This window comes from Liolophura sinensis, chromosome 11, assembly GCF_032854445.1.
Source record: "Liolophura sinensis isolate JHLJ2023 chromosome 11, CUHK_Ljap_v2, whole genome shotgun sequence".
Lineage (NCBI taxonomy): Eukaryota > Metazoa > Mollusca > Polyplacophora > Chitonida > Chitonidae > Liolophura > Liolophura sinensis.
The window spans coordinates 161,169-222,116 of NC_088305.1; the positions used below are offsets into that span (position 1 = coordinate 161,169).

A 60,948-nucleotide genomic window follows, 5' to 3' on the forward strand; every position below is an offset into this window, starting at 1 on the left:
TTAACTGCGACAGTCCCTTGGCTTCCTCCAACTACTATTCCGTGATTGCTGACAGAACAATCGATGCCAAAATATGATATGAGTTTAAATTGATCTGGGTTAAGCGGTGTTTTGACCACAGTGGCTTGAAGCCTTTTGACGGCCCGCCTTAAAACATAGTCCTCAACCAAACCATCACAGTACAAAAAAGACTGCAAGACAGACATATGGAAACTCGTTTACATGTTGACTGTCTTGTTTGAGAGTTGATGATAACGAACATCGTTACCATGATTTCCGAAGCAACATATATTTTGACTGCTTATAGTAATGACGACTGTCTGTAACAGTCATGACTGCCTGTGACAATCATGACCGCCTGTAGCAATCATGACTGCCTAACCCAATCCTGACTGATTAACGCAATCCTGACTGCCATAACAACCCTGACTGCCTATAACAATCACTACGGTTTACAGTAATTACGAGTGCCCATAACAATTCTGGATGCTCATAACCATTCTGACCGCCTATAACAATCCCGACTGCCTAACGCAATCATGACTGCCCAAAGCAATTCTGAAAGACTATTACCACCCTGACGTCCCATAACACTCATGACGGACTATTACAACCCTGACAGTCCATAACAACCCTGAATGCCCATAACAGTCCTGATAGTCCATAACAATGCTGACGGATTATTGCAAACCTGAAAGCCCATAACAACGCGGACGGCCCATAGCAATTCTGATAGACTATTACAAACCTGACAACCCATAAAAATTCTTACTGCCAAACGCAATCCTGACTGTCCATAGCGACACCGACAGCCCATAACAACCCTAGCAGCTCGTAGCAATTTTTGCTGCCAATAGCAATCCTGACAGATTATTACAGTCCTGACAATCCTGGATGCCCATAACAATCCTGACTACCTAACGCACTCATGACTGCCCAAAGCAATTCTGAAATACTATTACAACCCTGACAGTCCATAACAACCTCAACCTCAACAGGCCATAACAATCCTGACGAACTATTACAATCCTGACAGCCCATAACAATCCTGATAGCCCATAGGAATCCTGACGAACTATTACAATCCTGACAACCCATACCAACTTTGATAGCCCATAACAATCCTGACAGCCCATAACAATCCTGATAGCCCATAACAATCCTGACGGAATATTACAATCCTGACAGCCCATAACAATCCTTACGGACTACTCCAGCTTTGACAGCACATAACAATCCTGACGCACTATTACAAGCCCATAACAATTCTGACGAACTATTACAATCCTGACAGCACATAGCAATCCTCATAGCCCATAACAATCCTGACGCACTATTACAATCCTGACAGCCTATAATAATCCTGACGCACTATTACAATCATGAGGCACTATTACAATCCTGACAGCCCATGACAATCCTGAAGGCCTATTGCACCCTTGACAGACCATAACAATCCTGATGGCGCTTAACATTCCTGACGGACTATTACAATCCTGACAGCCCATAACCATCATGACGGACTATTGCACCCCTGACAGCCCATAACAATCTTGACATCCCATAACAATGCTGACGAACTATTACAATCCTGACAGCCCATAACAATCCTGAGGGACTATTGTATCCCTGACAGCCCTTATCAATCTTGACAGCCCATAACAATCTTGACGCACTATTTCAATCCTGACAGCCCATAACAAACCTGGCGGAATATTCCAATCCTGGCAGCTCATAACAATCCAGGTGGACTATTACAATCCTGTCGGAAAATTACAATCCTGGCTGTCCATAATAATCCGGAGGGACTATTACAATCCTGACATCCCATGACAATCCTGACGGACTATTACAATCCTGGCAGCCAATAACAACCCTGGCGGACTATTACAATTCTGGCAGCCCATAACAATCCTGACGGACTATTACAACACTGACAGCCCATGACAATTCTTACGGACTATTACAATCCTGGCAGCCCACAACAATCCTGGCGGACTTTTACAACACTGACAGCCCATAACAATCCTGGCGGACTATTACAATCCTGACACCCCATAACAATCCTGACGGACTATTACAATCCTGGCAGCCAATAACAATCCTGACGGACTATTACAATCCTTGCAGACCATAACAATCCTGACAGGTTATTGCAACCCTGGCAGCCCATAACAATCCTGGCGGACTATTACAATCCTGGCAGCCCATAACAATCCTGGCGAATTATTACAACACTGACAGCCCATAACAATCCTGGTGGACTATTACAATCCTGGCAGCCCGTGACAATCTTGGCGAACTATTACAACACTGAAAGCCCATAGCAATCCTGACGGACTATTACAATCCTGGCAGCCAATAATAATCCTGGCGGACTATTACCACACTGACAGCCCATAACAATCCTGGCAGCCCGTGACAATTCTGGCGAACTATTACAACACTGACAGCCCATAACAATCCTGACGGACTATTACAATCCTGGCAGCCAATAACAACCCTGGCGGACTATTACAATCCTGGCAGCCCATAACAGTCCTGGCGGACTATTACAACACTGACAGCCCATAATAATCCTGACAGGCTATTGCAACCCTGCTAGCCAATCCTTAGTTCTTACTTAAGGCCGTGGGCTAGTCAGTGGAAGCTGGATTAGAGCCTGCTACCTCAGAGTTTATATTGTTGGGGGCGCGTGCTTTAATCACATGACACGTAAGAACTTTGCTCTGTTGTGCGTCTATCAATGCAAAAATCAATGTAGTTAGAGGTTAACTGTAGTTAGAGGTAAACCTAGTTTCAACAGTAAGAACTCATTGCATCGGGTGGCGAAAGAATTATTCACGAACATGTCACATGCTAAACCGTGTGCGTGGAGAGTAATTTGTGCTACAATAGCTGCACCAACATGCTTCATGTAGTAACACAGCCTACACTACTGTCTCAGCGAACAGGCTACATTGTTTTTTCATAACCGAATTCCCTGAGATTCAAACCATACAGCCATGATATCATATACTACAAGAGATAAAATATAATTCGTTTATGAAAAATTGCAAATAATATCAAATATGCCAGTGCCAGACACAAAGCTTAGACTAATTGGACTAATTTGATTATAATAGACATTATATTATTATACTATATATATCATTTCATCACAGGCAGCTATGTATGGAACATTCCTGTTTGACACACCTGTCTGTCCGAGTCATCTGAAGCTGGTAAACCGTACGATCTCATTGGATTACAGTTTCCATGGGATACGAGAAGCACGAGAATCGTCATGACAACAAGACTGGCGGCCATCACTTTCATGGCGTTATCTGTGGATAAAATGAACTGCATATTACCGGTCGCTTCAAGCATCGAATAAAATTAATGCAAGAACAGGTTAAATGCAATAAAAATTGTAATTCTAACGGAATACGTTTGCTGAAGAGAAAGAAAACAAGAGTTGAAGGAATTGTCATTTACATAATGGATATCCCCGTGAAGTTTTCTGGTTTAAAGTTTAACCATACACGTAAAAAAGTGAGTACAGGCTTCGAGCAAAAACAAAATATCCTGCTGAATACAAACACATGGCTGCAATAAACTGAGTGAAGAAAAACTAAAACAAGTAATAAATATAGCCGCTAAAATACAGAGATGCCGGAGTTCAAGCCCGTGTTTCGACCTATTTGCTGTCGCTTCGGGTTACTGGAATGGAATCATTGGTGCAATGATATATAGCTAACGTAATCAGAAAGCGTACATTCTTCGTAGCCATCTGTGTTATTGATGTAGACTATATGGAATGTATATGCAGCTGTGCCAAATGAAGTAAATCGAACTTTGGAGAGTATTTGAAGGCGTGCACGTACTCTGTTTTCTTAACACAACTCAACGATTTTCAGCATACGTACAGCACACATAGAGCCATTTTAACACACCTTCAGGGCTGAAAAATATGGCGGAAGTTGGACGTTGGACGATGGACGTCTTTTTTCGCAATTTGCTTCGCAAGATAAATATAAGACCGGATTCGTAATCAGGGCGTCAAACTACGTCGGTTAGCATACTTACAATGTCCGTATATTCATCCTAGACATAAATGGATTGAAAATGCATTGTATAACACATGGGTCTAGAAGTTGCCATATTAAGTAAATCGACCTTGAATAGCTTTTTAAGCATTGCAAGTCCTGCATTTATTAAAACACCTCAACGATTTTCGCCACACATACAGTACATATATAACCCTCAGCTTTACAGCTGTAACGGTTTTCTGATACGTGACCTGCAAATATGGGGAAAATTGCACTTTTTCGGACTTTTATTGTAATTTGCGACTAAGCTATGAAGCATAGAAAAGAAAAAAGACCAGATTTGTGATGAGAACATCAAAGCACATCATGTAGAATATTGAAAATACTTAAATTCGAATAACATTGATCACGTGACAAATTCAATAATCAGTGCATCTTCACAGTTTTCGAGATAAATTACTGATGGTTTCACCCTTCATCTTCCCCAACGTGGTCTGTCTGCATTCTAAATGTCATCTCAATCGCATAAAACCTTCTTAAGAAAATGACACGTAAACGCTTTGTGTCAAGCGCAGTATGGCGGCAAAATAGGTTAACTGAATGGTGTCTATACATTGATATATAACCAACTTAATTAGAAAGCGCACATACTTCGTAGCCGACAAATGCAGTGTATGTAAACTACATAATATGTACATATACAAGTGTCGAATGTAGTCAGTCGAACTATGGACAATATTTGAAGGCGTGCATGTCGATGATTTTCCCACATCTCAGCGATTTTCATTACACATATAGTATATACATATGCCTTATTTCTCAGCGATTTTCATCTTTGCAACTCTACCACTTTCTTTCACGTGACTGGCAAATATGGGAAATAGCGTTTTTTCGCAGTTTGATCTCAATTTACGACAAAAGTATACTCCTCAGGAAAAATTAGTCCGGATTCGTGATCAGGACGTCAACCTACCTCAAGTGGCATACTTAATGTATATGCATTATATAATATGTACTTGTAAATGTGCCAAAAAAAATTGTAAATTGGCCTTTTGTCAATTCTGAAGCCCTGTATATCCTGTAAGACAGCTCGAAGATTTTCACCATATATATAGTACATATTCATGACCTGCACTCAGCAATTTTGAACTCCACAGCTGTATCAGTTTTTTTTATATGACTTACAAATATGGGGAAAACTGCAAACTTTCAATCTTGATCGCAATTTGCGACATATTTACATCTAACAGGAAAATAAAAAGATCAGATTCGTGGTCAGGACGTTAAACTACGCATATTCAGATACTGAAATTCGAAAAAAAGAATCAGGTGTTATGACCTTCCACTGTAGCAGCTAAAACCTAGTTTGCATAAACATTGCATTCTTTCTCCCTCCATGTGCTAAATTTCAAGTCGATCGGACATGGGGTTCTGGAGAAAATGACTATTTTTGATGATATATTTTTGGAGAAAATATTTTTTAGGAATGTATCACTTATCGTTTTCTCACAAAGTTTGTCCCAAAATTGGTGAGAATAATAACTATAATAATCCGATCAGACAGATAAGGATTCAAGCATAAACGGCTTCAACATCTGTAACCGAATAAAGGTATATCCGATATGATATGTGTTATAATTATATAGATATACAGACAGAATAAGGATTCAAGCATAAACGCTTCAACACCTGTAACCGAATAAAGGTATATCCGATATGATATGTGTTATAATTATATAGATATACAGACAGAATAAGGATTCAAGCATAAAACGCTTCAACACCTGTAACCGAATAAAGGTATATCAGATATGATATGTGTTATAATTATATAGATATACAGACAGAATAAGGATTCAAGCATAAACGGCTTCAACACCTGTAACCGAATAAAGGTATATCCGATATGATATGTGTTATAATTATATAGATATACAGACAGAATAAGGATTCAAGCATAAACGGCTTCAACACCTGTAACCGAATAAAGGTATATCCGATATGATATGTGTTATATATAGATATACAGACAGAATAAGGATTCAAGCATAAACGGCTTCAACACCTGTAACCGAATAAAGGTATATCAGATATGATATGTGTTATAATTATATAGATATACAGACAGAATAAGGATTCAAGCATAAACGGCTTCAACACCTGTAACCGAATAAAGGTATATCAGATATGGTGTTATATATAGATATAGACCTCCCAGTTGATGCTTACGTAATTTTTGTTTCGTTTCACTTGATTTTTATAGTTAATTACAGATATTAAACTTAAATATGCACCGCACTGTGGATTACAATTAATTGTGGACTGTGAATTAATTTAGCTGTGTACTGGACTGTGGACTGTGAATTAATGCAACTGTGGACTGGACTGTGAGCTGTGTATTAATGTAACTGTGGATTGGACTGTGAATTAATGTAACTGAGTACTGGACTGTGGACTGTGAAATAATGTAACTGTGGACTGGACCGTAAATGAATATATCTGTGTACTGGACTGTAAATTGATGCAACTGTGCCCTGGATTGTGGACTGTGGATTAATGTAACTATGTACTGGACTGTGGACTGTGAATTAATGCAGCTGTGGATTGGATTGTGAGCTGTGTATTAATGTAACCGTGGACTGGACTGTGAATTAATGTAACTGAGTACTGGACTGTAGACTGTGAATTAATGCAACTGTGGATTAAACTGTGAGCTGTGTAATAATGTAACTGTGGACTGGACTGTAATTTAATGCAACTGTGGACTAGACTGTGGACTGTGAATTATTGTAATTGTGGAATAAACTGTGAGCTGTGTGTTACTGCAACTGTGGATTGGGCTGTGAATTAATGTAACTGTGTACTGGACTATGGACTGTGAAATAGTGTAACAGTGAAGTGGTCTGTGAACTGTAAATTAATGTAACTGTGGAGTGGACTGTATACTGTGAATTAATGTAACTGTGTACTAGACTGTAAATTAATGTAACTGTTCACTGGACTGTGAAGTAATGTAACTGTGTACTGGATTGTGGACTGTGAATTCATGTAACTGTGGACTGAACTGTGGGCTGTGAATTAATGTAACTGTGGACTAGACCGTAAATAAATATATCTGTGTACTGGACTGTAAATTAATATAACTGTGTGCCGGATTGTGGACTGTGAAGTAATGTAACTATGTACTGGACTGTGGACTGTGAATTAATGTAACTGTGGAGTGGACTGTGAGCTGTGTAATAATGTATCCGTGGACTGGACTGTAAATTAATGCAACTGTGGACTGGACAGTAGACTGTGAATTAATGCAACTGTGGATTAAACTGTGAGCTGTGTAGTAATGCAACTGTGGATTGGGCTGTAAATTAATGTAACTGTGTACTGGGCTGTGGACTGTAAATTAATGAAACTGTGAAATGGACTGTGGACTGTAAATTAATGTAACTGTGGAGTGGGCTGTGGACTGTAAATTAATGTGACTGTGGACTGGACTGTGAGCTGTATAAGAATGTATCCGTGGACTGGACTGTAAATTAATGTAACTGTGTACTGGATTGTGGGTTGTGAATTAATGTAATTGTCGACTGGAATGTGAATTAATGTAGCTGTGGACCGGACTGTGGTCTGTGAATAAACGCAGCTATGGACTGTGACTGTGAGGTGTGTGTTAATGTAACCGTGGACTGGACTGTAATTTGATGCAAATGTGGACTGGACAGTGGACTGTGAATTAATACAACTGTGGATTAAACTGTGGGCTGTGTAGTAATGCAACTGTGGATTGGACTGTAAATTAATGCAACTGTGTACTGGGCTGTGGACTGTAAATTAATGAAACTGTGAACTGAACTGTGGACTCTGAACTAATGTAACTGTGGAGTGGAATGTGGACTGTAAATTAATGAAACTGGGTACTGAATTGTGGACTGTGAATTAATGTAACTGTGTAGTGGACTGTAAATTAATGTAACTGTGTGCTGGATTGTGGACTGTGAATTAATGTAACTGTGGAGTGAAATGTGGGCTGTGAATTAATGCAACTGTGTACAGTTAAAAGTTTACAATAACGTTTTGACTAACTTTGTATTATAGTCTATTGCTTTTAGAGTCGCCTATATTCAGCTATCTGTAAAATCAGTCATACTCGTTTCCAAAATTGCCTATAGTCAGTGTCACGTAACAACCCAAGCTCTCCACACATTGATACGTGGGACGTCCGTATATAGCAAAGAGATTGCAGTTAGAAACACTTTTTCTAATTCATAAAGTTAAAGTCCATATGTTCTGTTTTACTTTATATCTCCGAGTTTATGATTTCACCGCTGTATGATTTTAGAGATGGATTTTACAAAACTAATCATTTGCTGAGACAATGTTGTAGGCTTTGTTACTCCAAGGAGTTTGTTTTAACCGCTTGTTGGTGCAGCCATTGTAAAGCAAATCACTCTTCACGCCCATTGTCTAGCGTGCAACTTGCTTATGCATAATTATGACGTCACCCGAGGCAGTGAGTTCTTGGTGTTGAAACCAAGCTTATGGAGTATAACATTATGAATTAGAAAAATATTCTAACTGCAATTCTTCGTAATAATATGGATGTCCAACGTATCACGTGTAAAGCTTGGTTTGTGACACTAAATAAAGGCAATTTTGGCAGCGAGTGTGACAGATTTTACACACAGCTGAATATAGGCGACTCTCTAAAAGCAATAGACTATAGTTGGACTCATTCATTATATACAGTACTGCGTAAAACGGCATGACTGTCATATTTTAAACAGAACTCTGATGGATTAGATTTATTTATTTATTTATTTGAATGGTGTTTTATGCCGTACTCAGGAATATTTCACTTATACGACGGCGACCAGCATTATGTTGGGAGGGAACCGGGCTGACGGACGAGAAGATAAAACTATTATATCTTTAGCTCTGATGCCCCAGAAGTTATAACTATTATATCTATAACTCTGATGGACGAGAAGATATAACTATTATATCTATAACTCAGATGCCCCAGAAGTTATAACTATTATATCTATAGCCCTGATGCCCCAGAAGTTATAACTATTATATCTGTAGCTCTGATGCCCCAGAAGTTATAACTATTATACCTATAACTCTGATGGACGAGAAGATATAACTATTATATCTATAGCCCTGATGCCCCAGAAGTTATAACTATTATATCTATAGCCCTGATGCCCAAGAAGTTATAACTATTATATATATAGCTCTGACGCCAGAGAAGTTATAACTATTATAGCTATGGATCTGATGGACGAGAAGATAGAACTATTATATCTATAGCTCTGATGCCCCAGAAGTTATAACTATTATATCTATAGATCTGATGGACGAGAAGATATAACTATTATATCTATAAATCTGACGCCCCAGAAGTTATAACTATTATATCTATAAATCTGATGCCCCAGAAGTTATAACTATTATATCTATAACTCAGATGCCCCAGAAGATACAGCTATTATATCTATAACTATCATGGACGAGAAGTTATAACTATTATATCTATCACTCAGATGCCCCAGAAGATATAACTATTATATCTATAACTCTGACGCCCCAGAAGTGATAACTATTATATCTATAACTCTAACGCCCCAGAAGTGATAACTATTATATATATAGCTCTGACGCCCCAGAAGTGATAACTATTATATCTATAACTCTGATGGACGAGAAGATATAACTATTATATCTATAGCCCTGATGCCCCAGAAGTTATAACTATTATATCTATAGCTCTGACGCCCCAGAAGTGATAACTATTATATCTATAATTCTGATGGACCAGAAGTTATAACTATTATATCTATAACTCAGATGCCCCAGAAGATATAACTATTATATCTATAGCCCTGACGCCCCAGAAGTGATAACTATTATATCTATAACTCTAACGCCCCAGAAGATATAACTATTATATCTGTAGCTCTGATGGACCAGAAGATATAACTTTTATATCTATAACTCTGATGCCGCAGAACACATAACCCACATGACGTCGATTGGATGACGATCTATTCGGTTATATGTCGAATAGAGAAACACCTATGAAACTGCCAGTTTTGAAGCCAAGTCGTTATGGAAACCAGCAGAGGCTTTCGCTACCTCGTTACCTTACCCTGTATTGCACTGGTAATACCCAGAAGCCTCTCACCAATGTGGTCGCTGTGAGTTCAAAACCAGCTGATGCTGCTTCCGAAGGTTGCTGGCAGACCTTCTCACGTACGGCCATGGGTTTTCCACGGGCTGTGCCCGGTTTCCTCCCACCATAATTCTGGCCGCCGTCGTATAAGGGAAATATTCCTGAGTACGGCGTAAAACACAAATCCAAAAAAAAAATAAATAAATAAAATAATAACTGTTTTGTACTGTTCGAGGTAGAGAAAGGTCCTGACTAGTGTCTTTAGAAAATATCATGTCTGGTGTTCGGTAGTGAGTTAGCACTGGAGATGCAAAGTATATGTCGGCATTTGGACCGACCAGCTGCCGGTGTGTGGCAACGGTGTTTAAATCCCCAACAACGAACAAAGAAACGTTATGGGTATTTCTAATATCCGCATTTTCTATCAGTAACCCTCAAATAAACTGAGGACTGCCTAGATAACGCTTATCTATATTTCTTACTGATAGTGAATAAAAACAACACACTGAAACATCTAGATTCCTTGTCCTTAATGTTACGACTTCTTCAGTGCCCACATAAGTGTGAAAACAAATAAAAGAATTACTAAAACAAAGTCATGGAAAATTTAGAATCGTTGTCCGCTAAAGACAAAAGAACTGGCAAAATGAATTCTTGTTTTGGCATACATGCACACAAAAAATAAAACAATTCAAGAAGAAAAAGCAGAAAAATTATGTTTGCACAAGTAGTTAGTAAAACAACTAAAAACTCACCTTCACGGACAACTGTCGGGGTGGTCGAGGCTGCTTCGTGCTAGCGACAAAAGCCTCCGGGAGCGACGAACAATGGAAGAAAAAGTCTTTTATACAACGTGAATCCTAACAACTCACTTGCTTTCCTCCCCCAGTAAAAAATTACACCTATTTTCCCTGACACAATTCCGTGTTTGTCTTCCTAGCCGTATAAGATCTCACCAAGTGAGGCAAGAAGCCAGCAAACCGTTATAGTCCATTTAAATGTTCCCCTGGGTCAATTATGGCCGAGTCCCTACTATGCCGAGCTCAATGCGAAGGCAATTAAGCGTCATATGGGAAAACGTCAGAATCAGAGAACGTAACAAGCTCGCGGAGTATAATGACTTAGAAACGGGACTGATGGTGCCAAGGAAACGGGGGCTTGTTCCTTGAGAATTGCTTTCGCATCTGCGCGCAGCGCTTTGTATTGGCAACTTTGCGATTTGAACGAATCCCTTCTCTACGCAAGTCTGTAGCCGATTTAATCCGAAAAGTATTACAGTCGATTACGCAAAGGAAATAACTCTATATTCAATGCGACATAAAGTTAAATGTCTTTTGCCCTGTTTTTATTCGAGAGCTTTTATAGAAATCATATGATTGTAAACAGTGTGAAATTCAAATGGAAAGTTAACTGGTGTGCTTTGAAACGATATCGAGGCCGCTACGATAGTCATTTGCCAAGCAATAGCAATAAATTCCGAATACTTCTCAACACCTGTATATTAGCCTATCTGTCGTTAACACAGTTTTTCACAAAATTTAACATACATATATTTGTGGGAGAAAGAAAGAACAAACAGAAAATACAAGTGATGCAGCTTTCCAAACATAAGACTAGTTATGTCATCATATCATCAAAGGCTATATCGACACACGGATATTCTTGAGCTCGGCGTAAAACACCAATCAAATGAATACATAAATATACATACGTCTTGAACGTTCTTGGAAATAAAACCAAAAATGGAATAGTGTGTCCGAAATGAACTTTTTGGAAGTGTATCAGTTAATTAGGTGTAACAATGAAAAATAATTATTCTAATTTCAAAAAATGTATTGCCTGGGTTTATTCTATTGTTCACAGTGGATATCTCGCATCATGCCTCAGTTACTTTAGTTTATATTCACAAATATGTTCAAATACTTAGTGACAATAATAAGCTCATGCTACTGTTTTGGCAGTCTAACGTTCGCTGAACACCATGTTTGGGAGGTCTAACGTTCGCTGAACACCATGTTTGAGAGGTCTAACGTTCGCTGAACACCATGTTTGGGAGGTCTAACGTTCGCCAAAGATCATATTTGGGCAGTCTAACGTTTCCTGAAGACCATGTTTGGGAGGTCTAACGTTCGCCAAGATCATGTTTGGGCAGTCTAACGCTTCCTGAAGACCATGTTTGGGCAGTCTAACGTTCGCTAAACTCTCATGTTTGGACAGCCTAACTTTCGTTGAGGACCATGTTTGGGCAGCCTAACGTTCGTTGAAGACTATAATTGGACAGTCTATCGTTCATCGAAGATCATGTTTGGACAGTCAAACGTTCACTGAATACCATGTTAGAACAGTCTAGTGTTCGCTGAAGACCATGACCTAAACAGTCTAACGTTTCCTGAAAACCATGACTGGACAGTCTAACGTTCACTGAAGGCCATGTTTGGACAGTCTAAGGTTCACTGAAGACCTGAACTGGACAGTCAAACGTTCACTGAAGACCATGATTTAAAAGTCAAACGTTCGCTGAAGACCATGTTTGGACAGTCTAACGTTCACTGAAGACCATGTTTGGACAGTCTAACGTTCGCTGAACTCCATGTTTGGATAGCCTAACTTTTGTTAACGACCATGTTTGGGCAGTGTAAACGTTCACTGAAGACCATGTTTGCACATTCCTAACGTTCGCTGAATTCCATGTTTGGACAGTCTAACACTCGTTGACGAGCATGACTATACAGTCTAACTTTCGCCGAAGACCATGATTTGACAGTCAAACCTTCGCTGAAGACCATGTTTGGACAGTCTAACGTTCACTGGAGACCATGACTAGACATTCTAACGTTCCCTGAAAACCATGACTGGACAGTCTAACGTTCACTGAAGGCCATGTTTGGACAGTCTAACGTTCACTGAAGACCATGACTGGATAGTCTAACGTTTCCTGAAAACAGTTTGGACAGTCTAACCTTCGCTGACATTCGCTGTCTAACAGTCTATGGTTCTCCATCAGGATTCTGTACACGTAGATGAATTGATCGCTTTCATCGTTGACGTCACAACTACAGGTTACTTAACCTCGGGACATACCACTGGGGCTTGAGAAAGCTGTAAAGCCACCTTTACGCGCATTAGACACTGACTGACAGACAGACTGACTAACAGACAAACTGATACACTCGCTCATTGAGTTGCTGGCAAACGGAGAGACGGAGGGATGGAGGAACCTAGAAGAACCTGGAAGAACCTGAAGGAACCGATGACCCATCATATCAGACAATATTTATTTTTAAATGAGTCAGAACGATTTGTACCTCGAATAAGTCAGTGAAAAATAAACCGAACTGGTTTGTTTATATAGGAGTCATTGCGATTTCTTTGTGTGAAAAGTAAATTACGCGGTGCACTCTCATCGGTGAGGTCAGTAATAGCACCTCGCGTAGAAGACATCAGGTTTAAGTTTTGGGCAGTTCCGTCCATTCAGACTATTCTTCAAAATGGTTCGAACTCTGAATTAAAATTTGGTGCATGGCTTTACCGAGAGAAATTATACTCAAATGATGTAGTTTTGAAGTTTTGAGCCGTTTTTCTCATTTTCGACAAAATTATACTCGTTTTTTCTGTTGTGGACATCAGTACAGCAATAGCTAGTGGCTATAGGTTAATGCCAACACGTACGTAAACATCGCCTTACAGGCCACGGACAGCTGTGTTGTGTACAAATATCTTTATTTGTTGTTTAAAGGAAATTACCACAAGACAATAATAATGAATAATAAAAATAATGAATAGTCTGATATTCAAAGATTAAATTGTAAGGCGGGTACTGTGGACGGTACACTATTTGAATACTGATTTCACTCATCATTGAAAACTGTTGAATTTGTATGATTCCGTCCTTTTTTCATACTTTATATACTTTCTTAGATAATTTTGTTAAACATCGTTTTGGGAATTCACCTTGCGATTACTGACAAGGAAAGAAAAGGACAAGGTTGACGGCTGTATACGAATGTCTGTTTCCACGCATAGATTGAAAACAACGTGACTCTGAAATACATATTTTGGTTACTGACAACTTATGAATCAGCTTGGTGATGTGCAATCCCATTTCATTCATTCGTAAACTGTTGACTATTTCTCACATGAATGTCTCATATTTCCAACTTATAGTCCTTTACTTTTCTACTTTTTGGTGGTTTGTGTTGAAAGTTGGATAGGAAATTGGTCTTCCGAGTACTGACCAGGAACTTTAACTTGGTTTGACGGCTGATGTGTGATTTGGTTTGACGGCTGATGTATGATTTGGTTTGACGGCTGATGTGTGATTTGGTTTGACGGCTAATGTATGATTTGGGTTGATAGCTGATGTATGATTTGGGTTGATAGCTGATGTATGATTTGGGTTGACGGCTGATGTATAATTTGGGTTGACGGCTGATGTATGATTTGGGTTGACGGCTGATGTATGATTTGGATTGACGGGGGACGTATGATTTGTGTTGATGGCTGATGTATTATTTCGGTTGATGGCTGATGTATGATTTGGGCTGAGAGGTGCTGTACGGTTTGGTTTGACGGCTGATGTGTGATTTTGGTTGACGCCTGATGTGTGATTTGGTTTGAGCGCTGATGTATGATTTGAGTTGATGGCTGATGTATGATTTGGGTTGATGGCTGATGTATAATTTGGATTGACGGCTGATGTATGATTTGGATTGACGGCTGATGTATGATTTGTGTTGATGGCTGAAGTATGATTTGTGTTGATAGCTGATGTATGATTTGGATTGACGGCTGATGTATGATTTGGATTGACGGCTGATGTATGATTTGGATTGACGGCTGATGTATGATTTGGGCTGATGTATGATTTGGGTTGATAGCTGCTGTATGATTTAGGTTGACAGCTGGTGTACGATTTGGTTTGACGGCTAATGTATGATTTGGGTTGAGAGCTGATGTATAATTTGGGTTGACGGCTGATGTATGATTTGGATTGACGGCTGATGTATGATTTGGGCTGAGAGGTGCTGTACGGTTTGGTTTGACGGCTGATGTGTGATTTTGGTTGACGGCTGATGTGTGATTTGGTTTGAGCGCTGATGTATGATTTGTGTTGATGGCTGATGTATGATTTGGGTTGATGGCTGATGTATGATTTGGATTGACGGCTGATGTATGATTTGGATTGACGGCTGATGTATGATTTGTGTTGATGGCTGAAGTATGATTTGTGTTGATAGCTGATGTATGATTTGGATTGACGGCTGATGTATGATTTGGATTGACGGCTGATGTATGATTTGGATTGACGGCTGATGTATGATTTGGGCTGATGTATGATTTGGGTTGATAGCTGCTGTATGATTTAGGTTGACAGCTGGTGTACGATTTGGTTTGACGGCTGATGTATGATTTGGGTTGAGAGCTGATGTATAATTTGGGTTGACGGCTGATGTATGATTTGGATTGACGGCTGATGTATGATTTGGGTTGATGGCTGATGTATGATTTGGATTGACGGCTGATGTATGATTTGGATTGACGGCTGATGTATGATTTGGGTTGATGGCTGATGTATGATTTGGGTTGATGGCTGATGTATGATTTGGGCTGAGAGGTGCTGTATGATTTGGTTTGAGGGCTGATGTATGATTTGGATTGACGGCTGATGTATGATTTGTGTTGACCGCTGATGTATGATTTGGGTTGACAGCTGATGTATGATTTGGATTGATGGCTGATGTATGATTTGGGTTGACGGCTGATGTATGATTTGACTTGACGGCTGATATATGATTTGGGTTGATGGCTGATGTATGATTTGGGTTGACAGCTGATGTACAAATGGCTGCTGATTTCTTTATCATTCATATATTGGTGTTTAATGCCGTACTGAGGAATTTTTGCACCCGCATGCCGGTTAGATTTAGGGGTGAGGGAAATCCGAGTTTCTTTCTAGACTATCAGGATATGTATATTAGCAAAACAGATATTAACAAAAAACATTTAATCTAAAAATCGCATGCACTATTTTTTCGTTTAGAGTAATCTTAAAGAAACTAAAATCCACTTCGTTGTTTGTGTTCCCTTCTGAGACATTTTTGTTGCTTTGATTTTTTTACACTTTTAATGGCGAGCCTTTTCCTTGTTTTTTTTTCTTATTTATTTTTTTCTAGTTTTTCTTTTTGTTGTTGTTTTTGACATGCATGCGTATCGATCATTCTTGTTAACGTCTTTAGTGTAATTTACAGCATGGATTTTAGGAGCTGTTCCTTGAAACCTTCTGGAGAAGGAGACATACTGATCCAGATTCGTGATTACGGACAGACCTTGATTGATGTACGAGTCTCCAAAGCCAAAGAAGTCCAAATCTTCACTGACAGAATTTCACGACTGAGCCAAATGCTTTCTTGAACTCGATCAATGTGCTGAAGAAAATCAGAAATGCTTTTTTTACATCCAAATGAATGAAAAACAAAGTACGAGTCTTATGTTTTCCACTTGTAACCTGCATTCTCCTCAAAATACCGTGGGATTTAGTTCATTAATAATTTCTGCCCTCTTTGACGATCTTGAGTATATGCCGCACTATGTCTGTTTTATATTTACCCCATATATCTAACGAGAATGCATACACTGCTTTTTTCCTGGCGACAACATTTATTTTTATCTCGTTAAGTAAGTGAATTTTATGTGTAATTTCTATTCCAAAATTTTGCTGTAGTTTAAAGAAATTTTAAAGGCAGCTCGCTGGTTCAGATCTGTGTGCCTTCTTCTTTTTCCTACATTTTGAATGTTAGTGAAACTTGAACTTTTGATTGATCAACTGATGTTTAATGCCGTGCTCAAAAACGTTTCATTTATCACATGATGGCGCTCAGGCATAGACGGGAGTAGCCGGAGTAAACCATCCACATTCATTGGGCACTGACACACCTCTGAATTGTAAGCCGCAGCCGAAGCTGAATTCGAACTCGCATTCATCAGTTGCACCCACTTTGGCGCAGTGTGAATACAAATCTACCCTGGTATGTAACAAATGCAGGAACCTGCCCCAGTATCTGACATCCGGGAAAACTGCACCAGTATCTGACAATGGGGAACCTGTACCTGTATATGAGAACGGCATCCCTCCACGGTGTGTGAAAACGGGAAAACCTGAACCAGTATCTGAAAATGGGGCAACCTGTACCAGTATCACACAACGGAGAAAACCTGCATTAGTATTTGACAACAGGGAAACTGCACCAGTACCTGAAACAGGGAAACCTGCACCAGTGTCTGAGAACAGGGAAACCTGCACCAGTATCTGACACCGTGGAAAAATGCACCAGTACCTGGCAACTAGGAAACCTGCAACAGTATCTGACAACGGGGAAACCTGCACCAGTATCTGACAACAGGAAAACCTGCACCAGTATCTTACAACAGGGAAACTTGCGCAAGTATCTGACACTGGGGGGAAACCCGCACCAGTATCTGACAACTAGGAAACCTGCACCAGTATCGGACAACGGGGAAACCTGCTCCAGTATCTGACAAAGAGGAATCCGCACCGGTATCTGACAATGGGGGAAACCTGCATCAGTATCTGACAACTAGGAAGCCTGCACCAGTATCTAACAACAGGGAAACCTGCACCAGTATCTGACAACAGGAAAACCTGCACCAGTATCTTACAACAGGGAAACTTGCGCAAGTATCTGACACTGGGGGGAAACCCGCACCAGTATCTGACAACTAGGAAACCTGCACCAGTATCGGACAAAGAGGAATCCGCACCGGTATCTGACAATGGGGGAAACCTGCATCAGTATCTCGCAACTAGGAAGCCTGCACCAGTATCGGACAACGGGGAAACCTGCACCAGTATCTAACAACAGGGAAACCTGCATCAGAGACTGACAACTAGGAATTCTGCACCCATTATCTGACATTATTGGAGAAACCCGCAGCAGTATCTCACGAGGAAATCTGCATCAGTATCTGGCTGTGGTTAAACGTGTACCAGTATTTGACAATGGAAAATTCTGCACCAGTGTTTGACAGCTGAGAGCCTCAGTGCATCTTGCACTGAGGACATCTGCGCCGTCATCTCACAAGGAAATTTCATCAGTATCTGAGGAGGAAATCTGCATATGTATTTGGCGAGAAAATCTGCATCAGTACCTGACGAGGAGATAATGTTGGTTCAAGATGGATCTGAGCTGTGTGAGTGACAAAACTTCCACAAACCCATCTTTTGGAGACATTTAAGGTGGAGATACCGAGCCAGTACAAGCGCGTTAATCATACCCAGATCATTTCGTATTTTAATGAACACACATTAGCAATAAACACATGTAGTAATAACTCACAGCACCTATTTACGTCTGAAATCTTTTAACCTCATTACCAATTTCGTATTACAGGCCATTGTTAAACAATACAAGAAGCAATATGCACAGACGAAAAGTGTCGATATATGTGAGAAAAAAAAGACAAAAATCAAATTCAGAAAACCATTTTTAGTTATCTTAACCTTGTTGTCGTTCAGTTTCCCAGGACGCACCAGACGCAGGTCTCCAACAGAGAATTTATAGATTCCGTCGCTCTGAATGTACGTGGAGCCTTGGCGACAATGAGCGACCGACGACGTTCGCGGCACAGTTTGCGCGGTATTTGATCATATTCCTTACAGCTCATGCGTTGCTCTGTACCTTCGGGTTTACATCACGGCCACCACTCGCAAATTTGGTACAGAAATCATGAACCACGCCGAGGTCATTGGGGTCGGGGTGATGAGGCAGGCAGTGATGTCAGAAAAACAGACAACCCATCGATTGCCACGTCTTCTGCAAAGTACGTCACACATGGGAAAGACTTTGCCCCTGGGGTGTTTATCCTCGCTGTCAACATGACATGTCGAAGACACCATGTAATATAAAAGATTACACCATAGAAAATAAAACCACAACAGTGACTACAGTGTGGTAGTTTACATATGGTTAAACATATTACCGTTGAAATCATGCCTCTTGTCAATATACCTCAATCAGAATTTTATAACTGTTCATGTATAGGTTTAAAAAGCAGCAACGTACACGTCCCCTTGCACCAGTCATTAGACAAAATTTGGTTAAAAACAAACAGCAATAAACAACAAAAAATCAGTGGTCTTAGTTGCTTAAAAAATAATGTTCGCATCAGGGTAATCAAACGGTAGTGTTACATCAAATCGATGTGGAAGAGACTATAAAATATAACACTATAAAATAAAACATTTGCAGGGTTGCTTTCATATTTCAGCTAAGACGCTGTTATCAGGGTAGGCTTCGGTGAGATAGGCACGGTGTCAAACAGCGACCACACTTACAGTGAGCCGGGGAGGTCGCTCGTTGGTGGCAGCGAGAGTTCGGGCAGATCAAAAGTTTTCCCAAACTCTGTCTGACAGAGCTAAAGGAGCTGGAAACCTCTGGCATCAGCAAAACGACAAAAAAAAAGTGGGGAGCTCAGCTGTTTAAACGAAATTAAAGTTTGAATTACATACGAAAAAAAAATAATTGAAACACAAAATTAGGTTCACAATAGTTTGATACTGAATTTTATTTGGTATGCTTGTGTAAAAGCTTTGCGGTCGTGTTGTATTCTGTATCAAATTCAATAACACTGAGTAACGAATGTTGAAATAATGGAACACTTCAGTTCACATTTTCACTTCAATATTAGTTTTTCAACATGTTGATAAATAACAAAACAATAACATCATAGATACGTGTTTATGCTTATTATAAGTAAGCAAATAAATATATTACAATTTATATGTTCAAGGTATCATGAGGATAAATATGATTTGCCTTTATAGTATTGTGAAATACAATGGATGGCTATCACAATTTAAATTTGTAATGACGCAATCTGTACAAAGTTATATGTGCATTAAACCAGCCCTGTGCACGGTTCACTCATTCCCTCGTACCAGTTACGTAAAATATACGCGTCACACTCATGCATGAAGGTCACAAGATGTACCAAATTTGAAGATCTGGATCAACGGCAATATATTGGCGGCAGTCAGGCAATAGCGTTTGCGGAGAGAAAACATGAGTAAATGGACTGAACATTGCGGAAAAAAAACAACAGCTTAACACGGATAAACATCAAACAAGGATTGGGAGATGAAAAGGACGATCTATCCAGAGGATGTGAAGTTGATGTGAACTGTGCTCTTATTTATTGTCGCATTGTTGAACACCCCTCCAAAACTTTGAGGCGTGACTGAAAACTGGGATTTTGCCATTTGGATGGTATTTCTACCGTTAAGTGTAACACTACAGTCGACAGCGTCGGGCATTTGCACTGGGAGTGGCGTGACTGACATGCGAGTATTCTCAATGGCATTTTCACTTTCAGCATTTTCTGAGAACACACTTGAAGCATGCAAGGTATTGCTAATTTCACGGCGTTTCGAAACGAACGGTTTGGTCACATAACTCCGTACACTGGATTCATTGCGGTGACCTGTCACATAGATAACGTCCATAACAGAAACCCCAATATCAGCAAGAATTGTGGTTGTCGTAGCCCGGACGCAGTCGTTCGTGTACCGGCGACTAAGTTTTGTTTCGCGGGAAATATCAGACATCATGGATCCGATCGTTTTGTGACCCATTGGTTGATGGCCATACCATGGTTTGTGGTTCTTTTGTTTCTTTGTTTATATTTGTCGTCTGCTTTATTCAATGTAAACAACAACCTCTATCCACCCATAGAACTACAATAGACTCGTTCAGAAGTCAAACGCTTCTGCCTCGTGATGGGGGGTATCTAATGACTCCGATAATACGCACTTGGCACAGAGCCAAGCAGTGCGTTGTATGTAATAAAAAGTCATTGAAGGGTAACAGAATATTTATTAGACGTCGACTAGTCTAGAACGCATCAAAATTCTGTATTGTCATCACATCAAAACAATGCAGTACGCGGGAAGGTCTGCCTGCAATCTGCGAATGGTCTTGGGTTTCCCTCGGCTCTGCCCGGTTTCCTCCGGCCATAACGTTGTTTGCCGTCGTATGTGAAATATTCTTGATTACGGCGTAAAATGACAATTAAATAAATAAACAAATTAAAACAAAGCAAAGGGACCAGGCCTCGGGGATGCTTAGTCCAACAGAAGAATCCTGGTTTGTGCGGGCAGGACACCTAATCCAGTCAATAGATTGCCACTTTCAATATCAGATTTTAAGTCTTACAGATGCAACTTTACAACAAAGATGACGACGAGGGACAAAAACACGTGTATTTTACGTAAGTTTACAAAATCACTGTAATGCTCTCCAAGAAAAAATCACGTGGACTGAAATCCTGTAGTCCAACGCCAAGATCAACTTTTTAAAAGTGATAGAGAATCCCATGGATACATTATAATTAAAGAAGTACAGCACAGAGAGTAAAACCAGAGCGGTGACATGTACCAAGGTATAGTATCACGTAACAATAAGCTCTAAGGGAAGGATATGCAGCTTATAAAAACATTCATAGGAAAGACTGAAAATTCTGCATTTAAAACGCACAACGCATTGATGTATGTGTATTGTTAAATGTCCAAGAACTTTGTGAAAAAATAGAACAAACAGAAAATAGCGGGGACTGTTTCAAATTATACAAAAATGTGGAAAAAAATGAATCTCATCTCAAAGTGATTTACTCCAGCAATACGAACAATAAACAGTGGCGGTAAGGTTAGGGTTTGGACAAACGTTGCCAGCACCTTAGCGACAAACGCTGGAATAAGTATAGCCCCAGCTTTCGCTGCTAGTCTATGTCGATTTCGTCAAGTGTACACAGTCTACCTGATCAAGCTGATATACACTACCCGCCAAAGCTTGGACTATATCTAGTCCAACTTTAGCTTCTAAGGTGCTAGCACTGTTTATTTCTGTTGTAAGATAGACTCTCAAACTGGGATTGATATAACAATGTGTATTACAGAGAAATTAATAAATTATCTAAAATCATTATATTACACAACTTTGTGCTGATAAATGTATATACATTCATAATCCTATGCTATATCATAACATATCTGTAGATATCGGTGTTTTACATTTACATCCAGGTATTCACTGGTATATAAACATCACTGCTAGCTTTAGTGGTTATAGTGCCTATGTACTTTAAATCCTTATCCAGGCGTAATCCCAAGAAAACATTTTCAAATTCCATTAGTAACTATATAAGACAAGCATATCCACATTTGACATCGAATAACACGTCATGTAGCAACATGGATGGATGTACACGATTATACTTTTCAATCTTCTTTTATTAACAATGCAAGTTGCCAGTTTTGGATTCTCTTTTTAGATAATAATATCCCACATTTTGAAATCAGGAACTCCATGTCCGCAAGGAACGATTCGTTCCGCACTTCCCAGCTTTATAGGATGCAGAATCGACGCTGACTGGCTGACAGTGAAGATCAGGTTTCCTCAATTAAATCCGACAGTCTAGGTCACGCTTGAACAAATCCGCCCTACCTAAAATTCAGCTTAGGTTAGGCATAGTTTGGACTTGCCTATTTCTCAACGAACCAATCAGAATCGACATCGACTTTCAGATCCCAATTTCCTCAAATTCAACTTCTATTTTTCCCCCAGCGTGCTATGCACGGACAAATGTTCCGTATGATTCTGAATATGCCTTATACAATCTTCTGTATTATACCTTTCCTCTCTACATATACCTTCTATCACACTTCTTACATCGCCTGCGCCGCTTTCTGCGTTCGTTTTACATCACAGCCGCCACCAGCAAATTCTGTACTGACATCTTGAACAACACCGTAAAAAAACATGTACACCTTCGTCCCACGCTAAGGTAACACGGTTCGCGGTGATGAGACAGGAACAGCCATTTTGTTCTGACCTGCTTGGTAGCTCTATACATCATTTTTTAAAGCTCGAATGTTTATGAGGCCATCGGATAGGCTATATCAGAGAAACCATGCTCATACTGCTAAAAGGTAAACATAGGTACCTGTGGCGTCAGCGGACACAGCAGCGTGCGTGGGTTGCAGAAATATCTCATAGCGTTGGCAGTGATATTAAGCGAGCGTAAAAGGCAGCGCATGCGCTGTAAGGAGTGTGACTTTCCATTACAAATATGAACTCCGCGTGATGACACTCGAACTCGTGTGTACATATCCGTTATTGCCGGTAAATATTATTCGTGACAATAACAGATAAAATTAGTAAAATAAGACGATACACGACTTGCATAAAAACATGATAAGTCCTGGTTGGCAAAGTGCTGAACATCTCAATCACAAGACTATCCTGTGACGAGACTTTTTTTTTTATTCAACACATTTTCGGGATTAATTATAATGTTGCATGTAACCGTCGAATTAACCATGGGATATATTCTCCAATTTACATCCCACATTTAATGAGTAAACAAAGATGCAGAACTCATTATCATATTTAAATTAATGTGTATAATGTACAAATGTAAAATAGGAAGTAGAGCTTAAATCACCGTAAAAAAACATGTACACCTTCGTCCCGGGAACATTACAGGTCCTACATCCTCCCACAACATACATGTCGAAGTTCATACATAGGTGTGAAGTGCACATACATAGGTGTGAAGTGCACTTCGGTCAACACTTGGACCTCTACTATTTCAGGTTTCCCACGAGTAACTTACATATATGCTCACCATATCGGTGAAAGGCAAGTGGACCAAAGAACATTAAGGCATTCAACGGCTCACTGACTAAAGCCCCGCAAACAGCGAGTGTCTAAATCATTATCAAACAATGTGTTGACAACAATATGGGAGCATTCCACACAACAAAAGTGTTAATAAGGGTAAATAAATCATCGCTTAGCGCCACTTTGACAGTACTGCTGCTAAAAAAACGTTAAACTGATAGAAACCGAGTTGAAATTTTGACAATCAGAAACTGTACGCAAAGATTTCTCCGATATGGCCTGCACGCTGACTGGATTTCACCGCCTTTGCTTTTATCACAGCCAGGAGTCAAATTGCGAGCTGTATGTCTTGGTGACAGGCAGACTGGTGTATACAGCGTATGAGTGGGTGTGTGAATATTATATAACAACTTCATTGACGGCATTAAACTTTTTGTTTGACCTGACATTAAATACAATCAGCAGCCAGACATAGCCCAAGGGCTGTTCAACATAGTTAGTCTTCCCGCAGCGATTAGATGCTATCATTCTACCATAATTAAGATCTCCAAGCCAACCACTGATGTTTCGAAAGTTACATGTACATCAATCAATATATGTGACATTGCTGGTATGAAAATCCATTCTTTACTACATGGCACATCTTATGAATGAAACTGGGACTCTAAATGTAAATTAAAATCAAATTACCTGTTAACCCACATACCACATTCGACAGCTGAACATGATGACATAGTAAATTATCAAAACTGCATGTCAAAAATGACCTTTCTGTTTATCCATATGGGGATGTGTCGAGCTTTTCATCATGGGAACTTTGCAGTTTCTGTCCATCATCTTCTCACACCTTCTCCCTCAGGGCTTTTTTTTTTTATTTAACAGTCAATACAGAGAATTTGCAAACTGTCTTTTTGAGCTCAAAGAACACAATATAAAGAAGTCTTTCACAAAAGCCTTTTAGTCAAAACCCAGTCCACTTGGCCGTTTCCTAATCTTTCATCACTGCCTTTTTGCCCGTTTCATATAATGGCCATTTCCAGCATCTCCTTCTGGCATTATTTTAGTTTCTCATCATAAGACTTTTCCAGCATCTCCTTCTGGCATTATTTTAGTTTCTCATCATAAGCCTCTTCCAGCATCTCCTTCTGGCATTATTTTAGTTTCTCATCATAAGACTTTTCCAGCATCTCCTTCTGGCATTATTTTAGTTTCTCATCATAAGCCTCTTCCAGCATCTCCTTCTGGCATTATTTTAGTTTCTCATCATAAGCCTCTTCCAGCATCTCCTTCTGGCATTATTTTAGTTTCTCATCATAAGACTTTTCCAGCATCTCCTTCTGGCATTATTTTAGTTTCTCATCATAAGACTTTTCCAGCATCTCCTTCTGGTCAGGATCTCCAGTTGCTTATCCATGATGAAACTGTAGATTTGGCCTGGTTGAAGGCTCCACCTGAAAAGAGAAAAACAACTCACAAAGCTTGTAATCAAACTGTGGTTAAAGTCTAAAGAGAGTTAATGCTTTTGTAAGTAGAAGAATTCTAACTGGCACACACAACTTTTTCTGTTGCATATGAAATACCCCTGTGACCAAAATATACTGTGAACTCCCTGACCTATGTCAAAAAATAATTTTAAATCTGGAATTAAAAAATTGAAAGAAACACTAGAATGTGGATATAGGAAATACTTCCCACATATCTATACAGGCTATATGTGAAAAAGGATCAATATGCTATGTAGCTGCAGGGGAAATTTACTTAGAGGACTCTAATGACCATTGATAAAAACAGGAAAATCAAAGCTGTATATGATAACTTCATGAAAACTAGTGTGAGTGTGGTGCAAACAGAATTACGTCTGTAAAACTCTTACCAATTCAATTTCAGTCTTTAATATGGGTGGAACAAACCAGAGTGACTGGGTTACCTTTGTAGCAAATTGGCACTCTAATACCTTAGAACAATTTGCCTGGGCAAAATCGTGTACCCTAAATCTTCTTATTTTTGGGATGGATATAAGCAGCATTGAAAGCAAAAAAATGACATTTCTCTCTCTGTTCAGAGAAGTAAGGATATGTTCAGTACATGGACTAGCCACATGAAGGAAGAAAAATGTGTGTTCCTGTGACCGGTACATGTGTACTGGCTAAAAAAGGGGAGATCAGATGTCCCAAAATTAGAAGGGTTAGTGTATGAACAGACTCTGATCCCAGTACACCTCCCCCTCCACACCTACGCCCCCCCCTCACAAGTCCAGGTTTTCCCCTACGACTCAGGTCTTTCATGATAACCACCATTAAACATTATCATAACCATGATAACCACCATTAAACATTATCATAACCATGATAACCACCATTAAACATTATCATTACCATGATAACCACCATTAACCATTATCATAACCATGATAACCACCATTAAACATTATCATTACCACTTACTTACAACGTAATCTTTGAAAAAGAGAATTGTGCCTAAGGCATTTATTTCAGAATGTACATGGAACTACTGCCCCAAATTTCCAGATTTTGATTTATCAGTCGTTAATATGGGTGGAGGAAGCCTGAGTGACTGGGCTAAACCACCCACCTTTGGCAAGATACTGACAAACCTTCAACCATGCAAATCACAGATGCATAAATAGATTGCATGAACAGCCATTCTGTTGAGTTTTATGGCAGCAAGGGGCAAAAAAAATATTACCTGTCAAGAGCGTAGATTTGTTCTGAGAAATGATGACATTGCAAATTTTATAACTAGATGAGTCTGAGGCTAAGCCTAAGACTGATGGAAGTTCCCTTAGAGAAACAGCCCCCAGGTTCCCTTGTAGATGAGGGTGTGTACATACCTACAGCACGTCCAGTCTGAGCCACATACTTGCCAGTCTGCGCCATGGCAGAATTTATCTTCCTGCCTCGGTCTGAGTTCTGCATAGCACTGCAAACCAAGCAGAATATTCATAACTTTGAGCATCTGGGTTCCTCAAAAGGACTAAGAGGTGATAAATAACATGGAATTAACTGGGCAAAATGCTGATTTTTGCAGATTTTTAAAGTTTTAAGACTGATGTCCTGTGGCTTACACACAATGTACCTGGTAAAGAGTATTCTGATGTCATTCACACTGAGGTTCCTGTGGCTTACATACAATGTATCTGGTAAAGAGCACTCTGATGTCATTCACGCTGAAGTTCCCATGGCTTACATGCAATGCACCTGTTAAAGAGACTCTGATGTCATTCACACTGAGGTTCCTTTGGCTTACATACTTGGCTTGGGAACCCTGAGGATCCCATGGCTTACATGCAATGTACCTGGTAAAGAGCACCCTGATGTCATTCATGCTGAGGTTCCCGTGGCTTAAATACCTGGTAAACAGCACCCTGATGTCATTCAGCCTGAGGTTCCCGTGGCTTACATACAATGTACCTCGTAAAGAACACTCTGATGTCATTCACACTGAGGTTCCCGTGGCTTACATACAATGTACCTGGTAAAGAGCACTCTGATGTCATTCACACTGAGGTTCCTGTGGCTTACATACAATGTACCTGGTAAAGAGCGCTCTGATGTCATTCATGCTGAGGTTCCCGTGGCTTACATACAATGTACCTGGTAAAGAGCACTCTGATGTCATTCACGCTGAGGTTCCCGTGGCTTACATACAATGTACCTGGTAAAGAGACTCTGATGTCATTCACGCTGAGGTTCCCGTGGCTTACATACAATGTACCTGGTAAAGAGCACTCTGATGTCATTCACGCTGAGGTTCCCGTGGCTTACATACAATGTACCTGGTAAAGAGACTCTGATGTCATTCACGCTGAGGTTCCCGTGGCTTACATACAATGTACCTGGTAAAGAGCGCTCTGATGTCATTCACACTGAGGTTCCCGTGGCTTACATACAATGTACCTGGTAAAGAGCACTCTGATGTCATTCACACTGAGGTTCCCGTGGCTTACATACAATGTACCGGGTAAAGAGCGCTCTGATGTCATTCACGCTGAGGTTCCCGTGGCTTACATACAATGTACCTGGTAAAGAGCGCTCTGATGTCATTCACACTGAGGTTAGCACTCTGATGTCATTCACACTGAGGTTCCCGTGGCTTACATACAATGTACCTGGTAAAGAGCGCTCTGATGTCATTCACGCTGAGGTTCCCGTGGCTTACATACAATGTACCTGGTAAAGAGCGCTCTGATGTCATTCACGCTGAGGTTCCCGTGGCTTACATACAATGTACCTGGTAAAGAGCGCTCTGATGTCATTCACCCTGAGGTTCCCGTGGCTTACATACAATGTACCTGGTAAAGAGCCCTCTGATGTCATTCACGCTGAGGTTCCCGTGGCTTACATACAATGTACCTGGTAAAGAGCGCTCTGATGTCATTCATGCTGAGGTTCCCGTGGCTTACATACAATGTACCTGGTAAAGAGCGCTCTGATGTCATTCACACTGAGGTTCCCGTGGCTTACATACAATGTACCTGGTAAAGAGCGCTCTGATGTCATTCATGCTGAGGTTCCCGTGGCTTACATACAATGTACCTGGTAAAGAGCGCTCTGATGTCATTCACACTGAGGTTAGCACTCTGATGTCATTCATGCTGAGGTTCCCGTGGCTTACATACAATGTACCTGGTAAAGAGCGCTCTGATGTCATTCATGCTGAGGTTCCCGTGGCTTACATACAATGTACCTGCTAAAGAGCGCTCTGATGTCATTCGCACTGAGGTTCCCGTGGCTTACATACAATGTACCTGGTAAAGAGCACTCTGATGTCATTCACACTGAGGTTCCCGTGGCTTACATACAATGTACCTGGTAAAGAGCACTCTGATGTCATTCACGCTGAGGTTCCCGTGGCTTACATACAATGTACCTGGTAAAGAACGCTCTGATGTCATTCACACTGAGGTTCCCGTGGCTTACATACAATGTACCTGGTAAACAGCGCTCTGATGTCATTCACGCTGAGGTTCCCGTGGCTTACATACAATGTACCTGGTAAAGAGCGCTCTGATGTCATTCACACTGAGGTTCCCGTGGCTTACATACAATGTACCTGGTAAAGAGCGCTCTGACATCATTCACACAGAGGTTCCCGTGGCTTACATACAATGTACCTGTTAAAGAGCGCTCTGATGTCATTCACACTGAGGTTCCCGTGGCTTACATACAATGTACCTCGTAAAGAGCACTCTGATGTCATTCACGCTGAGGTTCCCGTGGCTTACATACAATGTACCTGTTAAAGAGCGCTCTGATGTCATTCACACTGAGGTTCCCGTGGCTTACATACAATGTACCTGGTAAAGAGCGCTCTGACATCATTCACACAGAGGTTCCCGTGGCTTACATACAATGTACCTGTTAAAGAGCGCTCTGATGTCATTCACACTGAGGTTCCAGTGGCTTACATACAATGTACCTGGTAAAGAGCGCTCTGATGTCATTCACCCTGAGGTTCGCGTGGCTTAAATACCTGGTAAAGAGCACCCTGATGTCATTCACGCTGAGGTTTCCGTGGCTTACATACAATGTACCTGGTAAAGAACGCTCTGATGTCATTCACACTGAGGTTCCCGTGGCTTACATACAATGTACCTGGTAAACAGCGCTCTGATGTCATTCACGCTGAGGTTCCCGTGGCTTACATACAATGTACCTGGTAAAGAGACTCTGATGTCATTCACGCTGAGGTTCCCGTGGCTTACATACAATGTACCTGGTAAAGAGCGCTCTGATGTCATTCACACTGAGGTTCCCGTGGCTTACATACAATGTACCTGGTAAAGAGCACTCTGATGTCATTCACACTGAGGTTCCCGTGGCTTACATACAATGTACCGGGTAAAGAGCGCTCTGATGTCATTCACGCTGAGGTTCCCGTGGCTTACATACAATGTACCTGGTAAAGAGCGCTCTGATGTCATTCACACTGAGGTTAGCACTCTGATGTCATTCACACTGAGGTTCCCGTGGCTTACATACAATGTACCTGGTAAAGAGCGCTCTGATGTCATTCACGCTGAGGTTCCCGTGGCTTACATACAATGTACCTGGTAAAGAGCACTCTGATGTCATTCACGCAGAGGTTCCCGTGGCTTACATACAATGTACCTGGTAAAGAGCGCTCTGATGTCATTCACCCTGAGGTTCCCGTGGCTTACATACAATGTACCTGGTAAAGAGCCCTCTGATGTCATTCACGCTGAGGTTCCCGTGGCTTACATACAATGTACCTGGTAAAGAGCGCTCTGATGTCATTCATGCTGAGGTTCCCGTGGCTTACATACAATGTACCTGGTAAAGAGCGCTCTGATGTCATTCACACTGAGGTTCCCGTGGCTTACATACAATGTACCTGGTAAAGAACGCTCTGATGTCATTCATGCTGAGGTTCCCGTGGCTTACATACAATGTACCTGGTAAAGAGCGCTCTGATGTCATTCACACTGAGGTTCCCGTGGCTTACATACAATGTACCTGGTAAAGAGCACTCTGATGTCATTCACGCTGAGGTTCCCGTGGCTTACATACAATGTACCTGGTAAAGAGCACTCTGATGTCATTCACGCTGAGGTTCCCGTGGCTTACATACAATGTACCTGGTAAAGAGCGCTCTGATGTCATTCATGCTGAGGTTCCCGTGACTTACATACAATGTACCTGGTAAAGAGCGCTCTGATGTCATTCATGCTGAGGTTCCTGTGGCTTACATACAATGTACCTGGTAAAGAGCGCTCTGATGTCATTCACACTGAGGTTAGCACTCTGATGTCATTCATGCTGAGGTTCCCGTGGCTTACATACAATGTACCTGGTAAAGAGCACTCTGATGTCATTCACACTGAGGTTCCCGTGGCTTACATACAATGTACCTGTTAAAGAGCGCTCTGATGTCATTCATGCTGAGGTTCCCGTGGCTTACATACAATGTACCTGCTAAAGAGCGCTCTGATGTCATTCACACTGAGGTTCCCGTGGCTTACATACAATGTACCTGGTAAAGAGCACTCTGATGTCATTCACGCTGAGGTTCCCGTGGCTTACATACAATGTACCTGGTAAAGAGTGCTCTGATGTCATTCACGCTGAGGTTCCCGTGGCTTAAATACCTGGTAAAGAGCACTCTGATGTCATTCAAGCTGAGGTTCCTGTTGCTTGCATACAATGTACATGGTAAAGAGCACTCTGATGTCATTCACGCTGAGGTTCCCGTGGCTTACATGCAATGTACCTGGTCAAGAGCACTCTGATGTCACTCACGCTGAGGTTCCCTTGGCTTACATACAATGCACCCGGTAAAGAGCACTTTGATGTCATTCACACTGAGCTTCCTGTCATTACATACCTCGTGAAACGCACTCTGATGTCATTCACACTGAGGTTTCCTTGACATGGATGTCTGAAATCAAACAGAGAGAACGTCTTCAAACATTTATCAACATGCAGGTGATGCCACCGAGTAACTTGGTGCTGGTCAGTGGTTGAATGCCTGCTTTCTCATGTATGATGGAAGCTGCATTCAGAGACTGGAGCAATGATCATAATGAAGGGTCAGGGGAGACCACTCTATCTTTACCATTAGTACTGGCACAAAACAACAGTAAGGATTTGGGATATGTGCTTGGTGGAGTCTCAATCCCTTACCCTGGCTGTGCCTGGTTGATGCCTGGGTGGGGACAACTGTGCCACACCCTGTAGTTGTGGGTCATCTTCCAGGTGTTCACGTACACCTGGCCAAAGTCGTCAAGAAGCTGATCGTCTGCAAGAAAATAGCACATATACCAATTCACTTACGCTGGACTGACTGATCAAAAAACTGATCATCTACAAGAAAATAACACACATACCAATTCATTTACACTGGACTGACTGATCAAAGAACTGATCATCTACAAGAAAATAACATATATACCAATTCATTTACACTGGACTGACTGATCAAAGAACTGATCATCTACAAGAAAATAACACATATACCAATTCATTTACACTGGATTAACTGATCAAAGAACTGATCATCTACAAGAAAATAACACACATACCAATTCATTTACACTGGGCTGACTGATCAAAGAACTGATCATCTACAAGAAAATAACACATATACCAATCCATTTACACTGGACTGACTGATCAAAGAACTGATCATCTACAAGAAAATAACACATATACCAATTCATTTACACTGGACTGACTGATCAAAGAACTGATCATCTACAAGAAAATAACACATGTACCAATTCATTTACCTGGACTTAGTGATCAAAGAACTGATCATCTACAAGTAAATAACACATACACCAATTCATTTACACTGGACTGACTGATCAAAGAACTGATCATCTACAAGAAAATAACACATGTACCAATTCATTTACACTGGACTGACTGATAAAAGAACTGATCATCTACAAGAAAATAACACATATACCAATTCATTTACACTGGACTGACTGATCAAAGAACTGATCATCTACAAGTAAATAACACATGTACCAATTCATTTACACTGGACTGACTGATCAAAGAACTGATCATCTACAAGAAAATAACACATATACCAATCCATTTACACTGGACTGACTGATCAAAGAACTGATCATCTACAAGAAAATAACACATATACCAATTCATTTACACTGGACTGACTGATCAAAGAACTGATCATCTACAAGAAAATAACACACATACCAATTCATTTACACTGGACTGACTGATCAAAGAACTGATCATCTACAAGAAAATAACACATATACCAATTCATTTACACTGGATTAACTGATCAAAGAACTGATCATCTACAAGAAAATAACACATATACCAATTCATTTACACTGGACAGAGTGATCAAAGAACTGATCATCTACAAGAAAATAACACATATACCAATTCATTTACACTGGACTGACTGATCAAAGAACTGATCATCTACAAGAAAATAACACATATACCAATTCATTTACACTGGACTGACTGATCAAAGAACTGATCATCTACAAGAAAACAACACATGTACCAATTCATTTACACTGGACTGACTGATCACAGGGATGGAGCAAGACAGAAGAGCCAGATGATTATTCATGTCTGATCAAATTCTGATGTCCATCAATGGTCCTACCCAACTTAATTACTGTTGCCAAAGAGCTACATTATTTGATGTGTGAAGTCACTCTTCACTTCTTCACTTCAATAGCCTCAACCTGCTATTCAAGGATGCACATTCACACACCATACCTTAAACTAGGGAGCAAAGAAAAACCCTAACCTTCAACCCACGTGTGATAGCAAAATATATTAGAGCTAAAAAAAGCTTAACCTGCCACCTAAAAATGTGCATTAACATATCATACCGGAGACTTGGGAGCAAAGAAAAAGTCTAACCTTCAATCTACGTCTGATAGCCCAATATACAAGAGCTTAAAAAAAAACATGAACTTGCCATCTGAGAATGTGCATTTACATGCCATACCTTAAACTAGAGAGCTAAACTAGAGAGCTAAACTAGAGAGCTAAGCTAGAGAGCTAAACTAGAGAGCTAAACTAGAGAGCTAAGCTAGAGAGCTAAACTAGAGAGCTAAACTAGAGAGCTAAACCAGAGAGCTAAACCAGAGAGCTAAACTAGAGAGCTAAACTAGAGAGCTAAGCTAGAGAGCTAAACCAGAGAGCTAAACCAGAGAGCTAAACTAGAGAGCTAAACTAGAGAGCTAAACCAGAGAGCTAAACCAGAGAGCTAAACCAGAGAGCTAAACTAGAGAGCTAAACTAGAGAGCTAAACCAGAGAGCTAAACTAGAGAGCTAAACTAGAGAGCTAAACTAGAGAGCTAAACTAGAGAGCTAAACCAGAGAGCTAAACCAGAGAGCTAAACTAGAGAGCTAAACTAGAGAGCTAAACCAGAGAGCTAAACCAGAGAGCTAAACTAGAGAGCTAAACTAGAGAGCTAACCTAGAGAGCTAAACCAGAGAGCTAAACCAGAGAGCTAAACTAGAGAGCTAAACTAGAGAGCTAAACTAGAGAGCTAAACCAGAGAGCTAAACTAGAGAGCTAAACTAGAGAGCTAAACCAGAGAGCTAAACTAGAGAGCTAAACTAGAGAGCTAAACCAGAGAGCTAAACCAGAGAGCTAAACTAGAGAGCTAAACCAGAGAGCTAAACTAGAGAGCTAAACTAGAGAGCTAAACCAGAGAGCTAAACCAGAGAGCTAAACTAGAGAGCTAAACTAGAGAGCTAAACCAGAGAGCTAAACTAGAGAGCTAAACTAGAGAGCTAAACCAGAGAGCTAAACTAGAGAGCTAAACAAAAAAGCCTAACCTTCAATCAATGAATGAGAGCCCATTTACCATAATACATACTCAGGAGCTAAAAGTAAAAGCTAAACCTTCAATCCATGTATGTCAGTCCATTACACAGGAGCTAAAACAAAAGCTTTTTACCCCTCTCACAATCCCTCGCCTTACTTTGTACAGGCGAGCTAATAAAACTGCATATTGGGACACTGTCTACCCTGAACTGGATAAAGAATGTTATATGAAAATATGGGTATTTGACTGTCATTTCTTATTTCAAATTACCCATCTCTGCCAACAGTGAAGAAATCATCAAAGCTTACCACTGACAGTAGAGGCAGCGAGTAATCCCAGCAGGTAACTCCTGAACTGAGCCCTCAACCACTGGTCTCCTCCTTCCCATTCTGTGGAGAAAATTAACACAAATTTAAGTCATAAACATAGCTGCTAAAGCAGCGATTCTGGGGTTTAAGTGGTGTCACTTCCAATTACCTTAATGGTGTCCATGTACAGATACATAACCAACTTAATTAGAAAGCCTACGTTCTGTCTAGTCATTAGTGCACTGTAAGTACACTGTATGTAGATGTACCAAACAGAGTACAGCTGTAACAGTTTTCTGTCACATGATTGCTAAATATGGTGGAAATTGCCCTTTTGGCAATATGATCGTGATTTGCTGCAAAACTAAATGCAGCAGGAAAGAAGTAAGACCAGATTCATGATCAGGAACTTGAACTCCTTTGGGTAGCATGCCTATAATGTTTGTACATTTACCCTAGTCATAAATGCATCTTAAATGCATCATATAACATGGGGACGTCAAAGTGCCAAATATAGTAAATTGTCCTTTGGATAATTTTTCAAGAACTGCAACTCCCACATTTACTAAGACACTTTAATGATTTTCTGCACACATAGAGTACATGTACAGCCTCTTGCACACAGCCATTTTCAGTTTTACAGCTATAGCGGTTTTGTGTCGCATGACCTCCAAAAGTGTGGGAAAATTTCACTTCTTCAGCCTTTAATGGTAATTTCCGAAAAAACTGTGCTATGTACCCTCTACGAACTGCACCCTCTAGGAACTACTCCTCCTCAGTGATCACCCTGACTTGTACATCAGCAAACCGAACCCCATGGACACCTCTCCATCGTGCCCCCATACCACAATAACCACTGTACTATGTGACAGTGGTCACACGCTGACCTGTACCCTCTAGGAACTTCTCCTCCTCAGTGACCACCTTGACCAGTACATCAGCAAACCTTTCCCCATGGATACCTCCTCCCCTCCCTCCTCACACCACAATAACCACTGTGCTATGTGACAGTGGTCACACACTGACCTGTACCCTCTACGAACTTCTCCTCCTCGCTGACCACCTTGACCAGTACATCAGCAAACCTTCCCCCATGGATACCTCCCCCCCTCCCTCCTCACACCACAATAACCACTGTGCTATGTGACAGTGGTCACACACTGACCTGTACCCTCTAGGAACTTCTCCTCCTCAGTGACCACCTTGACCAGTACATCAGCAAACCTTACCCCATGGATACCTCCCCCCCTCCCTCCCCACACCACAATAACCACTGTGCTATGTGACAGTGGTCACACACTGACCTGTACCCTCTACGAACTTCTCCTCCTCAGGGACCACCTTGACCGGTACATCAGCAAACCTTACCCCGTGGATACCTCTCCCCCTCCCTCCCCACACCACAATAACCACTGTGCTATGTGACAGTGGTCACACACTGACCTGTACCCTCTACGAACTTGTTCTCCTCCTCAGTGACCACCTTGACCAGTACGTCAGCAAACCTTACCCCATGGATACCTCTCCACCTCCCTCCCCACACCACAATAACCACTGTGCTATGTGACAGTGGTCACACACTGACCTGTACCCTCTAGGAACTTGTTCTCCTCCTCAGTACCCGCCTTGACCAGTACATCAGCAAACCTTACCCCGTGGATACCTCTCCCCCTCCCTCTCCACACCACAATAACCACTTTGCTATGTGACAGTGGTCACACAATGACATGTACCCTCCAGGAACTTCTCCTCCTAAGTGACCACCTTGACGAGTACATCAGCAAACCTTACCCCATGGATACCTCCCCCCCTCCCTCCCCACACCACAATAACCACTGTTCTATGTGACAGTGGTTACACACTGACCTTTACCCTCTAGGAACTTCTCCTCCTCAGTGACCACCTTGACCAGTACATCAGCAAACCTTACCCCGTGGATACCTCTCCCCCTCCCTCCCCACACCACAATAACCACTGTTCTATGTGACAGTGGTTACACACTGACCTTTACCCTCTACGAACTTCTCCTCCTCAGTGACCACCTTGACCAGTACATCAGCAAACCTTACCCCGTGGATACCTCTCCCCCTCCCTCCCCACACCACAATAACCACTGTGCTATGTGACAGTGGTCACACACTGACCTGTACCCTCTAGGAACTTCTCCTCCTCAGTGACCACCTTGACCAGTACATCAGCAAACCTTACCCCATGGATACCTCCCCGCTCCCTCCTCACACCACAATAACCACTGTGCTATGTGACAGTGGTCACACACTGACCTGTACCCTCTAGGAACTTCTCCTCCTCAGTGACCACCTTGACCAGTACATCAGCAAACCTTACCCCATGGATACCTCCCCGCTCCCTCCTCACACCACAATAACCACTGTGCTATGTGACAGTGGTCACACACTGACCTGTACCCTCTAGGAACTTCTCCTCCTCAGGGACCACCTTGACGAGTACATCAGCAAACCTTACCCCGTGGATACCTCTCCCCCTCCCTCCCCACACCACAATAACCACTGTGCTATGTGACAGTGGTCACACACTGACCTGTACCCTCTAGGAACTTCTCCTCCTCAGTGACCACTTTGACCAGTACATCAGCAAACCTTACCCCGTGGATACCTCTCCCCCTCCCTCCCCACACCACAATAACCACTGTGCTATGTGACAGTGGTCACACACTGACCTGTACCCTCCAGGAACTTGTTCTCCTCCTCAGTAGCCGCCTTGACCAGTACATCAGCAAACCTTACCCCGTGGATACCTCTCCCCCTCCCTCCCAACACCACAATAACCACTGTGCTATGTGACAGTGGTCACACACTGACCTGTACCCTCCAGGAACTTGTTCTCCTCCTCAGTAGCCGCCTTGACCAGTACATCAGCAAACCTTACCCCGTGGATACATCTCCCCCTCCCTCTCCACACCACAATAACCACTGTGCTATGTGACAGTGGTCACACACTGACCTGTACCCTCTACGAACTTCTCCTCCTCAGTGACCACCTTGACCAGTACATCACCAAACCTTACCCCGTGGATACCTCTCCCCCTCTCTCCTCACACTACAATAACCACTGTGCTATGTGACAGTGGTCACACACTGACCTGTACCCTCTAGGAACTTCTCCTCCTCAGTGACCACCTTGACCAGTACATCAGCAAACCTTACCCCATGGATACCTCTCCCCCTCCCTCCCCACACCATAATAACCACTGTGCTATGTGACAGTGGTCACACACTGACCTGTACCCTCTAGGAACTTCTCCTCCTCAGTGACCACCTTGACCAGTACATCAGCAAACCTTACCCCATGGATACCTCTCCCCCTCCCTCCCCACACCACAATAACCACTGTGCTATGTGACAGTGGTCACACACTGACCTGTACCCTCCAGGAACTTGTTCTCCTCCTCAGTAACCGCCTTGACCAATATGTCAGCAAATCTCAGGTCAGCAGTGGTCATCTGCAGCTGCTTCCGTAACTCTACATCACTGATGTCTATCTTACCATCATTCACCTGTAACATATCAATGCTGCCATTAATCAGGACTACATATATGTGGCATTGAATGTACACAACTGTTCACCTACAACAAGCAATGTTATGGTACTATCATTCACCTAATACACACATGTAACAATGAATGTACACAATCGCTCACCTAAAACAAGCAATATTATGCTACCTAATACACACATGTAGCAATGAACGTCCACAATCCCTCACCTACAACAAGCAATATTATGCTACCTAATACACACATGTAGCAATGAATGTACACAATCCCTCACCTACAACAAGCAATATTATGCTACCTAATACACACACATAGAAATGAATGTACACAATTGCTCCCCTACAACAAGCAATATTATGCTACCTAATACACACATGTAAAAATGAATGTGCACAATCACTCCCCTACAACAAGCAATATTATGCTACCTAATACACACATGTAGCAATGAATGTACACAATCGCTCACCTACAACAAGCAATATTGTGATACCTAATACACACACATAGAAATGAATGTACACAATCCCTCACCTACAACAAGCAATATTATGCTACCTAATACACACATGTAGCTATGAATGTACACAATTGCTCCCCTACAACAAGCAATATTATGCTACCTAATACACACACATAGCAATGAATGTACACAATCACTCCCCTACAACAAGCAATATTATGATACCTAATACACACACATAGAAATGAATGTACACAATTGCTCCCCTACAACAAGCAATATTATGCTACCTAATACACACATGTAGCAATGAATGTACACAATCGCTCACCTACAACAAGCAATATTATGCTACCTAATACACACATGTAGCAATGAATGTACACAATCCCTCACCTACAACAAGCAATATTATGCTACCTAATACACACATGTAGAAATGAATGTACACAATCGCTCCCCTACAACAAGCAATATTATGCTACCTAATACACACATGTAGAAATGAATGAATGAATGAATGATATGGATTAATGCCAGTATTGCATTAATACTGTGGTCACAATATGTTAAATAAACCTACCCGTAGAAGCCGCCGCATACTCTCAACAAAAAAGTTCCTGGATTTTCTCAGCTTATTTCTTACTTTTTTCTACATATGTCTTACCTACGAAAACAACTACAACACAGCAATCTTACCTTTAAGATCAGTCTTACAATTCCTCACCACGGTAAGTGGCCAATGGGAACTTGTCTGTGCTAATACTTACATCCACGATGACGTCAGTAAGATGTCTCTTCTGTTTAAACAGGACATTGGTGGCGCCAATCATAAAACTCTTCACGTTGACGTCTTGGAGGAGGTCGTAATACTGCAGACACAGGTATGGGTGGCAAAGACAGCCCTTGGATGACAACAACAACAACAATGTCATGAGTATAGCCATTGTCCATGCTTAGTAAGCCTGGGGGAAAATTACGACCATCTGCAGGTTGTTAGCAGACCTTCCCACATACGGTCAGAGAGGAAGCCAGCATGAGCTGGACTTGAACTCACAGCGACCGCACTGGTGAGAGGGATTCTGTACTTAAGTTAACAATACATAATCGCATGAAAGAGTTGAACACAGTTATTTTTCATTTTGGGGGTAAAATTTACCATCTTGTCATGACTATGGTCCTTTTTCATGCATATCTCCTGTAATTGGTCAAGAATCTCTGTAAATGATACATAAATAATTAATATGAGTCTAAGTTTATATAAAAAAGAAAAGTAATACTATGGACAAACAAGTGTAGTAAACCACCTTGCTGTACAAAGCTCTCACACTTTGCACGTCACTTACATGTACCCCACATTAACATCAGTTAAAAATTATCCTGTGCAGACAAGAACAAGAACATGCTTTATTTATTAATTAATCTGATTGCTGTTTAATGCCGTACTTAACAATTGTTCACTTATTCCCAGAGTAAACCACTGACTACTGGCAACCCAAATTACTGACATTGCTCCGATGTGTTGTGTACAGACAAGACAGACATGCACATAATACATGTGGAAGACAAGTGATCTTTAACAAACGTTCGGCTGTGCAAACGGCACTACAGTCCCAAAACAACCACCGCCCGGAAATCTAAAATTTTTCAGTCCATGAAAGGCAAGCACTTTAACCATTCAGCCACAGTTTGTTCACATAAGGGGTTCACAGTGGTGATAGCTGTCAAAACAAATTTAGAGGGGAGAACCCGAATTTAAGGGGTGGGGGGGGGGGGGGTCATTTCCAATTTCATTTGCAAATATTCCCAAACACTGACAGATGATATGCAAAGAATAGAGGGCTTAATAACAATTGAATTTTATTTGAGGTGGGGGGGGGGAGTCATATTGGGCATATATTTCTCCACTTTCCTTAACACCACACTCATCATGGTATAGGACATGTATCCTTCAAGCTGTCTCCTGAGCACACTGATTAACGTACCTTTGTAAACACAGCCAGTGGGAAGCCATATTCGTCTTGATGCAGACTGGTCAGTGACCTTGTCAGTTCTGAGGGCTTTTCATCATCCTGGTTTAGTGCCAGCTTATCTTTGCCTGATCTCTGGAAAGCACTGCTCAGTTTGTTACGAATGGTGCGTGCCGATCGTCTTGGACTGGACTGATTTGATTCCAAGGTTTTCTTGTCGTCCGAGCTGTTGACTTTGCTCACGATTCTAAAGGACGTGTCTTCGTCGGATGTTTCCGTCAGCACGTCGGTCTCGTTTGAAGCAGAGTCTGTCCTGTCCATTGTCTGGATTGTCGGTTGCTTCTGTTGGTTTGATGTCATACCTGGATTAAGGTTTTCATGGCTTGGGGTTGAACCGTCTTGTAATTCCTGGTCAATTTCCAGTAACAGCCGGTCTTCTTCCCAAGAGAAGCAGTCCTCCTTGTCGATTTCGCTGATACTTTCCGGAGAGTCGATATCCCTGATTAGCGAGCTGTCGCTGACATGGCGTCCACTGCGTGATGTTGATTGTTTCTCTTCATCACTCATGTTTACTATCAGAGAAGGAGGTGTTTTTTCATGCTCTGGGGTACGTGCTGGAGAATCATCAGAAAACAGAGCATCTGCCTGGCAATGTGAGTTTGACTGAACTGCCTCCACATGCGTGATATTGCCTGTATTGGCCAGGGGATCGGGAATAGAGCTATACTGGATGACTTTCTGTTTATCTCCTTTCTCAGCGGATGATGACTTCTGTCTTTCAGGGGTCACAAAGGTAATGTTTTTCAGGCTCTGGCTGCCCCCATTTGTTTTTTCTGGAATATTTTTCACACTAGTGTCTTTCAGTTGTCTATTTTCGACATTCTTACCATGTTTGTTTACACTGTTTATGTATGGCAGAACACCAAGTGGATCAGCTCTACATGACTCAGCATTTGTATCACTATCTGTATTATCACAAGGAGTATCGCAGGGTTTATCTCCCTTGGTGCACTCTTCAATTCGGTTTCTACTGTCAGTCTGTTCCTTGACAACGTCTTCATCTTTTGTCTTTAGTTTGGAATGTTTGTGGTTGGGCACATCTTTGTAGCTGATTTCCAAGTAATCATTCATGTCTATGCCAAAGTGTGCCAGCTTGAGAGTTGGCGACAACTGTCTTTGAAGACAATAACTTGCAGACTCTTGTAGACCATGTTCTAACATGCCTGAAACACATAAAACCTTGTTCCATTACGCTACCAAAAATAGAAGAAAATATGCTACATAAAATATAAGGTATTCCACACTAAAACACGAGTTCAGGTGAACACAACACACACCCCAACAAATGCATTTGTTTGAAATGTATAAAAGAATACCAGCAGCACTGTGGTGAAAATAACCCCTCAGGCGAATCTTCACTGCAAGTGGACAAAGGTGTCCTCCTCCTCAAATCCAAACTTCACGCGGAAAACAGCTGGCCTCATAGTCCGGACACAAAATTATACATGTATCTATTTATACAATATATGTGAGGAAAATGGCTATCTGGTTACCATGGCAACTGTGAAAATGGACAAGTGTAAGTCGCGACACACTGTCATCTGTGTATCCACCAAAAATTATAACTCTATGTGGAAATCTGTTGGAGTTACAGCCCAGACACGAAATCATATCTATGTATACAGTATATAGTATATATAGGGAAACTGGCGATCTGTTAACCATGACAACAGAGGAAATGAAAAAATTTGAGTCATGACACATTGTCATCTGTGTATGTATGAATGCACCAAAATTATAACTCTACACAGAAAAATGTTGGAGTTATAGGTGGGACACAAACTCCTATCTATGTGTACAGTATATATAAGGAAAATGGCTACCTGGTTACTATGACAACTGCAAAAATGGACAAACGTGAGTCCCCCCACAGCGTCATCTGTGTATCTATGAATCCACCAAAAACTAAAACTCTGTGGAAAACTGTTGGAGTTATAGGCCAGACACGAAATCATATCATATTATTATAGTACACATAGGGAAATAGCAATCTGGTAAGCATGACAACTGCAAAAATGGACAAATGTGAATCAGGACACATCATCATCATCTGTGTATGTATGTATCCACCAAACGTTAAACCTATATATGCAGAAAACTGTTGGAGTTTGAGCCCAGATACGAATATGCCGCATGAATTCTGTTTTCCTAAACCTCTACATGAATGCTGTTTTCCTAAACCAGTCTAGAACTCTTCTTTCCTAAACCTCTACATGAATGCTGTTTTCCTAAACCTCTACATGAATGCTGTTTTCCTAAACCATTACAAGAATTCTGCTTTCCTAAACCTTAAACATGAATTCTGTTTGTCTAAACCTCTGCATGAATTCTGTTTTCCTTAACCTTTCCATGGGTTCTGTTTCCCCAAACCACTGTTGCATGAATTCTGTTTTCCCAAAAGTTTCCACGAATTACTCTTTAACCTTTACACAATTCTCTTCTTCACCTTTACGTGAATTCTGTATGCTTTAACCTTTAAAGTGAACATAAAATCTGCCACTGTATATACATAGAAAAAATGATATAGCACACAGTTATGGCACTGACGGACAATTCACTCAGAGTAGCCATGTTGTAGAAGCCTTTATGAACTTGGCTACTTACTAGCACTGAAAGCGTCATGTGATAATTCACTCTCACATCAAAAACCCTATTACCTCTCGATTGTCAGTGTGGTTTCTTACAGTGAACAGACAGATATAAATGCATAATAATATAAATGATTTTTCAGTTACCTTAAGTGTTCAAATGATGCATTTTGAACCACAGATTTAAGAGCAGGGAACTGAGAACGGCTGCCCGTGTAACAATGCATACATGTTGGGCAGGATACTACAGTAACTTGTCAGAGTGAGCTGGCAAGAAAATCTCCTTGCGAGAGTCATTGCTTGAAGAAAAAAAATAGTGACTATGCATAATTTTTCCTTAGCAAAATCAGATTTATTATGAAAATATCTTCTCAAAATCTGAATGAAAAATCTGTTATCAATCAGTAGGTCCTGCTATGTTTGGTAAAATCCCTGAAGTCGGTACAGCCAGTTAGGGCAAATGCTTACACCTATGCAGGACGAGCAGGATCGCTAAAACACAACACTTGTGTGAACAAACATCTCCTTGACCAGGTGTCAAACTAAAAGAAACATCAAGCCTTTGAACACAGAACAGAGCTGATACTCTTTGGTTGGGTACCAGGCATTTTTGCTTGTATTTTCTGCCTGTCACATTGTTTCTGTTCTAAACCTTTACATCAGCTGTTTTCCTTAACCTAGAGGTATATACATGGATTTCCTTGCTAAGCCCAGGTGTGAATGTCTTACCTGGGAAGAGTGACACCACAGACAAGAGGATGCCACACAGCTTCTGGACAGGTGCTCCACTGAACAGGACCTGAAACATACACCATACAATCATTACCTCATTTTGTCTGTTTCTCCACTGTGATTCGTATTTTCCTCACATGACAAAGTAGCCACATTACCAATGTGTCCAGGTGAACACCCAGGCTCAGCTCACCAGACATGAGAAAACGTAGTGTGGACAGACTCAACAGATTGGTCAGTTCTCATGCATTTACATTTTGCTGAAGAAATGACCAAAAATGCTTACACACAAAAATCAGGTACTTTATTCATAAACTTGACCAAATGTTTATTTAAAGGCTCAAAACGGACAGTTATAATGTACTCTATTTCTTCTCATTTTTGGGAGACCTGGTCTGTTCATTTTAGCCAATATACATGTAAATATAGCAGGATTTTGTGCTTTCCAAAAGGCTGTTAGAGAAATGTAATATTCTACTTTCAAAACTCCTAATATCTGTCTCAAAACTTAGTAGAATTAGGCTAATCGTTTCAGTTTTACCCTTTGAGATTTGCCTTATTCCTAGACAATTGAGGCTCTGGCATAAAGCACAGATGTTCCATTTTCAGTTTTACCCTTTGAGATTTGCCTTGTTCCTAGACAACTGACGCTCTGGCATAAAGCATAGATGTTCCATTTTCAGTTTTACCCTTTGAGATTTGCCTTATTTATCGACAATTGAGGCTCAGCATAAAGCATAGATGTTCCATTTTCAGTTTTACCCTTTGAGATTTGCCTTATTCCTAGACAACTCATGCTCCGGCATAAAGCATAGATGTTCCATTTTCAGTTTTACCCTTTGAGATTTGCCTTATTCCTAGACAACTCATGCTCCGGCATAAAGCATAGATGTTCCATTTTCAGTTTTACCCTTTGAGATTCGCCTTATTCCTAGACAACTGAGGTTCGGCATAAAGCACAGATGTTCCATTTTCAGTTTTACCCTTTGAGATTTGCCTTATTCCAAGACAATTGAGGTTCGGCATAAAGCACAGATGTTCCATTTTCAGTTTTACCCTTTGAGATTTGATTTATTCCTAGACAACTGAGGCTCTGGCATAAAGCATAGATGTTCCATTTTCAGTTTACCCTTTGAGATTTGCCTTATTCCTAGACAACTCATGCTCTGGCATAAAGCACAGATGTTCCATTTTCATTTTTACCCTTTGAGATTTGCCTTATTCCTAGACAACTCATGCTCCGGCATAAAGCATAGATGTTCCATTTTCAGTTTTACCCTTTGAGATTTGCCTTATTTCTAGACAACTGAGGCTCTGGCATAAAGCACAGATGTTCCATTTTCAGTTTTACCCTTTGAGATTTGCCTTATTCCTAGACAACTGAGGCTCTGGCATGAAACACAGATGTTCCATTTTCAGTTTTACGCTTTGAGATTTGCCTTATTTCTAGACAATTGAGGCTCGGCATAAAGCACAGATGTTCCATTTTCAGTTTTACCCTTTGAGATTTGCCTTATTCCTAGACAACTGAGGTTCGGCATGAAGCATAGATGTTCCATTTTCAGTTTTACCCTTTGAGATTTGCCTTATTCCTAGACAACTTATGCTCGGCATAAAGCACAGATATTCCGTTTTCAGTTTTACCCTTTGAGATTTGCCTTGTTCCTAGACAACTGACGCTCTGGCATAAAAGATAGATGTTCCATTTTCAGTTTTACCCTTTGAGATTTGCCTTATTCCCAGACAACTGAGTCAATTTTTTCAGTTTTGGCAACTAGGTATTGTGCCCTAGTGGAATTGATTGATGTTGACATATGACAAACAGATTACTGAATAAATGTGGGCAAGCTCATTCACACTTTGGGGACACCAAAAATAGAAACTCGCCCACATCAGCCTGCAATCATTCAATAACCTATGTAAATATCTGTCCATCACATGCTGCAAAAAGTGTCTCGTCCAAGGTTTACTATGAGAATACTGGTTCCCTCCTGCATGCCATTATACATGTCATAAATATATGGCTATGCTGTTGAAAGTCAATGAAAGAAAGAAATAAATCAACAAACAAATAAATAAATGTAATACCCTCTTTTCAAGCAGGATGAGTTTGAAGAGCAGGACAATCTTGTGTTTGAACAGCCATACTAAATCTCTGGGGGACAGACCTGGAAATGGATAGAAATTTTACCCTTGTAAATACAAATATTAAAGGATTAGTGTTCAGATTTATTAACTATTCATAATTAGCTACCCCTGTGTATATTATTAATCGTTAAATTAAGTTTAAACAAATATTCAAAAGGTACAATAATCCGAGTAATCTGACGCTTAAAGTCATTAGATAACGAGAGAGGTTTGCGGCATGTTTTCCACTAACACTCGGCAGTCTCCACCGAATTACGTCGCACAAAGTCCAACTTTTATGAGCTGTCAGAACTTTGCAATTTAGTTCAGTGTTAAAAATGTTACATGAGCATATCAAATTTCTCCTTGAAACGGCTTGAGTAAGTAATTAGAACCTCTATTCAACCTTTAAGAAGTTCTTTGCTTTATTATATTTCCTCTCTGTATCCTTCAACCTAAGTTCAAAATATTTTGGCAGTTGGGTATTGTGGGTAATTAATCATCTGATGACGATTACCCAATAATTAATTACCCAATAAGATGTGTGTACCCATCTAGATCTCCATGGTCTCTTTGTGGTTTTCACTGGTTTTTTATGGACAGAATAAATATTTTTCTAATGTTGGAGGAGAGTATAAATATAAAACTTAAAATATGCTAATTTGTGGGAAATGTGAATTGTCCCAGTTTTACTTTCATTCCATATTTTTATTTCGCCTGTAAACATCATGACATGTTCCTTGAGTTTGACCTAAACCACCAGTAAGCACACTAAAATAGAAATGAATGTTTACCTAGGTAAATTCTTGACTCGTCCAAAAGGCCCTCAGTTAGCGTTAAGTTTAGATGGCTGTAAGTCTGCTCCAGCAATTCCACCTTCGTAAAGTCCCTTTCGTCAAAGTAAGCATGTGTGATCAACTCTAGTTTAGCTTGAATCAGTCCATACAGAGGCTGCAACAAAAATACCAAACTACAGGTGTAACTCAGGTAAAACACAGGTGTTCAGACTAAACAGAGGCTGTAATAAAAGCACCAAACTGCAGGAGTAACTCAGGTAAAACACAGGTGTTCAGTCCTCAGAGAGGCTGCATTAAAAACACCAAAATACAGGTATAACTCAGGTAAAGCACAGATGTTCAGTAAATATAGATGCTGCAAGTAAAACACACAGATGTACCTACAGATGTACCTCAGGTAAAGCACAGATGTTAGGTACAAACAGAGGCTGCTTAAAAAAAACCAGACTACAAGTGTAACTCAGGTAAAACAAAGGTGTTCAGTCCTCACTGAGGCTGCATTAAAAACACCAAACTACAGGTGTATATCAGGTAAAACACAGGTGTACAGTCCATACAGAGGCTTCAATTAAAAACACCAAACTGCAACTGTAACTCAGGTAAAACACAGGTGTTCAGTCCATACAGAAGCTGCAATAAGAACATCAAACCGCAGGTATGGCTCAGGTAAAACATAGGTGTCCAGTTCATACAGAGGCTGTAATTTAAAAAAAACGCAAAATACAGGTGTGACACAGGTAAAACACAGGTGTTCAGTACACACAGAGGCTGCAACTGAAAACACCAAACACAGGTGTAACTCAGGTAAAACACAGGTGCTCAGTCCATACAGAGGCTGCAAGTAAAAACACAAAGCTGCAGTTGTAACTCAGGTAAAACACAGGTGTTCAGTCCATACAGCTGCAAGAAGAACATCAAACTGCAGGTATGGCTCAGGTAAAACATAGGTGTCCAGTTCATACAGACGCCGTAATAAAAAAACCCCCAAAATACAGGTGTAACTCAGGTAAAACGCAGGTGTTCAGTCCTCACAGAGGTTGCAAGTAAAAATACCAAACACAGGTGTAAATCAGGTAAAACACAGGTGTTCACTCCTCACAGAGGCTGCAAGTAAAAACATAAAGCTGCAGTTGTAACTTAGGTAAAACACAGGTGTTCAGTCCATACAGCTGCAAGAAGAATATCAAACTGCAGGTATGGCTCAGGTAAAACACAGGTGTTCAGTCCATACAGCTGCAAGAAGAACATCAAACTGCAGGTATGGCTCGGGTAAAACACAGGTGTACAGTCCATACAAAGGCTTCAATTAAAAACACCAAACTGCAACTGTAACTCAGGTAAAACACAGGTGTTCAGTCCATACAGAAGCTGCAAGAAGAACATCAAACTGCAGGTATGGCTCAGGTAAAACACAGGTGTTCAGTCCATACAGCTGCAAGAAGAACATCAAACTGCAGGTATGGCTCAGGTAAAACACAGGTGTTCAGTCCATACAGCTGCAAGAAGAACATCAAACTGCAGGTATGGCTCGGGTAAAACACAGGTGATAAGTACATGTACATACAGAGGCTACAATAAAAACAGCAAAGCACAAGTGTAACTCTGGTAAACACAGGTGTTCAGTTCTCCCTGAGGCTGCAATAAAAACACCAAACTACAGACATAACTCAGGTAGAACAAAGGTGTTCAGTCCTCATTGAGGCTGCAATAAACACACCAAACTACTGGTGTAACTCAAGTAAAACACAGGTGCTCAGTCCATACAAAGAACACAATAAAAATGCTGATAGTGTGACTGATCATCACCTTTGCAAGATCAACAGTATCCTCAGAATCAGACAAGATGACTAACTTTGTCATGTACCAAATTGTACTGATTTTTTGACTGGTAGAGTATTTCCATTATATGACGAGAACAAGCAGTTATGCTGGAAGGAAACCAGGTATAGCCCGGGGGGGAACCCACAACCATCCGCACCTTGCTGAAAGATCTTCCCATATGACAGAAGAGGACGCCCGCATGAGCTGGACTTGGACTCACAGCGACCACATTGGTAAGAGGTTCCCCAAGTCATTGTGCTACACTTGCAGTAGCACGCCAACGACTCAGCCACTGAAGCTAAACAAACTGGTACGTCGGGTACAGTAAGTTTTAATATCTGCACATAATGTACTAGTGTGTGTAAAACACCTACATATGTAGACTTACCAGCTTGCTGAGGACACAGACACTCTTCTGCACAGTACTCCTGGTCACATCCGCAGTCTTGTTCTTCAGGTCCTAACACATGTAAGTCCAGGACGAAAATTAGATCACAAGCAATATATGCTGTACACACTCATTTAAAATAGAGATATTCCACCTTCCTGAATTACTGACTTTGTAATGTAAGATCATCAGTCACATGTAAAATGAACTCCAAATTTTAAAAGACTACTTCAGATCCAAGAGAAAAGAGAGCAAATTTGTTTTGTTTTTTATGGAAACTGCTTTAAGAAACAGAGCTCAAAGCATGGTTTACAACGATTTACTACATAGATGTATCACACCATTTTGCTGGGTATACATGTAACTCAGCGTTTGTGTAGTTTTCTGTACACAATGCATGCCAAATGTGACAGGAGCACGTTCTTCAAGTGCAGTTTAATAGGTTAGGCAAACATGACACCAAGAGTTAACAATAGTTTTGAGGAAAAATAAAATGACCTCTTTTGTTCTAAACAACACATGTATATGTATCAGTGGGTCTTGAAATGCATTAGGGCTACTGCATGTATATAAATGTCATGAGGATTATATCCAGAGCCAGGCAAACAGGTAAAGCGACGAGCCCATGCCATCCTCAACACTCCAGGATTCAAATATTTAACAGCCTTCACATCAGTTCAAGAAAACCTTTAAGAATAAGTAATTTAAATAAATAAATCAATTTTAGCAGTCTTTATGTTTTTGTTGTCTTTCAAGTAAATAGTAACTTTATACAGCAACCTTGGCATCCATCTGTCTGTAACAGGATACACCATATATGGTTTCCTGTTTTCCATCTCTGGCTGGCAAGTGAAAATAAATGGTGTCTGAAAAAAAAATATATATATATATGTGTGTATATACATATAGAAATACAGGATGTTGGATCAGGGGAGAGAACTCTTTTAAGGAAGCTTTGTTATCACGTCCTGAAATGTTCACCTTGCAGGACATCAGTATTTCAGAACAGATTCTTAAAACGTTTAAGCTGGTTTAAGCCTTCAGCAATTTTGCGCAGACCTTTCGTTCAACCTTTAACATGAAGACACTATTTTGTTGTATAAAATTCAGCAAAATTCAGCTGGAAAACTTTGACACTTTAAGATACACTGTAGCCCATCCAGGCAGAGTGAAGAGGACTACGCCCTCAAGTCTGGTGTTAGTCAAATTACACAGGATCGTCCTTTCTCAATCTTTTCAGGTGAAGTACTTTTCCAAATACATGTACTCAAATGTACAGTGTTGCCATGAAAAACTAGGCATCACAAAAAGAGCCATTTTTACAAAACATTTTTCATTTCTGACAGGTTATTGCTTGCTGTACTGAAAAAAGTGACAAAATTTATTAAAATCAAAGCGAAGCATTTCTGTACACAATCCCAAGGTACAAACACCAAAAGTTTACAGATTGACACATGGGCGTACATTGCCTTACTCATGCATAAAAAGCTGCCTTCATTTAAATGTACACATTTGATTGAAACTTCCACCTTGGGTATAATACTTACCCTTAATATAATTGTGCGCGCCATCAGGTAGAGCTAACGAGGGTAGATGGCGCCACTCATCAGGTGTGTCATGGCTATCTACTGCCCCTCCTGGAATTAGTGGAGGATAGGAATATTCAACCTGAAACAAAATTGAAAGGACTGAATTAATGTATTATTTTATGCAAACATAAAATCATTCATTTCTGCACAGTACACTACAGATTATAAGTCATGCCTCAGACATAACATGCATGGTAAAACATTTGTGCTGCTATTTTAAACATCACATATCAGTAGACAATCAAACATCCAGTTTTATACAGAGATAATAATACAAAAAATCCAGCTCTTTTGAAGAAGATACATATATGCAGATATAATAGTTCTTTCTGCTGGGAAATTTCCAAAAATTTTGGTGAAAAAAACATTGAATATTTTGTTACGACAAACTTACAACCACAAAAGACATTTAACAAGTTTCATTTTAGCCACCAGTCCCAAATTCTAAGCTTGTGAGTTCTTGGCCGATAAACTTGACAGCCTAAAATTTCTCCTTGTAATCAAAAAATATTGTTCACATATCAGACAATATGATTAATGTACATCCAGAAAACTAGAAGACTTTGTTACCTGCATTGTTTTGTTATAAAAACTGTGACAAGAGTTTAGTGCAAGAAATCACTGGATCTCTTCAGGGGAGATTATCCAGATCAGCTGTTGCTACTTCCACTAAACATACTTTATCTACTTTATTTGTCAGCAAAATGTTTCACATCAAAAGTTTCACTTGATGCAACAATAAACTTAAAGATTTACTGTTAATTATAATTATACGGAATTTTCTGGTCTCATGGTTAACTTGCCATAGTGGTATAGTGCAACACTAAACAAAATAAATACTCCATCTGAGGCCAACATTTCCTCGATATATATTCACCCCATTCTCCACACTACTGACTGCATCGTTTACGTTGGTGGAGCATTCACTATGCACAGAGCACAAGTAAATAGGTGAGTTAGACTAGTATGGTTCCTTTATATGGAAATAAGGTAACAGCTCTTCTAGCCCAACTATAATAGGTCAACCATTTCTGCACATGCTGGAAAGGAATTAACAGCCAGCTTATTTTCTAAACTTATTTGAGAAGTGACATCAGGACAAACAAGTAAGGAATCAATATAAACATAGATCCCATATATGCGTTAGAGATTGATCTTCAAGATGAACGACTGATACAGGCTCTTATCATGACACACCTTTGACAGTATGCAGTGGCGTATATGTATACAGTTGACAGGTGACATATTTGTCAGGTTGGAGTGCTTTCATGACACACAAGTGACTCAGGCAAAAGGGTGCCAAACAGACAAACGTGTGTTGTCCGTGAACAAAAAGCACCAATCTATAGATGGGCTTTAAACCCTGTAAGTTCACAAAGATATGGACGACACAGGGCGGGGGGTTCTCGCAAACTGACGCAGTCAAAAGGTGAGATTTTACGGTACTTCCTAGACTGAATACACATCTGGCATAGCCAGGTCTGTCAGCCCAACGGTGCCATTAGCAGCTACTGTAAAATCACGCCTTTTAACAGCATTAGTTTGCAAGCTCCCCCACCCTGTCTCACCTCAATCTGTGTAACCTCACGAGATTCCTCAAATTCTGCTTATTCAGGCTATTCATGGTTTGTGCCGATGTATTTTATTGTTATTATCCCATATCCAATACCAAATAACAAAAGCAGGACAGCATGCTGCTGTGCCTCGTATCACAAGAACTTGTGTAAGTTCTACAGCCCTCAGAGTGCCTCACAACAAATGCATGCAGTACAGCTGAATCCTAACCATCAATCCTCCGCCCACCGTGGCCAGAGGATACGCTGACGGTCGGCCCATGGTCAGCATACGACCATACGAACAGCATGCACCAACATACGCGTTCGCGGCCTGTTTCCTTCGGCCATCGTATGTGGACCCTCAGCTGACCCTCAGCCAACTGTCATCGGAAGTCAGCCCATGATCATGTTTTAACGCTAAATACGGACTGATTTTCTGCAAACCGTCTAGGTCTATATGTATATATACACATACACATGAACACATGCGATGTACACCCCAGGCCTATATACACACACGTACACATGGACACATGCGATGTACTCCCCAGGCCTATATACACACGTACACATGGACACATAGGATGTACTCCCCAGGCCTATATACACATGGACACATGCGATGTACTCCCCAGGCCTATATACACATGTACACGTGGACACATGTGATGTACACCCCAGGCCTATATACACATGTACACATGGACACATGCGATGTACTCCCCAGGCCTATATACACATGTACACGTGGACACATGTGATGTACACCCCAGGCCTATATACACATGTACGTGTGGACACATGCGATGAACGCCCCAGGCCTATATAAACAAGTACGCATGGACACCTGCGATGTACGCCCCAGCCTATATACACACGTATGCGTCAACACCTGCGATGTACGCCCCAGCCTATATACACAAGTACGAGTGGACACCTGTGATGTACGTCCCTGCCTATATACGCATGTACATGTGGACATCTGCGATGTACGCCCCAGGCCTATATACACATGTACGCATGGACACATGCAATGTACACCCCAGGCCTATATACACACGTACACATGGACATGTACACGTGATGTGTGCCCCAGGCCTGTATACACATGTACGTGTGGACATCTGCGATGTACGCCCCAGCCTATATACACATTTACACGTGGACACCTGCGATGTATGCCCCAGCCTGTATACATTTGTATATAGGCCTAGGGCATACATCGCATGTGTTGATGCGCACATGTGTATATAGGCCTGGGGCGTACATCGCAGGTGTCCACTCGTACATGTGTATATAGGCTGGGGCGTACATCGCAGGTGTCCACTCGTACATGTGTATATAGGCTGGGGCGTACATCGCAGGTGTCGACGCGTACGTGTGTATATAGGCCTGGGGCGTACATCACAGGTGTCCATGCGTACTTGTTTATATAGGCCTGGGGCGTTCATCGCATGTGTCCACGCGTACATGTGTATATAGGCCTGGGGCGTACATCACAGGTGTCCCTGCGTACATGTGAGTATAGGCCTGGGGCGTACAACACATGTGTTGATGCGTACATGTTTATATAGGCCTGGGGCGTACATCACAGGTGTCCACGCCTGCATGTGCGTATAGGCCTGGGGCGTACATCGCATGTGTCCACGTGTACAGGTGCATATAGGCTTGGGGCGTACATCACAGGTGTCCATGCGTACATGTGAGTATAGGCCGGGGGCGTACAACACATGTGTTGATGCGTACATGTTTATATAGGCCTGGGGCGTACATCACAGGTGTCCACGCCTGCATGCGCGTATAGGCCTGGGGCGTACATCGCATGTGTCCACGTGTACAGGTGCATATAGGCTTGGGGCGTACATCGCATGTGTCCACGCGTACATGTGCGTATAGGCCTGGGGCGTACATCTCAGGTGTCCATTCATACATGTGTATATAGGCTGGGGCGTACATCGCAGGTGTTGACGCGTACGTGTGTATATAGGCTGGGGCGTACATCGCAGGTGTCCATGCGTACTTGTTTATATAGGCCTGGGGCGTTCATCGCATGTGTCCACGCGTACATGTGTAGATAGGCCTGGGGCGTACATCACAGGTGTCCATGCGTACATGTGTGTATGGGCCTGGGGCGTACAACGCATGTGTTGATGCGTACATGTCTATATAGGCCTGGGGCGTACATCACAGGTGTTTACGCCTGCATGTGCGTATAGGCCTGGGGTGTACATCCCATGTGTTCACGCGTACATGTGCGTATAGGCCTGGGGCGTACATCGCATGTGTCCATGCGTACATGTGCGTATAGGCCTGGGGCGTACATCACATGTGTCCATGCGTACATGTGCGTATAAGCCTGGGGCGTACATCGCATGTGTCCACGCGTACATGTGTATATAGGCCTGGGGCGTAAATTGCAGGTGTCCACACCTACATGTGTATATAGGCCAGAGGCGTACATCGCATGTGTCCACACATACATGTGTATATAGGCCGGGGGCGTACATCGCAGGTGTCGACGCGTACGTGTGTATATAGCCTGGGGCATACATCGCATGTGTCCACGTCTACATGTGTATATAGGCCTGGGGTGTACATTGCATGTGTCCACGTGTACATGTGTACATGTGTATATAGGCCTGGGGCGTACATCGCAGGTGTCCACACGTACATGTGTATATAGGCCTGGGGCTTAAAATCATAAAACACACTGTCTGGTGCCTCTTGACGTCACAATTACAAACGTGCAAGAATTATTTTTGTACTATTTTTGTGTTGTTTTTATGTTATGACCAAAAAACCAGCAAAAATTTGACAAAACCGTCCTATGTAAATAACACCGGAGTTTCATGCTAGACTTTATGAAACCACTGACTGCAGTTTACCGTGGGAACGGGCATGAGCCCTGCAACAATGTATTCTTTCTCCCTGTTGTCCTCGGCTATCAGCCGAAGCAGCCTAATCTCTATGTTAGTCTTCAGTAATTGGTCCATTGAAAATGCTGCCCGGCATTAAATCTGGTAAAATCCTTTCCATTTTTTTTTTTGCTTTTTTTATTATCATGAACTTTATATACACCAGGCTACCAGAAGTGGTGGACTATTAGTGGTCTAGACCCCCGCAATGCTGTTGGATAACAGCTTTAATTTATTTGATAGTTGTTAAATTACATACTCAAGAAATTTTCAATTATACAACAGTGGACTGGTCAATTTTATAAGTGAATGAAACTGGTAAACCAAAGACCTTTGACAAATTTGTGCATTATTTGACATACAGATATGCACACCAATACTTTGGAAGGCAAATAGCTTTCAACAACTGTGCTATCTGCTGGATGATGGAGTTCTACCATACATAATCAACATCACCAACGTGACCGTCATGACAAGCATGTACTTATCCTCAAATGAGAACTGCTCTCAGTTCCCACCTTTATATTGCTTTTTGACCTACAAAAGGAGTTGAGCTGGTGCATGGCCAAATCAACCCCCCACCCCAGGTCCCTAAGATGATACTGGTGTAACAGCAAGGTAACAGTAAGGTATCATGAAACAATACATGCAAATAAAAATACCAAATCTGATAGTGCACAAGAGCTTGCCTGTAAAAGAAAGATGCAAAACTTCATCTCAATACATAAAGAGCTTTTTAGATGACAATGACATTTTAATTTTAGTATGTTGAGTGATAACCAGTCTAGCAAGGTTAAAAGCACCTGTCTTTCAATAGTTAACTAGGAAACACTAGGGCTCAAACCCAGGTACAGATAGGGAATTTATAAATTATCCTCATTCCCACTGGTTGTGTGTGGCCTGAATGACAATAAGTGGTCGACAATGCTGGTGTGGCCATTTGTGAAATATGAAGTTCATTGAAGGCCAAGGAAGTACATTGCCAAAGGTTGGTTGTTTACTATAGGCACTTCAGTTTCCTCCAGCTAAGCAAACTGACTGCCATCAGGCCATCATCAAAACTATTGTTGGGGAGTAATTACTCACCAACCCTACAAATAACGATCCAACTCAAAAATATTTATTTGGCTTTTTAACTTCTTTAAAATTCCTATCTCTTCTGTTAGCTAGAATAAAAGAAACTAGAATGCTGATGTCAGAAATACCCCCCTTCCATCCTCACCATTCCAAAAGTAAAAGAAACAAAACTAAGAAAACCTTAAAAGAATTGACAGGACATCATGTTCTTTAGCTTGGCTTCATATAGATTGTCTCATGAGTCATTTGTGGTGTGCACTGATTGCCCTACTGGTACATCCAATTTAAATGGAGAAATGTAGCTCTCTGAAGAGAACACAGCTGGAAATTTTTGCGTATACATGTAGTTAGAATATGTCAGTATGGATTAGTTGAAGTTTCATGGAAATAAGTTCAGTGCTTCAGGAAGAGTTGCATGGACAAGCTGTGAATATATGGAAAAGCAACACTGGGCAAAGTTCTAAATGGGGGTATTTATGAAAATAATTAACCTGAGTACCATTAAACTTAAGCACGCACAAGTTCAGATGATAGGCAAGATGTATGCTAAGTTTCATCACTCAGCGCAGTAGTTTGGGTGGGGATGGTGATTCCGGTATTCTAGCTGCAACCTGTGGACCTCTGCTTCAAATACCATCCATAACATATACATGTACCTTAACACTGATTGACTTTTTCAGTAATTAACACACACATATGGAGTATCTCCCTCACGCTGAGCTACCACACTTAATATTTACCTTAACACTGAATAATGAGACAGGAACAGTTGAATTTGTAAAATGAATTTGGGTTACAATTTATTAAGAAAACATAACAACATGTATTAATGAAAATACTGTAAATGCTCTATTCTCCAAATGTTAGAGTCAGTGAGTGAGTGCTTGGGGTTTAACATCATGCTTAATAATTTTTCAGTCATATGACGACAAAGGAATCCTTAGAGCGCATGTAATGTGCCTCCTTGTTGCAGGATGGATTTCCACCATTCTTTTATCTCGTGCTGCTTCACTGAGATGCCTTACCGAAGGTAAATAAGCTGCCCCTGCCTGAGCCATGATGCGGGTCATCTAGTTGTTGCACTATCCCCTTTATGCTGAATGCCGAGGCAGTTACAACTTTCTCTTTTAAAGTCTTAGGTGTGGCTCAACCCAGGATTAACCCTGGATCTACCACTCCCAAAGCGGACACTCTACCAACTGTGCTATTGGGGCCAGTGTCAAATGTTAGAAACTGTTACATAAAGATTAGATTAGTAAAGTAATTGATTCATTGCTTTCATTTGTTATAGCTGTTGTTAGATGCATACCTGTATGTCATAGGTATGACATAAGCTCCTGATGTAGTCCACAAACATGATAAGCGAGGGAAGGTCACATGGAGTTTGTACAGGGAAGTTAAAAAGCAGCAAAAGACAGCGATAGCAAATTTTGAGCTTGTTTTGGGGAAAACATAGGGAATATAGGAATTTTTATTTATTTATTTGATTGGTGTTTTACGCCGTACTCAAGAATATTTCACTTGTACGACTGCGGCCAGCATTATGGTGGGTGGAAACCAGGCACAACCCGGGGGAAACCCACGACCATCCGCAGGTTGCTGGCAGACCTTCCCACGTACGGCCGGAGAGGAAGCCAGCATGAGCTGGTCTTGAACTCACAGCGACCGCATTGGTGAGAGGCTTCTGGGTCACTACATTACGCTAGCGCGCTAACCGACTGAGCCACGGAGGCCCCTTAGGAATTTTTAAGCAAATATAGAAAAATATGGGGGGTCCTGGAAAACATAATAAATAGAGGAACACTGTGAGGCGTGGTTCTTGAGAGGAAATTGGGATTATATTGCTCGCGGGATGGTTAACTTTAATGAGTTAAATAAATTAAGAACAAAAATCGCAATAAAATCATAACTTTATCATTAAATCAAATACTTAAGACTGTTTCACGTTTAAAAAATGAAAAAACACAATTTGTCTACAAAGCATTAAAAGCAAAAGTAGAAAGCAAAAGTACGCCAATATCTGGCCAAAGAAATTCAATGTTACGGACTGTGACATTTGTTGACAGACAAGACACTGCAGAATATGCTGATGTTGTTGTTGTTGCCAGAGCCTGGGGAAGCACCTGGCGCAAACTTCCATCATTTTTACCTGACAACCTTTCTTGTGATGAAATCCAACTACGACCACGTGCAGAACAGGCGATTCCTCGACGATCGGAGAAGATGCCATCTTTTTTAGCCTCTATCAACTGTTTCCAGAGGCAACTTTGTCATGACACTTTTTTTCTCTCTCCCATTTAACAGTCGACCACTTCCGCAGGCCAGCAGAGGGCGGATTGTGTTGGAGTTTCCCCCCCTTGACTGTCAAACCCAGCCGATGTTGCCTCTCACTAGTGGGTCTACTATTAAGAAGCTGACTTGAACAGCCTCAAGTGTTACTACGGTTGCTGTGTTTTCCGCTTTGTACATTTTATAAACCACTCACTTCGCTCAAAAGTTCGAATGTAAAATGTAACAACAAATGTCTCCGAACAGGTGAAAAAAAAGAAAAAGAAATACGGAGATGAATTGTTCATAGCCAGTATCAACACCGATCAATTTGTAGGCTACGCACGCGCCTGTTTAGATCTGTTATTCGATACATTCACATGTACACTACCGGGTATGTACACGTGCAATACCGTATATGTACAAGTAAAATAGCGGGTAATTATATGTATGTGTACAGTGCGTCTATTGCGCCTGCCAGATCGGCTTAATAAGTTTTTAATACTACGAATAACCTCCATATCTTGGCCTTGAGGAGCCAGCTGCTATCAGAATTTTATATACCGGTGGCCTACTTGAAAATGTGCAATGTGTAGGCTATCTAGGCCTGTATTTAATGATAAACGGGTATATTGATATCAATGTAGACCGCCCATGTACTGTAGACATACAGTGTAGTCATTTGTTTTCCAGCAAGCCCATATGTAGTCATCTGTATGCCAGCAAGTCCATGTAGTCATTTGTTTGCCAGCAAGTCCATGTAGTCATCTGTTTGCCAGCAAGTCCTTGTAGTCATTTGTTTGTTAGCAAGTTCATGTGTAGTCATTTGTTTGTCAGCAAGCCCATGTAGTCATTTGTTTTCCAGCAAGTCCATGTGTAGTCATTTGTTTGTTAGCAAGTTCATGTGTAGTCATTTGTTTGTCAGCAAGCCCATGTAGTCATTTGTTTCCAGCAAGTCTATGAGTAGTCATTTGTTTGTTAGCAAGTCCATATGTAGTCATTTGTTTTCCAGCAAGTCCATGTGTAGTCATTTGTTTGTTAGCAAGTCCATGTGTAGTCATTTGTTTGTTAGCAAGTCCATATGTAGTCATTTGTTTTCCAGCAAGTCCATGTGTAGTCATTTGTTTTCCAGCAAGTCCATGTGGTCTTTTGTTTTCCAGCAAGTCTATGTAGTCATTTTTTCCATCAAGCCCATGAGGTCATTTGTTTGTTAGCAAGTCCATGAGGTAATTTGTTTTCCAGCAAGTCCATGTATTCATTTGTTTCTTAGCAAGCCCATGTAGTCATTTGTTTGTTAGCAAGTCCATGTAGTCACCTGTTTGCCAGCAAGTCCATGTAGTCATTTGTTTGTCAGCAAGCCCATATAGTCATCTGTTTGCCAGCAAGTCCTTGTAGTCATTTGTTTGCCAGCAAGTCCAGTTAATCATTTGTTTGTTAGTAATTCCATGTGTAGACATTTGTTTTTTAGCAAGCCCATGTAGTCATTTGTTTACCAGTAAGACGATGTAGTCATTTGTTTGCCTACAAGTCCATATGTAGTCATTTGTTTGCCAGCAAGTCCATATGAAGTCGTTTGTTTTCCAGCAAGTCCATGTAGTCGTCATTTGTTTTCCAGCAAGTCTATGTGTAGTCATTTGTTAGTTAGCAAGTCCATGTGTAGTCATTTGTTTGTTAGCAAGTCCATATATAGTCATTTGTTTTCTAGCAAGTCCATATGTAGTCATTTGTTTGTCTATGTAGTCCATGTAGTCATTTGTTTTCTTGCAAGTCGGTGTTGTCATTTGTTTAGTAGTCACCCCACGTAGCTATCTGTTTGCCTACAAGTTCTTGAAGTCATTTGTTTGGGATGGGGCTAGACGGCTGGAGATGCCCTGAAATCGTTTTACGTCTTTTCATTCTTCTTATGGTTCCATTGTAGATTTATGTACAGGGCACATATGTGTGAATCACTTTTCATTTTGTTCGTCGACATTAAATTGGTTGGACTTTACTTTTGATTTATTTTACGTTTTACTTCTTTTATATCTTCTCATGAAAAGTGGTATACGGTCATGGCGCGTACAGGCCGTACTACTTCAGATGTCTCTGCCTATACATATACAACCTTCATAATGTAATCTCCAAAATAGATGGGTTATAACAAGCTACATGTATACCAGATAGCAGGGTTTTTTAGGACATAAATGTACTCCAAATGAATATTAGCGATTTAATCCATATTCATTGTGTGTGTGTGTGTGCGTATTGTGTGTGCGTATACATGTACGTGTTTGTGTGTGTGTGTGTGTGTGTGTGTGTGTGTGTGTTGTATATACGTGTGCGTGTGTTTGTGTGTATATGTGTGTGTGTGTGTGTGTGTGTGTGTATTGTGTGTGCGTGTGCGTGTGTGTGTGTTTCAAATTTCCTTTTAGAAAAAGGGTCTTGTCCGGGGTTGCGTAATATGTGGAGATATGGGCCAGACTGCTATTCAGACTGCTTTTCACAGAAGCGCCCTCTAGAGTTGGAATCGGGAATTTTTGGCATCACGTGATAGTT

The 60,948-nt window shown here is 41.0% G+C and overlaps 1 protein-coding gene across 1 annotated transcript; it reads right to left on the minus strand.

Moving 5' to 3' along the window:
• Positions 1 to 19,813: 19,813 nt before the first annotated feature.
• Positions 19,814 to 58,448, minus strand: LOC135477552 (late secretory pathway protein AVL9 homolog). Its single transcript, XM_064757697.1, has 15 exons — positions 58,295 to 58,448; positions 50,556 to 50,676; positions 49,789 to 49,874; positions 49,009 to 49,080; positions 46,797 to 46,953; positions 45,964 to 46,043; positions 43,873 to 43,942; positions 40,511 to 41,718; positions 39,296 to 39,430; positions 37,926 to 38,061; positions 34,527 to 34,607; positions 31,562 to 31,676; positions 31,263 to 31,316; positions 26,749 to 26,837; positions 19,814 to 25,348 (listed from the first exon to the last, which is right to left on the minus strand). Exons 1-15 carry the CDS (start codon positions 58,373 to 58,375, stop codon positions 25,287 to 25,289), a joined length of 2,547 nt encoding a protein of 848 aa, XP_064613767.1. The 5' UTR covers positions 58,376 to 58,448; the 3' UTR covers positions 19,814 to 25,286.
• Positions 58,449 to 60,948: the final 2,500 nt, after the last annotated feature.

Excerpts from the sequence above, each read along its gene's own strand:
- LOC135477552 (XM_064757697.1), bottom strand. The coding sequence starts at position 58,375 with ATGGCATCTTCTCCGATCGTCGAGGAATCGCCTGTTCTGCACGTGGTC. Across the intron at positions 50,677-58,294 it reads ATCACAAGAAAGGTTGTCAG|GTTGAATATTCCTATCCTCC; the intron begins GTAAAAATGATG and ends ATTTTGTTTCAG. Across the intron at positions 49,875-50,555 it reads CGCGCACAATTATATTAAGG|ACACCATTTATTTTCACTTG; the intron begins GTAAGTATTATA and ends TTTTTTTTTCAG.